General features: G+C 45.8%; 3 protein-coding genes across 3 annotated transcripts in view; 1 reads left to right on the top strand and 2 right to left on the bottom strand.

Annotated features, from left to right (window-relative positions):
• Positions 1-25,339: 25,339 nt before the first annotated feature.
• ccnq (cyclin Q) lies at positions 25,340-43,866 on the bottom strand. Its single transcript, XM_041845074.2, has 5 exons — positions 43,465-43,866; positions 43,044-43,227; positions 39,544-39,676; positions 32,331-32,549; positions 25,340-25,539 (listed from the first exon to the last, which is right to left on the bottom strand). Exons 1-5 carry the CDS (start codon positions 43,592-43,594, stop codon positions 25,450-25,452), a joined length of 756 nt encoding a protein of 251 aa, XP_041701008.2. The 5' UTR covers positions 43,595-43,866; the 3' UTR covers positions 25,340-25,449.
• An 814-nt stretch (positions 43,867-44,680) lies between these two features.
• On the top strand, positions 44,681-52,739 carry cfap126 (cilia and flagella associated protein 126). The gene is given in 6 exon segments (XM_041904261.2): positions 44,681-46,341; positions 46,428-46,490; positions 50,982-51,059; positions 51,172-51,378; positions 52,394-52,485; positions 52,487-52,739. Coding segments are annotated over 6 exon segments (720 nt in total). The 5' UTR covers positions 44,681-46,314.
• Positions 52,740-65,363: 12,624 nt separating this feature from the next.
• ap4b1 (adaptor related protein complex 4 subunit beta 1) overlaps positions 65,364-72,089 on the bottom strand; it is a 53,810-nt gene continuing 47,084 nt past the window's right edge. The window contains exons 13-16 of the mRNA XM_045206809.1: positions 67,319-67,621; positions 67,095-67,195; positions 66,567-66,835; positions 65,364-65,463 (exon numbers count right to left, since the gene is read on the bottom strand). Of these exons, the coding sequence (XP_045062744.1) occupies positions 65,364-65,463; positions 66,567-66,835; positions 67,095-67,195; positions 67,319-67,621 (773 nt within the window). The remainder of the gene's footprint in view (positions 65,464-66,566; positions 66,836-67,094; positions 67,196-67,318; positions 67,622-72,089) is intronic.

Here is a 72,089-nt window from a genome sequence, read left to right as displayed (position 1 = left end):
CCACCTCGCTTCCTCCGCATCAGCCCTATGACTGTGCCATCGACCTTCTCCCGGGTACTACACCGCCTCGGGGGTGGCTTTATTCCCTGTCAGGTCCAGAGACCAAGGCGATGGAGACGTACACTACCGGTCAAAAGTTTTAGAACACCTACTCATTCAAGGGCTTTTCTTTATTTTTACTATTTTCTATATTGTATAATAATAGTGAAGACATCAAAACTATGAAATAACACATATGGAATCATGTAGTAACCACAAAAGTGTTAAACAAATCAACCAGCTTCACCTGGAATGCTTTTCCAACAATCTTGAAGGAGTTCCCACATATGCTGAGCACTTGTTGGCTGCTTTTCCTTCACTCTGCGGTCCGACTCATCCCAAACCATCTCAAGTTGGTTGAGGTCGGGGGATTGTGGAGTTCAGGTCATCTGATGTAGCACTCAATCACTCTCCTTCTTGGTAAAATAGCCCTAACACAGCCTGGAGGTGTGTTGGGTCATTGTCCTGTTGAAAAACAAATGATAGTCCCACTAAGCCCAAACCAGATGGGATGGCATATCGCTGCTGTCTGTGATATATTTAGAATTCAAGGCACACTTAACCAGCATGGCTACCACAGCATTCTGGACTCCAGACCAAATTGAACAGTTGATGTTGAGATGTGTCTGTTACTTGAACTCTGTGAAGTATGTATTTGGGCTGCAATTTCTGAGGCTAGTAACTCTTATGAACTTATCCTCTGCAGCAGAGGTAACTCTGGGTCTTCCATTCCTGTGACGGTCCTCATGAGAGCCAGTTTCAACATAGCGCTTGATAATTTTTACGACTGCACTTGAAGAAACTTTCAAAGTTCTTGACATTTTCCGTACTGACTGACCTTCATGTCTTAAAGTAATGATGGACTGTCGTTTCTCTTTGCTTATTTGAGCTGTTCTTGCCATAATATGGACTTGGTCTTTTACCAAATAGGGTTGTCTTCTGTATACCCCCCTACCTTGTCACAACACAACTGATTGGCTCAAACACATTAAGAAGGAAATAAATTCCACAAATTAACTTTTAAGAAGGCACACCTGTTAATTGAAATGCATTCCAGGTGACTACCTCGTGAAGCTGGTTGAGAGAATGCCAAGAGTGTGCAAAGCTGTCATCAAGGCAAATGGCAGCTATTTGAAGAATCTCAAATAAAAAATACATTTAGATTTGTTTAACACTTTTTGGGTTACAACATGATTCCATATGTGTTATTTCATAGTTTTGATGTCTTCACTATTATTCTACAATGTAGAAAATAGTAAAAAATCAAAAAAAATTATTGAATGGGTAGGTGTTCTAAAACTTTTGACCGGTAGTGTACATTGAGGAATCCCTGGCTGCAGGGGGTATCCGTCCTTCTGCCTCCCCCGACAAAACCTTGCGTCCGTGGCCTGAATGGCATCATGGTTAATAACCGTTACCCATTTCCATTCATTGCCTCTGCTTTCGAGCCTCTCCAGGGGGCACTACGAATACCTGGTGATGCCATTCAGACTGACCAATGCTCCTGCTGTGTTCCAGGCCCTGGTAAACAACCTTCTCTGGGACATGTTGAACCGGTTCGTATTCGTCTTCCTTGATGACGTCCTCGTGTTTTCCCACATCAGTCAGGCAAGTCCTCCAACGTCTTCTGGAGAACCAGCTGTTCGTCAAAGCGGAAACATTTGAATTCCATCCTTCCACCATCTCCTTCCTTGGACACATCATAGCTGCAGGCAACATACAGATGGATCCTGAAAAGGTGAGAGTGGTGGTGGATTGGCAGAAACCCACCTCCTGTGTGCAGCTCCAGCACCAGGGCTTCCAGGGCTTCCCCCCTGTCAGTTTACATACGTTTCCCATGGTCCATAGTATTTATATTAACCCTCTGATTACAATGAAGAGCAAGACGTGCCGCTCTGTTCTGGGTCAGCTGCTGCTTAACTAGGTCTTTCTTAGCAGCACTTGACCATCTGACTGGACAATAATCAAGATAAGATCAAACTAGAGCCTGCAGGACTTGCTTTGTGGAGTGTGGTGTCAAAAAAGCAGAGCATCTCTTTATTACGGACAGACCTTTCCCCATTTTTACAACCATTGAATCTATATGTTTTGACCATGACAGTTTACAATCTAAGGTAACTCCAAGTAATTTAGTCTCCTCAACTTGTTCAACAGCCACACCATTCATTACCAGATTCAGCTGAGGTCTAGAGCTTAGGGAATGATTCGTACCAAATACAATGCTCTTAGCTTTAGAGATGTTCAGGACCAGTTTATTACTGGCCATCTGTTCCGAAACTAACTGCAACTCTTTGTTAAGGGTTTCAGTGATTTCATTAGCTGTGGTTGCTGATGCATACATGGTTGAAACATCAGCATACATGGACACACATGCTTTTGTTAATGCCAGTGCCAGGTCATATGCTAAAAATAGAGAAGCGTAGAGGGCCTAGAGAGCTGCCCTGCGGTACACCACACTTTACATATTTGATATGAGAGAAACTTCCTTTAACGAAAACCCTCAGTTCTATTAGATAGATAGCGCTGAATCCACGATATGGCAGAGGTTGAAAAGCCATATCACAAGTTTTCTCAACAACAGGTTATGGTCAATAATATCAAAGGCTGCACTGAAATGTAACAGTACAGCTCCCGCTATCTTCTTATTATCAATTCCTTTAAACCAATCATCAGTCATTTGTGTCAGTGCAGTACATGTTGAGTGCCCTACTCTATAAGCAAGCTGAAAATTCTGTTGTTAATTTGTTTACAGAGAAATAGCATTGCATTTGGTCAAACACAAATCAGTTTGGCAGTAAGCTGATAGGTCAGCTGTTAGAACCAGTAAAAGCCGTTTTACCATTCTTGGGTAGTGGAATGACTTTGGCTTCCCTCCAGGCCTGAGGACAAAGACTTTCCTCTAGGCTCAGATTAAAGATATGACAGATAAGAGTGGCCATAGAGTCAGCTACCATCCTCAGTAGCTTTCCATCTAAGTTGTAAATGCCAGGAGGTTTGTCATTGTTGATCGATAATTGTTCCACATCTCCCACACTAACGTTACGAAATTCTAACTTACAATGCTTTTCTTTAATTATTATTTATGGCTCACTGTTCGTTGTTGGCATTTCCTGCCTAAGTTTGCCCACTTTGCCAATGAAGTAATCATTGAAATAACTGTAAACATCAAATGGTTTTGTGATGAATAAGCCATCTGATTCGATGAAAGATGGAGTTGAATTTTTCTTTCTGCCCATAATTTCATTTAAAGTATTTTTCCATCATTCTTTATATCATTGATCTTGGCTTCATAATACAGTTAGTTATTTTTGTTGAGTTTAGTCACATAATTTCTCTATTTGCAGTAAGTCAGCCAGTCAGATGTGCAGCCAGACTTATTAGCCACTCCTTTTGCCCCGTCTCTTTCAACCAGACAGTTTTTCAGTTCCTCATCAATCAATGGAGCCTTAACAGCTCTAACAGTCAGTTTCTTAACAGGTGCATGTTGATCAATAATTGGAAAAAGCAATTTCATAAATTCATCCAGTTCAGCGTCTGGATGCTCCTTATTAATCAGATCAAACCAACAAATGCTTTTTCATTATCCACATATGAGTCACAGCAAAATCTTTTGTATGATCTCTTATACACTATTTTAGGCCCAGCTGTTGGAACTTTGGCTTTCCTGGATATAGCCACTATATTGTGATCACTGCATCCAATGGGTACGGATACAGCTTTAGAACAAAGTTCTACAGTATTAGTAAAAATGTGATCAATACATGTGGATGATCTTGTTCCTGTAGTGTTTGTAAACACCCTGCTAGGTTGATTAGTAACCTGAACCAAATTTTCAGGCACTGTTTACAGTGAGGAGCTTCCTCTTGAGCGGACAGCTTGATGAAAACCAGTCAATATTCAGGTCCCCAAGAACGTAGACCTCTCTGTTTACATCACATACACTATCAAGCATTTCACACACATTATTTAGCTACTGACTGTTAGCACTTGGTGGCCTAAAGCAACACCCCAAAAGAAAAGGCTTTAGATGTGCCAAGTGAATCTGCAACCACAACACTTCAATAATACTTGACAAAAGATATTCTCTAAGCATTACAGGGATATGGCTCTGAATAAATACAGCAGCACCTCCCCCATAAGCATTCCTGTCTCTTCTTTAGATGGTATATCCTTGTATTGCTACTGGTCAGTGCCTTTTATGATGAGGGAGGACGATTTTCTTTTTCATGAGCATGGCCTTATATCTATTACAGCATGTTGGATGACTGTCATTCATATTCCATTCACCCAGCTCAATGTAACAGCGATAGGTTTAGGCTACTACATAATACTCAAATTTTCCTTTTACCCATCATGAGGTTGCTACAAACTAGCCTATGAATGAGAGTTTACAATGTAGGTACACACAGGTCCAGATAAATATTTGAGATGACAGTGACACATGGACAGACCGTGACATTCAATACCGCCTCTCACACTCTTGCCTGCATCTATCTGATCTAGGGTGTAATCATTAGTCCAACAGTTGCAAACGAGAGTTTCTATCGGACAAATTCAGGTATTTGTATCCCCGTTTCGTTTGCTTCCGTTTAAGAAACGTTTTTCAACAGAATCAGTGGAATGAATACACCCCTGATCACGCATAAACACAGATCACTTTCATAGCAGCCACGTTGTATTCCCTCTCGCCTCTATGCACTCTCCTCCTCCTCACCTTTTCCCTTCGTTTGTGGACTTCAATGAACACCACATCAGCTGTATGTGACCAGGTGAAAAAAACGTTCTAAGCCAAACCATATCATAACCGCTACACACAGCCTACATCGTAGTCACCATATCAGCTAAAGTAACGTCATAGTCAGCATAGCTAATAGAACTAGCGTGTTAGTAAACTGGCTACAATCATGCAGTAACGTTACAGTGTACAGTCAGTAAGCAGTTACACCGGCGGGCCCCGGTGGCAATAAATTAATAAAACCAAAAGCTTACCTTGACTTGGAAGAGTTCCAGTGTTGTGTTGGATAGTCATAGCCAGCTAGCTAACATAGCATCCCTCTGTTTGAGCCTAGTGTTTGAGGAACTAAACTAGCCAGCTGCATTTGCTAGCTAAGTAAGTGAAACTGAAAGTGAAAAAAAATGACAATCTCTCTCTCTTGCTTCTCCTTGCTTCTCCTTCATTTTTGAATAAATTAATTTGTTCAAAACTGTTCAACTATTGTCTTTCTCTCTCTTTCTGTCAACTACTCACCACATGTTATGCAGTGCAGTGCTAGTTAGCTGTAGCTTATGCTTTCAGTACTAGATTAATTATCTGATCCTTTGATTGGGTGGACAACATGTCAGTTCATGCTGCAAGAGCTCTGATAGGTTGGAGTTCTCACCCCCTTCCTCCGGAAGTTGTCATAATTACTGTGTAAGTCTATGGAAGGGGGTGAGAACCATGAGCCTCCTAGGTTTTGTATTGAAGTCAACATACCAAGAGGAGGATGGAAGCTAGCTGTCCTCCGGCTACACCATGGTGCTACCCTACAGAGTGCTGTTGAGGCTACTGTAGACCTTCATTGCAAAACACTGTGTTTTAATCAATTATTTGGTGATGTGAATATATTTAGTATAGTGTTATCTAAAAAGGATAACTTTTTCAATGTTTTACCATTTTATTTTTATGAAATTCACTTAGGAGGATGGTCCTCCCCTTCCTCCTCTGAGGAGCCTCCACTGCTCTGAATATATACAGCAACACCTCCCCCATAAGCATTCCTGTCTCTTCTATAGATGTTATATCCTTGTATTGTTACTGCTGTATCATCAAATGAATTATCTAAGTGAGTCTCAGAAATGGCTAATATATGAATGTTATTGATTTCATTAACCTTATTTCTAATGCTACATATATTAATATGGGCTATTTTCAGCCCTTTCCTGGGCAGCTTATCAGAGATAGACATAATATGGAAAAGAGCAAACAAAGCAAGAGAAAAAGGATAAGTTCTTTCCTCTTCTGGCGAACAGCTTCCGGATAGTCCTCATTGAGGAAGATATACGTTCCTCTCAAGTTCCTGGCTCTTTCCAGAACAGCTACCTTGTCCTTGAACCTCAGGAACTTGACCACTATCGGCCTGGGCCTGTCACCTGGGCCGGTGGTGGGTTTTCCAGTCCTGTGGGCCCGCTCCACCTCAATCTTCCTGTGGTCCATCTTCAATTTCTCAGAGATCATTTCCCTCACTTTGTCCTCAGACTCCGTCCAGGTCTCATGTGGAGATTCTGCATTTCCGTCCAGAACCATGTTGTTACGCTTTAATTCTCCTTCCGTCATTGTTATCATGGATTCCCAACAAAACTGATGTCCTCTCTCAATGATTTACAGATTGCTGTCATCTTGCCATTCTCCTGTTTAAACTCATCGAGCTGACCCTGGGAGAACTGCAAACTGTTCTTCAGTTCCTGGACCTCTCTGGTCAGGTCGTCCACCAGTATTTGGACAAAGCACTTGAAGCTATTTTCTTGTTGTTGTAACAACTGCTTTTAGAACTATTTTTGTTTGTTTAAAAGATCCTTCACCTGTGTGTGTATATAGTGTGTGTGTATATATAGTGTGTGTGTATGTATAGTGTGTGTGTGTATGTATAGTGTGTGTATGTATAGTGTGTGTGTGTGTGTATAGTGTGTGTGTGTATATAGTGTGTGTGTATATAGTGTGTGTATATAGTGTGTGTGTATATAGTGTGTGTATGTATAGTGTGTGTGTGTATGTATAGTGTGTGTGTGTATAGTGTGTGTGTATATAGTGTGTGTATATAGTGTGTGTGTATATAGTGTGTGTATGTATAGTGTTTGTGTGTATGTATAGTGTGTGTGTGTGTGTATAGTGTGTGTATGTATAGTGTGTGTGTGTGTGTATAGTGTGTGTATGTATAGTGTGTGTGTATGTATATAGTGTGTGTATATATAGTGTGTGTGTATGTATAGTGTGTGTGTGTATATAGTGTGTGTGTATATAGTGTGTGTATATAGTGTGTGTGTATATAGTGTGTGTATGTATAGTGTGTGTGTGTATGTATAGTGTGTGTGTGTATAGTGTGTGTGTGTGTGTGTGTATAGTGTGTGTATGTATAGTGTGTGTGTGTATGTATAGTGTGTGTGTGTGTGTATAGTGTGTGTATGTATAGTGTGTGTGTGTGTGTATAGTGTGTGTGTGTATATAGTGTGTGTGTATATAGTGTGTGTATATAGTGTGTGTGTATATAGTGTGTGTATGTATAGTGTGTGTGTGTATGTATAGTGTGTGTGTGTATAGTGTGTGTGTATATAGTGTGTGTATATAGTGTGTGTGTATATAGTGTGTGTATGTATAGTGTGTGTGTGTATGTATAGTGTGTGTGTGTGTGTGTATAGTGTGTGTATGTATAGTGTGTGTGTGTGTGTATAGTGTATGTATAGTGTGTGTGTGTGTGTGTATAGTGTGTGTGTATATATAGTGTGTGTATATATAGTGTGTGTATATAGTGTGTGTATGTATAGTGTGTGTATATATAGTGTGTGTGTATATAGTGTGTGTATGTATAGTGTGTGTGTATATAGTGTGTGTATGTATAGTGTGTGTGTGTATGTATAGTGTGTGTGTGTGTGTGTATAGTGTGTGTGTATAGTGTGTGTATATAGTGTGTGTGTGTATAGTGTGTGTGTATATAGTGTGTGTATGTAAAGTGTTGCAGGCTGTCAGTAGCTTGTGGACAGTAAAGAAGGTGTGCGAGTCTGTATATACCATGTTGCAGGCGATGACCAGCCTATGGAGAGTGCTGAAGGGTGTTGGAGGGTCTGTGTACTGTGTTGCAGGCGGTGCTGAGTGTGATCTGAGGCTTGGAGGGTCTTTGTACCATGTTGAGGCGGTGCTGAGTGTGATCTGAGGCTGGGAGGGTCTGTGTACCATGTTGAGGCGGTGCTGAGTGTGATCTGAGGTTGGGAGGGTCTGAGTTCCGTGTTGCAGGCGGTGCTGAGTGTGATCTGAGGCTGGGAGGGTCTGTGTACCATGTTGAGGCGGTGCTGAGTGTGATCTGAGGTTGGGAGGGTCTGAGTTCCGTGTTGCAGGTGGTGCTGAGTGTGATCTGAGGCTGGGAGGGTCTGTGTACCATGTTGAGGCGGTGCTGAGTGTGATCTGAGGCTGGGAGGGTCTGTGTACCATGTTGAGGCGGTGCTGAGTGTGATCTGAGGCTGGGAGGGTCTGAGTTCTGTGTTGCAGGCGGTGCTGAAGGTGAATTGAGGCTGGGAGGGTCTGAGTTCCGTGTTGCAGGCGGTGCTGAGTGTGATCTGAGGCTTGGAGGGTCTGTGTACCATGTTGAGGCGGTGCTGAGTGTGATCTGAGGCTGGGAGTGTCTGAGTTCCGTGTTGCAGGCGGTGCTGAGTGTGATCTGAGGCTGGGAGGGTCTGAGTTCCGTGTTGCAGGCGGTGCTGAGTGTGATCTGAGGCTGGGAGGGTCTGTGTACCATGTTGAGGCGGTGCTGAGTGTGATCTGAGGCTGGGAGGGTCTGAGTTCCGTGTTGCAGGCGGTGCTGAGTGTGATCTGAGGCTGGGAGGGTCTGAGTTCCGTGTTGCAGGCGGTGCTGAGTGTGATCTGAGGCTGGGAGGGTCTGTGTACCATGTTGAGGCGGTGCTGAGTGTGATCTGAGGCTGGGAGGGTCTGTGTACCATGTTGAGGCGGTGCTGAGTGTGATCTGAGGCTGGGAGGGTCTGAGTTCCGTGTTGCAGGCGGTGCTGAAGGTGAACTGACGCTGGGAGGGTCTGAAGTCCGTCTCGTACACATGGCTGAACAAATCAAATCAAATTGTATTTGTCACATGCGCCGAATTCAACAGGTGTAGACCTTACCATGAAATGCTTACTTACAAGCTCTTAACTAACAATGCAGTTCAAGAAATAGAGTTAAGAAAATATTTACTAAATAAACTAAAGTAAAAAATAAAATAAAAAGTAACACAATAAAATAACATTAACAAGGCTATATACAGGGGGTACAGGTGCCAAGTCAATGTGAGGGACCCCCGTGTTGAGGATCAGCGTGGCAGATGTGTTGTTGCCTACCCTTACCACCTGGGGGCGGCCCGTCAGGAAGTCCAGGATCCAGTTGCAGAGGGAGGTGTTTAGTCCCAGGGTCCTTAGCTTGGTAATGAGCTTTGTGGGCACTATGGTGTTGAACGCTGAGCTGTAGTCAATGAGCAGCATTCTCACATAGGTGTTCCTTTTGTCCAGGTGTGAAAGGGTAAAGTGGAGTGCGATTGAGATTGTGTCATCTGTGGATCTGTTGGGGTGGTATGCGAATTGGAGTGGGTCTACGGTTTCCGGGATGATGATCTTGATGTGAGCCATGACCAGTCTTTCAAAGCACTTCATGGCTACCGATGTGAGTGCTACAGGGCGGTAGTCATTTAGGCAGGTTACCTTCGCTTTCTTGGGCACAGGGACTATGGTGGTCTGCTTGATACAAGTAGGTATTACAGACTCAGTCAGGGAGAGGTTGAAAATGTCAGTGAAGACACTTGCCAGTTGGTCCGCGCATGCTCTGAGTACACGTCCTGGTAATCCGTCTGGCCCCGCGGCCTTGTGAATGTTGACTTGTTTAAAGGTCTTGCTCACATCGCCTATGGAGAGCGTGATCACACAGTCGTCCGGAACAGCTGGTGCTCTCATGCATGCTTCAGTGTTGCTTGCCTCAACGCAAACATAAAAGGCATTTAGCCTGTCTGGTAGGCTCGAGTCACTGGGCAGCTCGCGGCTGGGTTTCCCTTTGTAGTCCGTAATAGTTTGCAAGCCTTGCCATATCCGACGAGCGTCAGAGCCGGTTTATTAGGATTCAATCTTAATCCTGTATTGACGCTTTGCTTGTTTGATGGTTCATCTGAGGGCATAGCGGGATTTCTTATAAGCATCCGGATTAGTGTCACGCTCCTTGAAAGCGGCAGCTCTAGCCTTTAGCTCGGTGCGGATGTTGCCTGTAATCCAAGGCTTCTGGTTGGGATATGTACGTACGGTCACTGTGGGGACGACGTCGTCGATGCACTTATTGATGAAGCCGGTGACTGAGGTGATGTACTCCTCAATGCCATTGGATGAATCCCGGAACATATTCCAGTCTGTGCTAGCAAAACAGTCCTGTAGCGTAGCATCTGCGTTATCTGACCACTTCCATATTGAGCGAGTCACTGGTACTTCCTGCTTTAGTTTTTGCTTTTAAGCAGGAATCAAGAGGATAGAGTTATGGTCAGATTTTCCAAATGGAGGGCGAGGGAGAGCTTTGTATGCGTCTCAGTGTGTGGAGTAAAGGTGGTCTAGAGTTTTCTTTGCTCTGGTTGCACATGTGACATGCTGGTAGAAATGAGGTAAAACTGATTTAAGTTTGCCTGTATTAAAGTCCCTGGCCACTAGGAGCGCTGCTTCTGGATGAGCATTTTCTTGTTTGCTTATGGCTTTATACAGCTCGTTGAGTGTGGTCTTAGTGCCAGCATCGGTTTGTGGTAGATAGTGTGGTCTACAGCTTATCTTGAGGTGCTCTACCTCAGGCGAGCAATACTTTGAGACTTCCTTAATATTAGACATTGCGCACCAGCTGTTATTGACAAATAGACACACACCCCCACCCCTCGTCTTACCAGACGTAGCTGTTCTGTCCTGCCGATGCACGGAAAACCCAGCCAACTGTATATTATCTGTGTCGTCGTTCAGCCACGACTCGGTGAAACATCAGATATTACAGTTTTTAATGTCCTGTTGGTAGGATACAGTGGCTTGCGAAAGTATTCACCCCCCTTGGCATTTTTCCTATTTTGTTGCCTTACAACCTGGAATTAAAATGGATTTTTGGGGGGTTTGTATCATTTCATTTACACAACATGCCTACCACTTTGAAGATGCAAAATATTTTTTATTGTGAAAAAAAACAAGAAATAAGACAAAAAAAACTGAAAACTTGAGTAGCAATTACAGTTGCAAGTCTCTTGGGGTATGTCTCTATAAGCTTGGCACATCTAGCCACTGGGAGTTTTGCCCATTCTTCAAGGCAAAACTGCTCCAGCTCCTTCAAGTTGGATGGGTTCCGCTGGTGTACAGTAATGTCCGTAATCTTTAAGTCATACCACAGATTCTCAATTGGATTGAGGTCTGGGCTTTGACTAGGCCATTCCAAGACATTTAAATGTTTCCCTTAAACCACTTGAGTGTTGCTTTAGCAGTATGCTTAGGGTCATTGTCCTGCTGGAAGGTGAACCTCCGTCCCAGTCTCAAATCTCTGGAAGACTGAAACAGGTTTCCCTCAAGAATTTCCATGTATTTAGCGCCATCCATCATTCCTTCAATTCTGACGAGTTTCCCAGTCCCTGCCGATGAAAAACATCCCAACAGCATGATGCTGCCCCCACCATGCTTCACTGTGGGGATGGTGTTCTCGGGGTGATGAGAGGTGTTGGGTTTGCGCCAGACATAGCGTTTTCCTTGATGGCCAAAAAGCTCAGTTTTAGTCTCATCTGACCAGAGTACCTTCTTCCATATGTTTGGGGAGTCTCCCACATGGCTTTTGGTGAACACCAAACCTGTTTGCTTATTTCTTTCTTTAAGCAATGGCTTTTTTCTGGCCATTCTTCCGTAAAGCCCAGCTCCGTGGAGTGTATGGCTTAAAGTGGTCCTATGGACAGATCCTCCAATCTCCGCTGTGGAGCTTTGCAGCTCCTTCAGGGTTATCTTTGGTCTCTTTGTTGCCTCTCTGATTAATGCCCTCCTTCCTTGGTCTGTGAGTTTTGGTGGGCGGCCCTCTCTTGGCAGGTTCGTTGTGGTGCCATATTCTTTCCATTTTTTTATAATGGATTTAATGGTGCTCCGTGGGATGTTCAAAGTTTCGGATATTTTTTTATAATCCAACCCTGATCTGTACTTCTCCACAACTTTGTCCCTGACCTGTTTGGAGAGCTCCTTGGTCTTCATGGTGCCATTTGCTTGGTGGTGCCCCTTGCTTAGTGGTGTTGCAGACTCTGGGACCATTCAGAACAGGTGTATATATACTGAGATCTTGTGACAGATCATGTGACACTTAGATTGCACACAGGTGGACTTTATTTAACTAATTATGTGACTTCTGAAGGTAATTGGTTGCACCAGATCTTATTTAGGGGCTTCATAGCAAAGGGGGTGAATACATATGCACACACCACTTTTCCGTTATTTATTTTTTAGAATTTTTTTAAACAATATATTTTTTTCACTTCACCGATTTTGACTATTTTGTGTATGTCCATTACATGAAATCCAAATAAAAATCCATTTAAATTACAGGTTGTAATGCAACAAAATAGGAAAACTGCCAAGGGGGATGAATACTTTTGCAAGGCACTGTATCTACAATACAAAATGTTTAATACCACCATACAACAATATCACAATGTGTGCATGTGTCTCTTCACAGTCCCCGTTGTTCCACAATCTTTTTATTATCACTTTCTCTCAGACAATCATCAGTCATTTGTGTAAGTGCTGTGCTTGTTGAATGTCCTTCTCTATAAGCATGCTGAAAGTTTGATGTCAATTTGTTTACTGTAAAATAGCATTGTATCTGGTCAAACACCATTTTTTCCAATAATTTACTAAGGGTTGGTAACAGGCTGATTGGTCGGCTATTTGAGCCAGTAAAGGGGGCTTTACTATTCTTAGGTAGCGGAATGACTTTTGCTTCCCTCCAGGCCTGAGGGCACACACTTTCTAGTAGGCTCAAATTGAAAATATATTGCAAATAGGAGTGGTAATATCGTCCGCTATTATCCTCAGTAATTTTCCATCCAAGTTGTCAGACCCCGGTGGTTTGTCATTGTTAATAGACAACAATAATTTTTTCACCTCTTCCACACTCATTTTACAGAATTCTAAATTACAATGGTTGTCTTTCATAATTTGGTCAGATATACTTGGATATGTAGTGTCAGCAATTGTTGCTGGCATGTCATGCCTAAATATGCTAATCTTGCCAATAAAAACATTGTTAAAGTAGTTGGCAATATCAGTGGGTTTTGCGATGAATGAGCCATCTGATTCAATGAATGATGGAGCTGAGTTTGCCTTTTTTCCCAACATGTCATTGAAGGTGCTCCAAAGCTTTTTACTATCATTCTTTATGTCATTTATCTTTGTTTCATAGTGTAGTTTCTTCTTCTTTTTATTCAGTTTAGTCACATGATTTCTCAATTTGCAGTACGTTTGCCGATCCGTTGTGCTGCCAGACTTATTTGTCATTCCTTTTGCCTCATCCCTCTCAACCATACCATTTTTCAATTCCTCATCAAAACTTTAACCATTTTTACAGTCATTTTCTTAATGGGTGCATGCTTATTAGTAACTGGAATAAGCAATTTCATAAATGTGTCAAGTGCAGTGTCTGTTTGCTCCTCATTACACACCACGGACCAACAAATATTATTTACATCAACAACCTAGGAATCACTACAAAACTTATTGTATGACCTCTTATACACAATATTAGGCCCAGCTTTTGGAACTTTGGTTTTCCTAGATATGGATACTGCTTTCAAACAAATCTCTGCAGCATTAGTAAAGATATGATCAATACATGTTGATGATTTCATTCCTGTACTGTTTGTAACTACCCTGGTAGGTTGACTGATAACCTGAACCAGGTTGCAGGCACTAGTTACAGTCTGAAGCTTTCTCTTGAGTGGGCAGCCTGATGAAAGCCAGTCAATATTTAAATCACCCAGAAAATATACCTCTCTATTGATATCACATATATTATCAAGCATTTCACACGTTATCCAGATACTGACTGTTAGCACTTGGTGGTCTATAGCAGCTTCCCACCAGAATGGGCTTTAGGTGAGGCAGGTTAACCTGTAGCCGTATTACTTCAACAGTATTTAACATGAGATCCTCTCTAAGCTTTACAGGAATGTGGTTCTGAATATAAACAGCAACACCTCCACCGTTGGCATTTCTATATTTTCTGTAAATGTTATAACCTTGTATTGCTACCACTGTATCATCAAAGGTATTATCTAAGTGAGTTTCAGAGATAGAATATGAATGTAATCTGTTACTAGCAAATTATTGATTTCATGAACATATGTTAACATGGGCTATTTTGAGCACTTTTCTTCAGGGATGCTTACTTGTTTTTATGGCTTTACTGGGAAGCTTAGCAGAAGTAGACATGCTCATGTTCTTTATGTTAGTGCAGGGTGAGCTGCACACAGTGGACTTCCTACTAGGGCACACCGGCTCAGTGCTAACAGTATCACTCTGGTTCATAGGCACATGATTACTGTATACAATAGTTGTGGGATCAGCAGATGCATTCAGGGCAGTAAGAGGGACATAAATTAGGTAACTTACATTGTGTCTACCGACGCCCCTGATGTAATGTACATTTGCTGAAGCATTTTGACAACTCTGCTTCACAATGGTAGGGATTAGCTGAGCTGGGCTTGGGTCATTGCTAAGTCATTGTCTCAACACAGCCTTTTAATGCTGTGAAAGGATCCAGGAACCCAAATGATTTGGGTGGATCCCATCCTCCTTATAAAACGTGTTTTGTTTCCAAAAGTTATCGAAATTGTCACCAAAAGTTACACCCATTGAGCTGCAATAATCACGTAGCCAGTTGTGAACAGCAAGAATCCTGCTAAAGCGTTCAATGCCACGATTCAAGACGGCACAGGGCCATATATGATGGGATTGCTCAGTTGGGCCGGGCGGCCAGCTCTAGGAAGAGTCTTGGTGGTTCCAAACTTCTTCCATTTAAGAATGATGGAGGCCACTGTATACTACGTAGTCGTAGACCTATTAGACTATAGTCTACCAATAGCTACTGTATACTACGTAGTCGTAGGCCCTATTAGACTATAGTCTACCAATATCTACTGTATACTACGTAGTCGTAGACCTATTAGACTATAGTCTACCAATAGCTACTGTATACCACGTAGTCGTAGGCCAATTAGACTATAGTCTTCCTCAAATTATTGTTGTTTGTTCCTGAACTGGCCGAATGGCAGAGCTATCCTTCAGCACCACAAGTTGGTTCAACTTCTTTAACAGCACCATGAAGGTGCCCCAATCACTTAAAATGACATCTCATCAAGATCTGTTTTCTAGCCTAATAGTAATAATACCCATCACTTATTATTAGTATTACAAATAGAAGATGATCACTTCTCACAAAGGTGCTCCTTTAGTAAAGTTAGATCAAAGCTGGATCAATGTCTTGCAAGATCAATGATTAATTAGTATTCTACATAACAGAACTGAATATAATAGCTTAGGCCTATAACGTTCCTGTTACACCAAAAACACCTCAAGATTTTCCGATTGTTAGCTGTAACTGAATAGGTATGCGCCAGGCAGGATATATGCTTTGATTGAAAGAAAATACAATACACCATCTGCTTTAATTCGCTCATGAAACAATAATTCAACAAGATCTAAACGCATATTCCCATGAAACTGATTGAGATCAATCAAATGATTGGCATGGAGATGCAGATTGGACGTAAAAGGTTCTTCTTTGTCTGAAAGCAATGGCTAGCTAGTTTGCTAACTATTCTAGTTGGCGAGTAGCTATTAGCAACGGTATAGTTGTTTCACGCCTGAGAGTGCCTGTAATTACGCCAGCTGGCTGCCTACAATAATTACATACAATAATTGCCTACCATTCAGCTGTTTTCTAACCTCATTGTCTGAACCGTTAACGTTAGGTAGCAAGTGGCTACTGTGCTTGAAAATTAGCAAGCTTGTTGCAACCTGGATAGCTACTTGTAAACAATAGCTGGAACGACCGAGTGAACAGACGCAACTGGCTGAGTCAATTCAGTGGCTAGCTTTGCACTTGGCTAGCTAACAGTAGCTGCTAGGGGTAAGTCATAACCTACACTTGTGTTTTGTTTTTTACATATTGATAGCCCGAGTCGCTCAAGGAATTCGGGACATGGGTGACTAGCTATCGTTAGTTTGGCTCTCTCTGTGTGTTCGTACCGTGTGTTATGACGAGGAGTGCCCGGGACGTTTCACGGAATAATACTGCACCTAGTTAGCTAGCTGAATAAACTAGGTTAGTCTATTCCTAGAAAACATTGAACCGCTGTAGTTTACAACAATTATAGTTTCTGAGGTGGAAGTTGGGAGAGTTATATTTGGGAGTTGTGGCTCTCTCCTTTCCCAGATGTTTAGTTCATTTTATTCCGATCTCATCTGCATTATTGTAGCCATCTGCTGCAGCCTGTCAACTATGCCTCTGCCTATCCCTGTTCTCTCCCTCTCCGCACAGGCTACACAACGCCTCACACCGCGTGGCTGCCTCTCTAACCTGGTGGTCCCTGCACGCACCACACACCTGGAGTTCCAGGTCTCAGGCAGCCTCTGGAACTGCCGTTCTGCTGCCAACAAGGCTGACTTCATCCCAGCCTATGCTACCCTCCAGTCCCTCGACTCCCTGGCGCTGACAGAAACATGGATTACCACTGAAAACACTGCTACTCCTACTGCTCTCTCCTCGTCTGACCATGTGTTCTCGCATACCCCGAGAGCATCTGGTCAGAGGGGTGGTGGCACAGGAATCCTCATCTCTCCCAAGTGGACATTCTCAATTTTTCCCCTAACCCATCTGTCTATCTCCTCATTTGAATTCCATGCTGTCACAGTCACTAGCCCATTTAAAGCTTAATATCCTTGTCATCTATCGCCCTCCAGGTTCCCTTGGAGAGTTCATCAATGAGCTTGACGCCTTTGATAAGTTCCGTTCCTGAGGATGGCTCACCCCTCACAGTTTTGGGGGGATTTCAACCTCCTACATCTACATTTGACTCATTTCTCTCTGCCTCCTTCTTTCACTCCTCTCCTCTTTTGACCTCACCCTCTCACCGTCCCCCCTACTCACAAGGCAGGCAATACGCTTGACCTCATCTTTACTAGATGCTGCTCTTCTACTAATCTCACTGCAACTCCCCTCCATGTCTCCGACCACTACTTTGTATCCTTTTCTCTCTCGCTCTCCTCCAACACTACTCACTCTGCCCCTACACAATCAATCAATCAATCAATTTTATTTTATATAGCCCTTCTTACATCAGCTAATATCTCGAAGTGCTGTACAGAAACCCAGCCTAAAAACCCCAAACAGCTAGTAATGCAGGTGTAGAAGCACGGTGGCTAGGAAAAACTCCCTAGAAAGGCAAAACCTAGGAAGAAACCTAGAGAGGAACCAGGCTATGAGGGGTGGCCAGTCCTCTTCTGGCTGTGCCGGGTGGAGATTATAACAGAACCATGCCAAGATGTTCAAAAATGTTCATAAGTGACAAGCATGGTCAAATAATAATCAGGAATAAATCTCAGTTGGCTTTTCATAGCCGATCATTAGAGTTTAAAACAGCAGGTCTGGGACAGGTAGGGGTTCCATAACCGCAGGCAGAACAGTTTAAACTGGAATAGCAGCAAGGCCAGGCGGACTGGGGACAGCAAGGAGTCACCACGGCCGGTAGTCCCACGTATGGTCCTAGGGCTCAGGTCTCTCAGTTGGCTTTTCATAGCCGATCGTTTAGAGTTGAAAACAGCAGGTCTGGGACAGGTAGGGGTTTCGTAGCCGCCAGGCAGAACAGTTGAAACTGGAATAGCAGCAAGGCCAGGCGGACTGGGGACAGCAAGGTGTCATCATGCCCGGTAGTCCTGACGTATGGTCCTAGGGCTCAGGTTCTCAGAGAGAAAGAGAGAACGAGAGAGATTAGAGAGAGCATACTTAAATTCACACAGGACACTGGATAAGACAGAGAAGTACTCCAGGTATAACCAACTAACCCCAGCCCCCCGACACATAAACTACTGCAGCATAAATACTGGAGGCTGAGACAGGAGCGGTCCGGAGACACTGTGGCCCCATCCGAAGAAACCCCCGGACAGGGCCAAACAGGAAGGATATAACCCCACCCACTCCGCCAAAGCACAGCCCCGCACCACTAGAGGATATCCCCAACCACCAACACAATCCTGAGACAAGGCCGAGTATAGCCCACAGAGGTCTCCACCACAGCACAAACCAAGGGGGGCGCCAACCCAGACAGGAAGATCACGTCAGTAACTCAACCCACTCAAGTGACGCACCCCCTCCCAGGGACGGCATGAAAGAGCACCAGCAAGCCAGTGACTCAGCCCCTGCAACAGGGTTAGAGGCAGAGAACCCCAGTGGAGAGGGGAACCGGCCTGGCAGAGACAGCAAGGGCTGTTCGGCTCCAGCCTTTCCGTTCACCTTCACACTCCTGGGCCAGACTACACTCAATCATATGACCTACTGAAGAGATAAGTCTTCAGTAAAGACTTAAAGGTTGAGACCGAGTCTGCGTCTCTCACATGGGTAGGCAGACTGTTCCATAAAAATGGAGATCTATGGAGAAAGCCCTGCCTCCCGCTGTTTGCTTAGAAATTCTAGGGACAATTAGGAGGCCTCGTGGCCTTGTGACCGTAGCGTACGTATTGGTATGTACGGCAGGACCAACTCGGAAAGATAGGTAGGAGCAAGCCCATGTAACGCTTTATAGGGTTAACAGTAAAACCTTGAAATCAGCCCTTGCCTTAACAGGAAGCCAGTGTAGGGAAGCTAGCACTGGAGTAATATGATCAAATTTCTTGGTTCTAGTCAGGATTCTAGCAGCCGTATTTAGCACTAACTGAAGTTTATTTAGTGCTTTATCCGGTAGCCGGAAAATAGAGCATTGCAGTAGTCCAATCTAGAAGTAACAAATGCATGGATCAATTTTTCTGCATCATTTTTGGACAGAAAATTTCTGATTTTTGCAATGTTACGTAGATGGAAAAAAGCTGTCCTTGAAACAGTCTTGATATGTTCGTCAAAAGAGAGATCAGGGTCAAGAGTAACGCCTAGGTCCTTCACAGTTTTATTTGAGACGACTTTACAACCATCAAGATTAATTGTCAGATTTAACAGAAGATCTCTTTGTTTCTTGGGACCTAGAACAAGCATCTCTGTTTTGTCCGAGTTTAAAAGTAAAAAGTTTTCAGCCATCCACTTCCTTATGTCTGAAACACAGGCTTCTAGCGAGGGCAATTTTGGGGCTTCACCATGCTTCATTGAAATGTACAGCTGTGTGTCATCCGCATAGCAGTGAAAGTTAACATTATGTTTTCGAATAACATCCCCAAGAGGTAAAATATATAGTGAAAACAATAGTGGTCCTAAAACGGAACCTTGAGGAACACCGAAATGTACAGTTGATTTGTCGGAGGACAGACCATTCACAGAGACAAACTGATATCTTTCCGACAGGTAGGATCTAAACCAGGCCAGAACTTGTCCGTTAGACCAATTTGGGTTTCCAGTCTCTCCAAAAGAATGTGGTGATCGATGGTGTCAAAGGCAGCACTAAGGTCTAGTAGCACGAGGACAGATGCAGAGCCTCGGTCTGACGCCATTAAAAGGTCATTTACCACCTTCACAAGTGCAGTCTCAGTGCTATGATGGGGTCTAAAACCAGACTGAAGCATTTCGTATACATTGTTTGTCTTCAGAAAGGGCAGTGAGTTGCTGCGCAACAGCTTTTTTTCTAAAATTTTTGAGAGGAATGGAAGATTCGATATAGGCCGAATAGTTTTTATATTTTCCGGGTCAAGGTTTGGCTTTTTCAAGAGAGGCTTTATCACTGCCACTTTTAGTGAGTTTGGTACACATCCGGTGGATAGAGAGCTGTTTATTATGTTCAACATAGGAGGGCCAAGCACAGGAAGCAGCTCCTTCAGCAGTTTAGTAGGAATAGGATCCAGTATGCAGCTTGAAGGTTTAGAGGCCATGATTATTTTCATCATTGTGTCAAGAGATATAGTACTAAAACACTTAAGTGTCTCTCCCGATCCCAGGCCCTCGCAGAGCTGTGCAGATCCAGGACAGCTAAGCCCTGGAGGAATACGCAGATTCAAAGAGGAGTCCGTAATTTGCTTTCTAATGGTCATGATCTTTTCCTCAAAGAAGTTCATGAATTTATCACTGCTGAAGTGAAAACCATCCTCTCTGGGGAATGCTGCTTTTTAGTTAGCTTTGCAACAGTATCAAAAAGAAATTTTGGATTGTTCTTATTTTCCTCGATTAATTTGGAAAAGTAGGATGATCGAGCAGCAGTGAGGGCTCTTCGGTACTGCACGGGTACTGTCTTTCCAAGCTAGTCGGAAGACTTCCAGTTTGGTGTGGCGCCATTTCCGTTCCAATTTCCTGGAAGCTTGCTTCAAAGCTCGGGTATTTTCTGTATACCAGGGAGCTAGTTTCTTATGACAAATGTTTTTCGTTTTTAGGGGTGCAACTGCATCTAGGGTATTGCGCAAGGTTAAATTGAGTTCCTCAGTTAAGTGGTTAACTGATTTTTGTCCTCTTACACAGATGGTAATGCGCCGCCGCAACCTTCGCTCTCTCTCTCCCACTACTCTCTCCTCTTCCATCCTATCATCTCTTCCCTCTGCTAAATCCTTCTCCCTCCAATCTCCTGATTCTGCCTCCTCAACCCTCCTCTCCTCCCTTTCTGCATCCTTTGACTCTCTGTGTCCCCTATCCTCCCGGCCGGCTCGGTCCTCCCCCTCCAGCTCCGTGGCTTGATGACTCATTGCGAGCTCACAGAACAGAGCTCCGGGCAGCGGAGCGGAAATGGAAGAAAACTAAACTCCCTGCCGACCTGGCATCTTTTCACTCCCTCCTCTCTACATTTTCTTCATCTGTTTCTGCTGCTAAGGCCACTTTCTACCACTCTAAATTCCAAGCATCTGCCTCTAACCCTAGGAAGCTCTTTGCCACATTCTCCTCCCTGCTGAATCCTCCCCCCTCTCTGTGGATGACTTCGTCAACCACTTTGAAAAGAAGGTTGACGACATCCGATCTTCGTTTGTTAAGTCTAATGACACTGCTGGTCCTGCTCACACTGCCCTACCCTATGCTTTGACTTCTTTCTCCCTCTCTCTCCAGATAAAATCTTGCGACTTGTGACTGCAGGCCGCCCAACAACCTGCCCGCTTGACCCCATCCCCTCCTCTCTTCTCCAGACCATCTCCGGTGACCTTCTCCCCTACCTCACCTCGCTGATCAACTCATCCTTGACCGCTGGCTATGTCCCTTCCGTCTTCAAGAGAGCGAGAGTTGCACCCCTTCTCAAAAAACCAACACTTGATCCCACTGATGTCAACAACTACAGACCAGTATCCCTTCTTTCTTTTCTTTCCAAAACTATTGAGCGTGCCGTCTTTAGCCAACTCTCTTGCTATCTCTCTCAGAATGACCTTCTTGATCCAAACCAGTCAGGTTTCAGGACTGGTCATTCAACTGAGACTGCTCTTCTCTGTGTCACGGAGGCTCTCCGCACTGCTAAAGCTAACTCTCTCTCCTCTGCTCTTGTCCTTCTAGACCTGTCTGCTGCCTTTGATACTGTGAACCATCAGATCCTCCTCTCCACCCTCTCCGAGCTGGGCATCTCCGGCCCGGCTCACTCCTGGATTGCGTCCTACCTGACCGGTCGCTCCTACCAAGTGGCGTGGCGAGAAGCTGTCTCCGCACCACGTGCTCTCACCACTGGTGTCCCCCCAGGGCTCAGTTCTAGGCCCTCTCCTATTCTCCCTATACACCAAGTCACTTGGCTCTGTCATATCCTCACATGGCCTCTCCTATCATTGCTACGCTGACGATACACAACTAATCTTCTCCTTTCCCCCTTCTGATAACCAGGTGGCGAATCGCATCTCTGCATGTCTGGCAGACATATCAGTATGGATGACGGATCACCACCTCAAGCTGAACCTTGGCAAGACAGAGCTGCTCTTCCTCCCGCCCGTTCCATGATCTCGCCATCACGGTTGACAACTCCGTTGTGTCCTCCTCCCAGAGTGCGAAGAGCCTTGGCGTGACCCTGGACAACACCCTGTCGTTCTCCGCTAACATCAAGGCGGTGACCCGATCCTGCAGGTTCATGCTCTACAACATTCGGAGAGTACGACCCTGCCTTACACAGGAAGCGGCACAGGTCCTAATCCAGGCACTTGTCATCTCCCGTCTGGATTACTGCAACTCGCTGTTGGCTGGGCTCCCTGCCTGTGCCATTAAACCCCTACAACTCATCCAGAATGCCGCAGCCCGTCTGGTGTTCAACCTTCCCAAGTTCTCTCACGTCACCCCGCTCCTCCGCACACTCCACTGGCTTCCAGATGAAGCTCGCATCTGTTACAAGACCATGGTGCTTGCCTATGGAGCTGTGAGGGGAACGGCACCTCTGTACCTTCAGGCTCTGATCAGTCCCTACACCCAAAGGAGGGCATTGCGTTCATCCACCTCTGGCCTGCTGGCTCCCCTTCCTCTGCGGAAGCATAGTTCCCACTCAGCCCAGTCCAAACTGTTCGCTGCTCTGGCACCCCAATGGTGGAACAAGCTCCCTCATGACGCCTGGACAGCGGAGTCACTCACCACCTTCCGGAGACATTTGAAACCCCACCTCTTTAAGGAATACCTGGGATAGGATAAAGTAATCCTTCTACCCCCCCTAAAAAAAAAAAAAAAAAAAACAATTGTAAAGTGGTTATCCCACTGGCTATAGGGTGAATGCACCAATTTGTAAGTCGCTCTGGATAAGAGCGTCTGCTAAATGACGTAAATGTAAATGTGAAACGTGAAGAATTAGCCTATCACTGACGATTGACAGTGACGATAGCCTATTTTTAAATTAGATACGCCTAACTTGGTGTTTGGGGGTATTAAAAATAGATCATTTTATTGAGACAATATATGTGGACATAAATAGACGTTGCAATTGGAGGATATATTTTATGCATATTCCATAATGATAGGCTATTCAATTGGCTGCATTTGTCGGTACAAACTTTGATTAAGGAAATTATGACGTTGTTTATTTTTTTGCGCTCCCTCACCTAAAAAAATAGCACTACACCACGGATCATCAGACATCACAGATATCACTGTTTCACACATAGTCTAGATGCACACACGCGCAGCCTACACACCACCGACACACCGTGCAGGCCGAGCTCAAGGACAGCGCGAGGAGGGAGGCAGAATCCTGTTAATGCACGTGGAATCCACTAAAAGCAACAGATCACGAGCTAAATCTTTTACCGTCCAGATGTTGATATTGATCATGATGATGAATGTTGTCCCCTTGAAGATCTGCTTTGTCTGTCGGCAGGCAGCGTCCACGAGGATGAAGTGAAGGAGATGGAAGGAGGGATGGATGAGGGAGAGGGAGGGAGGGAGGGATGAGGGAGAGGGAGGGAGGGATGAGGGAGAGGAAGGGGGGAGGGAGGGATGGATGAGGGAGGAAGGGAGGGATGAGGGAGAGGGAGGGATGAGGGAGGGAGAGGGAGGGATGGATGAGGGAGAGGGAGGGAGGGAGGGATGAGGGAGAGGAAGGGAGGGATGAGGGAGAGGGAGGGAGGGAGGGATGAGGGAGAGGAAGGGGTGAGGGAGAGGGAGGGAGGGAGGGATGAGGCAGAGGAAGGGGTGAGGGAGGGAGGGATGAGGGAGAGGGAGGGATGAGGAAGGGATGAGGGAGGGATGAGGGAGAGGGAGGGATGAGGGAGGGAGGGATGGATGAGGGAGAAACACTTCATCCATGCCTTGAAGTTTCGATTAATTAAACTGTTGAGCCTACCATGATCAATTATGAATAGGCCTAGATTTGACAGATAGCTTCTCTACCTGGGGGTTCCTTCCTATTGGTACTGTAACAGGTAATGGCTGTCCAAATGATCATCAATAAATACCCCCCTACTGTTGACCAATCGCTGACGAGGGGGCGTAGATTTCAGCTACCGACTTCGGGGTTGCCTCGAGAGAAAAAATGTAGTGTGCCGAAACATGTCCTCATAATATATGCACTAACTGTTCCAAACTGTTTTGGCTGGGAAGCATGCAGACACCTTACTCTCTCTCTCCCGTACCGCTCTCCCTCTCTTCCAGCCTTAGTTTATTAATGGAGAGAATGCTGCACCCTTCCTTATTCATATTAAAAAGAGATAGACAGAGAGAGAGAGAGAGAGAGAGAGAGAGAGAGAGAGAGAGAGAGAGAGAGAGAGAGAGAGAGAGAGAGAGAGAGAGAGAGAGAGAGAGAGCAGGAGAGAGAGAGAGAGAGAGAGAGAGAGAGAGAGAGAGAGAGAGAGAGAGAGAGAGAGAGAGAGAGAGAGAGAGGAGAGAGAGAGAGAGAGAGAGAGACAGGAGAGAGAGAGAGAGAGAGAGAGAGAGAGCTTCTTATTGTTTCTCTGTTTTATTTGGAAGGCAAACATCATGTAGACCATGGGTGTCAAACTCAATTAGTGGAGGACGTGTGTCTGCTGGTTAATTCCCTTTAATTAGTGGAGGACGTGTGTCTGCTGGTTAATTCCCTTTAATTAGTGGAGGACGTGTGTCTGCTGGTTAATTCCCTTTAATTAGTGGAGGACGTGTGTCTGCTGGTTAATTCCCTTTAATTAGTGGAGGACGTGTGTCTGCTGGTTAATACCCTTTAATTAGTGGAGGACGTGTGTCTGCTGGTTAATTCCCTTTAATTAGTGGAGGACGTGTGTCTGCTGGTTAATTCCCTTTAATTAGTGGAGGACGTGTGTCTGCTGGTTAATTCCCTTTAATTAGTGGAGGACGTGTGTCTGCTGGTTAATACCCTTTAATTAGTGGAGGACGTGTGTCTGCTGGTTAATTCCCTTTAATTAGTGGAGGACGTGTGTCTGCTGGTTAATTCCCTTTAATTCGTGTCCAACTAAGACCTAGACAACCAGGTGAGGGGAGTTCCTTACTAAGAGCTAGACAACCAGGTGAGGGGAGTTCCTTACTAAGACCTAGACAACCAGGTGAGGGGAGTTCCTTACTAAGCCCTAGACAACCAGGTGAGGGGAGTTCCTTACTAAGACCTAGACAACCAGGTGAGGGGAGTTCCTTACTAAGACCTAGACAACCAGGTGAGGGGAGTTCCTTACTAAGAGCTAGACAACCAGGTGAGGGGAGTTCCTTACTAAGACCTAGACAACCAGGTGAGGGGAGTTCCTTACTAAGAGCTAGACAACCAGGTGAGGGGAGTTCCTTACTAAGACCTAGACAACCAGGTGAGGGGAGTTCCTTACTAAGCCCTAGACAACCAGGTGAGGGGAGTTCCTTACTAAGACCTGGACAACCAGGTGAGGGGAGTTCCTTACTAAGCCCTAGACAACCAGGTGAGGGGAGTTCCTCACTAAGACCTAGACAACCAGGTGAGGGGAGTTCCTTACTAATCAGTTACGTATTAACTCTTCATTTAACATTTATTATCAAAAAGGTGAACAGTTGAAAAACAGTTAAGTTCTTCAGAGTACAGAAAATACTACTCAACAGTACATATACACATAAAATGCCCCCCTTCAGGTACATCTGGCCTCCATATCGTAGAGCTGTAGCAGGTCAGAGATGATGGCATCAATGTGTTCCTTAGTGACGTCTTCACACAGCACCTAGAGACACACAGAGAGAAGAGCTCAATACACACAGCACCTAGAGACACACAGAGAGAAGAGCTCAATACACACCCACCATCCTATCAGACCCCACCCACCATCCTATCAGACCCCACCATCCTATCAGACCCCACCCACCATCCTATCAGACCCCACCCACCATCCTATCAGACCCCACCCACCATCCTATCAGACCCCACCATCCTATCAGACCCCACCCACCATCCTATCAGACCCCACCCACCATCCTATCACACCCACCATCCTATCACACCCCACCCACCATCCTATCAGACCCCACCCAAAATCCTTTCAGACACACCCACCATCCTATCAGACACACCCACCATCCTATCAGACACACCCACCATCCTATCAGACCCCACCCACCATCCTATCAGACCCCACCCACCATCCTATCAGACCCCACCCACCATCCTATCAGACCCCACCCACCATCCTATCAGACCCCACCCACCATCCTATCAGACCCCACCCACCATCCTTCAGACCCCACCCACCATCCTATCAGACCCCTCCCACCATCCTATCAGACCCACCCACCATCCTATCAGACCCCACCCCACCATCCTATCAGACCCCACCCCACCATCCTATCAGACCCCACCCCACCATCCTATCACACCCCACCATCCTATCAGACCCCACCCACCATCCTATCAGACCCCACCCCACCATCCTATCACACCCACCATCCTATCAGACCCCACCCACCATCCTATCAGACCCCACCCACCATCCTATCAGACCCCACCCCACCATCCTATCAGACCCCACCCACCATCCTATCAGACCCCACCCACCATCCTATCAGACCCCACCCACCATCCTATCAGACCCCACCCCACCATCCTATCACACCCACCCCCACCATCCTATCAGACCCCACCCACCATCCTATCAGACCCCACCCACCATCCTATCAGACCCCACCCCACCATCCTATCAGACCCCACCCACCATCCTATCAGACCCCACCCCACCATCCTATCAGACCCCCACCCACCATCCTATCAGACCCCACCCCACCATCCTATCAGACCCCACCCACCATCCTATCAGACCCCACCCCACCATCCTATCAGACCCCACCCACCATCCTATCAGACCCCACCCCACCATCCTATCAGACCCCACCCCACCATCCTATCAGACCCCACCCCACCATCCTATCAGACCCCACCCACCATCCTATCAGACACATATGGGCGGTGCCGGTCCATTTTTTTTGTCAGCTGGTGATTGTCATGCAAATAACTGCCGGTCTCACGATAATTGACGGTTAGTTAACATAAACATGTTTAGCATTGTAGTATATGGAGAATTATGACTTTGCTAATGTTTTTAAGTGGAACCTGAGAGGATGTTTATTCAGTTTCAGAGGGAGCCGTTTTAGAGTGACACCCCATAGAACAGAGGGAGTCTGTTTGTTGGAGACAGGTGATTGGACAGTATGGGGAACCACCTATATTTTGGGAAAGATTATAAGTACTGGGTTTGAACAAAGAAGAGCAGAGCAGACATATTCTTTTCGGACACTGCTCTCCGGATGATCTTGACATCTGTAAACTTATGCTGAAATCTTGTGATATGAATAAAACTTATGATCAAAGCTCAGTATAAGCGGACTCCTTTGTTACAGCATAATTAGCCACATTAACTCGACACTACAAATGGCGACGAGGATTGAGGCGGATTGCGTCTCTGCAGTGTTTCATTCATGAGCAACGAAGTGACTCTCGCTCAAGACGCCGGCTTATAAGGTGAGATTTCTCACGGTCTTGTGTGCGATTTCGTTCGTCTGGTTTTGGGTGTGTGCGCTGGGGAGATGTACCGTAAAGGACTTGTGTGTGCTGATGTGGTTGTTATTGCTGTGGACTAGGAGTCTGTCATAACTATTCTAAATTTGTTTGCACTGGTAAACAGCGCAAAAAGGGGGGAGTGTCTATAGAGTGTCTATAGAGATATTTTGCTTGAATAAGAGTTCAAGAACAATCGATTGAGAGAGGAATAAGGCCTAGGCATATGTGTGTAACTTAGAACCGCTACGAATCTACGGAAGCCCTCATGGAGGCGATCTCTAGGATGGGCCAAAAATCCTAATAACGCGTTAGGTGAAGTTAGGTAAGCCCAAGGGGCTTGAGGCCGTGGTATATTGTGATTGTATGTTACCGCTCAGCTGGTGGTTGACGAATCATTTGTTTGATGTAACCGCTCATTACAATTTCGGAGGGACCTCGTGGTAGCATAAATTTAGCAAACAAAATAATTTTACGACGTGGCGGAGGGAGAAATGCTAAACGTGGCCTGCTAATAATGCTTCATGCTAATGCTAATGCTAATTTATTCATGCTACATGCCAAATTTGATGCGGGCATACGTTCGATATTTTTTCCTTGGTGGTCCATTGGAATGGGTCGAGCCTCCAAAATTGTGTTTAGTTAGCATGGGTTTTGTGCCCTATGTTTTGTGAGCTCTGTTAAGTGTTATTGTTTGTCTATAAGGGTAAAAGAGAGGAGGTATAGCAGACTGCTAACGTTCTGTTGTCTGGAGTGAAGAGAGCTGAGAGAGAGCTCCTTCCACTGTGAAATCGTAGTGATGAATGTACTGCGCATGCGTGTGATTTTATGTCTCTAGAGTGACGTAGAGGTAAATATGCCACTCCTCTGCTATACTCTTCTGCGGGGAGGCGCAGACGAACGAAGGAACAAAGACATAGAGATTTAGAGTCTAATGGTGTATTCTGGTTGTTACATCGGCTGTTTGAAGATTAAACTGTTTTCTTGAGACCTATTGAATTGATAAATGAGAGAGAGATGTTGACGGATTAAAAATAAAAATAATTAAATAAATAAAATAAAAATGTTATTGAGCTATTTATATTATTCCTGAGTTAATTCTTAGCGCGAATGCGACTAGAGGAATATTGAATGGTTGAAATAACTCAGTGACTGCATAAACTACTAAATTATTGTCTGTTTCTTTGTTCTTTTGTGATATGAGAGAGGTAAGAGGAAGGAGAGAGAAAAAGAGCGGAAGTGCTGACGTATACATCACGTGACAGGGTGTGACGCGACAGAGTCTGCTGCGACAGGATCAAGTCAAAAGAAATCAAGGCCAGTACTGTTATGTTTACAAAACCTTCCCCTACAGGATATTTGATGTTATGACAATTTGACAGGGACTTGGCAACAGACTGATCAATTGATGTAATTGCATATTGGAGTTTTTGTGCATGAGTGGGTTTGATTACAGTTGTGTTGGGAATCGAGTACTGACATTATTCTGTAAGATTGAGGTCATTTGGTGCTTATTAAATAATTGGTTTATGAGTACTGTAGTGTTGCTGGATTATAGGTATTTTCTTTTTGGATTGCTCTGGAGTTGTCTACTTTCCTGTACTTTTCCTGATTGGAGGTGGTAAGATAGGCACTAATTGGAAGACATTTTTTTTTAAATATTTTTGAATATTCATAATTTATTTTTTAGTTTATATTAATAATTAAAGGGAGGACACTATAAGCTATATAGTCTAAAATAATAAAATATTTCACAATAAAGGAATTTAAAATAGTTGTTACAATGGGGAAAAAGGACTATGAAGGTAATTACACCTGTTGATATAGTACAAAATAGTAATCCTCTAGTTAATGGTATTGCAAAGTTATCTGGAAAATGGAACAAACGTTGGCCTGACATTGAACAACCATGGCCAGTGGAAGGGACTCTTAACCCTGACGTAATCAACATAATGAAAGTGCTTCTGTCAATTCATAAAGCAGATCAAAAGAAAGGGAAAAAAGGGGTGATGGATGTTTGAAGAAGAAGAATACAGGAGATTCAAGTTCTGATAAAAGCAAAGATGAAGACAGCGATAAAGAGTGGGAGAGTAAAGGTGCTTCATATTCAAGAGGATTTTATCCAACAATGACTAGCAAAGAAGAAATAGAAAGAGATATAGACCGATGCGTATCATGACTGGATAAAGCGAATGATTTAGGAGAAGTTAAAGAACTGGAGGAACAACTCAAGAAGCTGAAGATACAGAAGAAAAAATATACATTGAGGCCAAGGAAAGAGGGCACTAGTAAGAAAATGATGCCAGTGATCATTCGAGGACAAAACTTAGAATATAAGCCTTTGCAAAGTACCGATATGTCAGATATACTTGAGAAGCTGCCTACTCTTCAAGATGGAGCCTATCCTTGGATTTCAAAATTGGAAGAAATTACAGTGGGAACACAGTCTGCTATAGGAGACATTAAGAGACTTTTGGCTAATCTCCTGGGGATTCCAGATATGGAATAAATATATCAGAGAGCTGGACTCAATAGATATGTGGGGACTGCAGTGAACGACCCTGAATTGTTGGCTGCAAGTAGGAATCGTCTGTGGAGAGCATTGAAAGATACATTTCCAACAAATGTGCATCCTGATAACATTCTGATTGATCCACTAGGACAACAAGAACATCCGAGAGCCTATGTGTCAAGAGTCCATCAAGTGTGGAGAAATATTACTGGAAATGATCCAGATGTGAGTCAAATTGAGCAGTCAATTTTGAGAGCTAAATTGCAGATGGGACTGCCCTCACCAGTAAGGAGTAAACTGGCAGAGGTGGTTGGACTTGGAAGCATGACAAAAGGCGTCTATACAGATCATATAGCCCATCAAGTGGATTTGTACAGAAAAAAAGGAACACAACCAGAAAGAACAGGACCAAGAAACTCTCAGAAAACTCAATCAAATACAACTGGGGAGAAGAAGAAGGAGAAGAGAAGCTTTGGTTATGAAGAATCAGAGTGAATCAAATCAACAATCACTGCTACAGCTTCAACTGAACGAGGTCAAATGCAATTGTACCAGCCACAACAAGTGGTACAAGTTGTTATCATATCCATAGATAGTTTCTGGAGAGAAAGAATTTCAGAGGAAGATACAGGAGCAAGTGAAGATCATCTGGAGGACAGGTGAACCCTTAAAGGAGCAAGGATTCTAGAGTGCCTAGAATTAACTCGACATTACAGCATCTCCAGGCCTAATAAATCCATGTAATATAGACTAAACCATCACAATAAATACAATATTTATCTTAGACATACAGTGGGGAAAAAGTATTTAGTCAGCCACCAATAGACATACAGTGGGGGAAAAAAGTATTTAGTCAGCCACCAATTGTGCAAGTTCTCCCACTTAAAAAGATGAGAGAGGCCTGTAATTTTCATCATAGGTACACGTCAACTATGACAGACAAATTGAGAAAAGAAAATCCAGAAAATCACATTGTAGGATTTTTTATGAATTTATTTGCAAATTATGGTGGAAAATAAGTATTGTATTGTGTGTAGATCGATGAGGAACATGTTTAATTGGATCCATTTTAGAATAAAGCTGTAACGTAACAAAATGTGGAAAAAGTGAAGGGGTCTAAATACTTTCCGAATGCACTGTAAACATGTCCGGTCTGTGCGGAGCAAGACATGGAGGCTAGTAGTTTACTAATATGGAATTATTTCTTATTTAGAATGGCCCACAAAAAGAAAACGTCATCCATAGCCTGCACTGGAATAGTGAATGGAGGTTATGTAAAAAATAAATATATTCTTTATTTATTTTACCCCCTTTTTCTCCCCAATTTCGTGATATCCAATTGTGATCCAATTACGATCTTGTCTCATCCCTGCAACTCACCAACGGGAGAGGCGAAGGTCGAGTCATGCATCCTCCGAAACATGACCCGCCAAACCGCGCTCCTTAACACCCGCCCGCTTAACCCGGAAGCCAGCTGCATTTTTCTCGGTTGAGATAATTTCCTTTTGAATTTCTGGCCAAATATAAAATGTTCCTGTTTTGATTAATTTAATAGAGTGAGTTAGATCTGCTCTATAACAAATTAGCATTCCCCGTGTCTCTCTCTCGCTCTCTCCGACCCCCCCCACCTGCCACCTCTCTCTCTCTCCGACACCCCCCCCACCTCTCTCTCCTTACCTGCCACCACTCTCTCTCTCCGACCCCCCCCCCCACCTGCCACCTCTCTCTCTCTCCGACCCCCCCCAACCTCTCTCTCCGACACCCCCACCTCTCTCTCCTTACCTGCCACCTCTCTCTCTCCCCCCCCACCCCCCAACCTCTCTCTCCTTACCTGCCACCCCTCTCTCTCCGACACCCCCCACCAACCTCTCTCTCCGACACCCCCCCAACCTCTCTCTCCGACACCCCCCCAACCTCTCTCTCCGACACCCCCCCAACCTCTCTCTCCTTACCTGCCACCTCTCTCTCCCCCCCACCCCCCCAACCTCTCTCTCCTTACCTGCCACCCCTCTCTCTCTCCGACACCCCCCAACCTCTCTCCGACACCCCCAACCTCTCTCTCCGACACCCCCCCACCTCTCTCTCCTTACCTGCCACCACTCTCTCTCTCCGACACCCCCCCCACCTGCCACCTCTCTCTCTCTCCGACCCCCCAACCTCTCTCTCCGACACCCCCCACCTCTCTCTCCTTACCTGCCACCTCTCTCTCCCCCCACCCCCCCCAACCTCTCTCTCCTTACCTGCCACCCCTCTCTCTCCGACACCCCCCACCAACCTCTCTCTCCGACACCCCCCAACCTCTCTCTCCGACACCCCCCCCAACCTCTCTCTCCTTACCTGCCACCCCTCTCTCTCCGACACCCCCCCAACCTCTCTCTCCGACACCCCCCAACCTCTCTCTCCCGACACCCCCCAACCTCTCTCTCCGACACCCCCCCCAACCTCTCTCTCCTTACCTGCCACCACTCTCTCTCTCCGACAGGAACCTCCACCCCGTAGCTGAGCAGTGCCAGGTACAGCGTTGCTATGGCGATGTGTTGGGGGGCGTGGCGCACACACATGGTGCCATGGTAACAGTCTCTAAGCAACGCCCAGGTGGTCTCGGCGACGGGAGTTCTGGACCAGGCGTGACGATTCACTAACGACTTCACTGACAGGAGGTAGTGGAGGAGATACTACACACAACACACACACACACACACACACACACACACACACACACCCACACAACACACACAACACACAGAGATGTTACAAACGCAGACCAGGTATGACCTGACCAGGTATGACCTGACCAGGTATGACCAGACCAGGTATGACCTGACCAGGTATGACCAGACCAGGTATGACCAGACCAGGTATGACCAGACCAGGTATGACCAGACCAGGTATGACCAGACCAGGTATGACCTGACCAGGTATGACCAGACCAGGTATGACCAGACCAGGTATGACCAGACCAGGTATGACCAGACCAGGTATGACCAGACCAGGTATGACCTGACCAGGTATGACCAGACCAGGTATGACCAGACCAGGTATGACCTGACCAGGTATGACCTGACCAGGTATGACCAGACCAGGTATGACCTGACCAGGTATGAACTGACCAGGTATGACCAGACCAGGTATGACCTGACCAGGTATGACCAGACCAGGTATGACCTGACCAGGTATGACCAGACCAGGTATGACCAGACCAGGTATGACCAGACCAGGTATGACCTGACCAGGTATGACCAGACCAGGTATGACCAGACCAGGTATGACCAGACCAGGTATGACCAGACCAGGTATGACCAGACCAGGTATGACCAGACCAGGTATGACCAGACCAGGTATGACCAGACCAGGTATGACCAGACCAGGTATGACCAGACCAGGTATGACCTGACCAGGTATGACCAGACCAGGTATGACCAGACCAGGTATGACCAGACCAGGTATGACCAGACCAGGTATGACCTGACCAGGTATGACCTGACAGTCCACAGGGTTAGGGTAAGGGGTTAGAGGGGTCATCATGAGGTGCAGCAGTGGCTTGTGGGTCTGCGTCCCGACACCCCCACATACAGTCAGAGACGGCCCTAGCCTTTAGACTCAACCCCCACGTACGATCAGAGACGGCCCTAGCCTTTAGACTCAACCCCCACATACGGTCAGAGACGCCCCTAGCCTTTAGACTCAACCCCCACATACGGTCAGAGACGCCCTAGCCTTTAGACTCAACCCCCACATACGGTCAGAGACGGCCCTAGCCTTTAGACTCAACCCCCACATACGGTCAGAGACGGCCCTAGCCTTTAGACTCAACCCCCACATACGGTCAGAGACGCCCCTAGCCTTTAGACTCAACCCCCACATACGGTCAGAGACGGCCCTAGCCTTTAGACTCAACCCCCACATACGGTCAGAGACGGCCCTAGCCTTTAGACTCAACCCCCACATACGGTCAGAGACGGCCCTAGCCTTTAGACTCAACCCCCACATACGGTCAGAGACGCCCTAGCCTTTAGACTCAACCCCACATACGGTCAGAGACGGCCCTAGCCTTTAGACTCAACCCCCACATACGGTCAGAGACGCCCCTAGCCTTTAGACTCAACCCCCACATACAGTCAGAGACGGCCCTAGCCTTTAGACTCAACCCCCACATACGGTCAGAGACGGCCCTAGCCTTTAGACTCAACCCCCACATACGATCAGAGACGGCCCTAGCCTTTAGACTCAACCCCCACATACAGTCAGAGACGGCCCTAGCCTTTAGACTCAACCCCCACATACAGTCAGAGACGGCCCTAGCCTTTAGACTCAACCCCCACATACGGTCAGAGACGCCCCTAGCCTTTAGACTCAACCCCCACATACGGTCAGAGACGCCCCTAGCCTTTAGACTCAACCCCCACATACGGTCAGAGACGGCCCTAGCCTTTAGACTCAACCCCACATACGGTCAGAGACGGCCCTAGCCTTTAGACTCAACCCCCACATACGGTCAGAGACGCCCCTAGCCTTTAGACTCAACCCCCACATACGGTCAGAGACGGCCCTAGCCTTTAGACTCAACCCCCACATACGGTCAGAGACGCCCCTAGCCTTTAGACTCAACCCCCACATACAGTCAGAGACGGCCCTAGCCTTTAGACTCAACCCCCACATACGGTCAGAGACGGCCCTAGCCTTTAGACTCAACCCCCCACATACGGTCAGAGACGGCCCTAGCCTTTAGACTCAACCCCACATACGATCAGAGACGGCCCTAGCCTTTAGACTCAACCCCCACATACGGTCAGAGACGGCCCTAGCCTTTAGACTCAACCCCCACATACGGTCAGAGACGCCCCTAGCCTTTAGACTCAACCCCCACATACGGTCAGAGACGGCCCTAGCCTTTAGACTCAACCCCCACATACGGTCAGAGACGGCCCTAGCCTTTAGACTCAACCCCCACATACGGTCAGAGACGCCCCTAGCCTTTAGACTCAACCCCCACATACGGTCAGAGACGGCCCTAGCCTTTAGACTCAACCCCCACATACGGTCAGAGACGCCCCTAGCCTTTAGACTCAACCCCCACATACGGTCAGAGACGGCCCTAGCCTTTAGACTCAACCCCCACATACGGTCAGAGACGGCCCTAGCCTTTAGACTCAACCCCCACATACGGTCAGAGACGGCCCTAGCCTTTAGACTCAACCCCCACATACGGTCAGAGACGCCCCTAGCCTTTTGGGGGTAATTAGACTATTTTACCAATCTATACATGTTTTGCTGTCAGTGACTGGCATAACAAGTAGTGCTGAGCGATTCTTTCTTTTTGAGGTCGCTTCGGTTTCATTATGAAAAAAATAATCACGGTTTTAAATTTCGATTATAATTTTTTAACAAATGCACTATGCGTTATGTGGGTTGAATGCTGTAACAACACAGAATAAAATCAATTAAAAGTCCCATGATGGTAGTGACTGACCATTACTGCTTATCACTTATTAACCATCATTTATTCACATTACTTTATTAAAGTATTTCAGTTGTGTATATTACATTTGTTTTATTTGATGACTTATTTATTTCATTCCAAGTCGTCATCTCATCTCTGTAGAGCTAAACCATGAGGTCGAAGGAATTGTCTGTAGAGCTCCGAGATAGGATTGTGTCGAGGCAAAGACATATGGAGATGGGAGAACCTTCCAGAAGAACAACCATATCTGCAGCACTCCACCAATCAGGTCTTTATGGTAGAGTGGCCAGAAGGAAGCCACTCCTCAGTAAAAGGCACATGACAGCCCGCTTGGAGTTTGCCAAAAGGCACCTAAAGACTCTGAGGCAATGAGAAACAAGATTCTCTGGTCTGATGAAACCAATATTGAACTCTTTGGCCTGAATGCCAAGCGTCATGTCTGGAGGAAACCTGGCACCATCCCTACGGTGAAGCATGGTGGTGGCAGCATCATGCTGTGGGGATGTTTTTCAGCGGCAGGGACTGGGAGACTAGTCAGGATCGAAGGAAAGATGAACGGAGCCAAGTACAGAGAGATCCTTGATGAAAACCTGCTCCAGAACGCTCAGGACCTCAAACTGGGGCGAAGATTCACCTTCCAACAGGACAACGAACCTAAGCACACAGACAAGAAACTCCCCAAATACAGGTGTGCCAAGCTTGTAGCGTCATACCCAAGAAGACTCGAGGCTGTAATCGCTGCCAAAGGTGCTTCAACAAAGTACTTAGTAAAGGGTCTGAATGCTTATGTAAATGTGATATTTCAGTTTTTTCTTAATATACATTTGCACACATTTCTGAAAACCTGCTATGTCATTATGGGGTATTGTGTGTAGATCCATTTGATGTGGGGAAATAAGGCTGTAACGTAACAAAATGTGGAAAAAGTCAAGGGGTCTGAATACATTCTGAATGCGCTGTAAGCAGGCTCGCAATGGATTATGGTCATCGTAGTTAATCGCCACTTTTTCTGCACTAAACTATGTAGAATATCGGCCTGTTGGAAACTACAACTCCATACTACATCGCACAGTTCAGGCTGGATCTGATTTACCTCTACAGAAACTACACATCGAGCTCACAGAAAAATCCACAACTAAATAGAGTTCAAATAATTGAACAGACATCGGTCAATTAGTTGTTTAAAAACCGAAAAATTGATATTTTGGTTAATCGCTCAGCACTTAATAACGAGAAAAACTGTTGATGCACAACCAAATTTCTAAATTTCACCTTGTGTATTCTACTATTCTAACCCTCAACAGTAAGTTGAGACCCAGACTGAGTTCCTAAAAAAGTATTACTATTTTTGTATTCTTTTTTGGAAGGGAGGAATGTATCTATTTGTATTTGTATTTATTATGGATCCCCATTAGTTCCTGCCAAGGCAGCAGCTACTCTTCCTGGGGTTTATTATGGATCCCCATTAGTTCCTGCCAAGGCAGCAGCTACTCTTCCTGGGGTTTATTATGGATCCCCATTAGTTCCTGCCAAGGCAGCAGCTACTCTTCCTGGGGTTTATTATGGATCCCCATTAGTTCCTGTCAAGGCAGCAGCTACTCTTCCTGGGGTTTATTATGGATCCCCATTAGTTCCTGTCAAGGCAGCAGCTACTCTTCCTGGGGTTTATTATGGATCCCCATTAGTTCCTGCCAAGGCAGCAGCTACTCTTCCTGGGGTTTATTATGGATCCCCATTAGTTCCTGCCAAGGCAGCAGCTACTCTTCCTGGGGTTTATTATGGATCCCCATTGGTTCCCTGCCAAGGCAGCAGCTACTCTTCCTGGGGTTTATTATGGATCCCCATTAGTTCCTGCCAAGGCAGCAGCTACTCTTCCTGGGGGTTTATTATGGATCCCCATTAGTTCCTGTCAAGGCAGCAGCTACTCTTCCTGGGGTTTATTATGGATCCCCATTAGTTCCTGCCAAGGCAGCAGCTACTCTTCCTGGGGTTTATTATGGATCCCCATTAGTTCCTGCCAAGGCAGCAGCTACTCTTCCTGGGGTTTATTATGGATCCCCATTAGTTCCTGCCAAGGCAGCAGCTACTCTTCCTGGGGTTTATTATGGATCCCCATTAGTTCCTGCCAAGGCAGCAGCTACTCTTCCTGGGGTTTATTATGGATCCCCATTAGTTCCTGCCAAGGCAGCAGCTACTCTTCCTGGGGTTTATTATGGATCCCCATTAGTTCCTGCCAAGGCAGCAGCTACTCTTCCTGGGGTTTATTATGGATCCCCATTAGTTCCTGCCAAGGCAGCAGCTACTCTTCCTGGGGTTTATTATGGATCCCCCATTGGTTCCTGCCAAGGCAGCAGCTACTCTTCCTGGGGTTTATTATGGATCCCCATTAGTTCCTGCCAAGGCAGCAGCTACTCTTCCTGGGGTTTATTATGGATCCCCATTAGTTCCTGCCAAGGCAGCAGCTACTCTTCCTGGGGTCCAAACATATTAAAGCACTTTCATTACATATAAAACAAAATATAAAACAGTACATCATATAACATTATTACACCACTACATATCTACAATACAAAATGTTTAATACCACCATACAACAATATCACAATGTACGTGTGTGTAGAGTGCGTGTGCTAGCGTTTGTGTGTGTATGCATGTGTCTGTACCTGTGTGTGTGTCTCTTCACAGTCCCCGTTGTTCCATAAGGTGTATTTTTACCAGTTTTTTAAAATCTGATTCTACTGCTTGCATCAGTTACCTGATGTGGAATAGAGTTCCATGTAGTCATGGCTCTATGTAGTACTGTGCGCCTCCCATAGTCTGTTCTGGACTTGGGGACTGTGAAGAGACCTCTGGTGGCATGTCTTGTGGGGTATGCATGGGTGTCTGAGCTGTGTGCCAGTAGTTTAAACAGACAGCTCGGTGCATTCAACATGTCAATACCTCTCATAAATACAAGTAGTGATGAAGTCAATCTCTCCTCCACTTTGAGCCAGGAGTGATTGACATGCATATTATTAATGTTAGCTCTCTGTGTACATCTAAGGGCCAGCCGTGCTGCCCTGTTCTGAGCCAATAGCAATTTTCCTAAGTCCTTTTTTGTGTCACCTGACCACACGACTGAACAGTAGTCCAGGTGCGACAAAACTAGGGCCTGTAGGACCTGCCTTGTTGATAGTGTTGTTAAGAAGGCAGAGCAGCGATTTATTATGGACAGACTTCTCCCCATCTTAGCTACTGTTGTATCAATATGTTTTGACCATGACAGTTTACAATCCAGGGTTACTCCAAGCAGTTTAGTCACCTCAACTTGCTCAATTTCCACATTATTTATTACAAGATGTAGTTGAGGTTTAGGGTTTAGTGAATGATTTGTCCCAAATACAATGCTTTTAGTTTTGGAAATATTTAGGACTAACATATTCCTTGCCACCCATTCCGAAACTAACTGCAGCTTTGATAAGTGTTGCAGTCATTTCAGTCGCTATAGTAGCTGACGTGTATAGTGTTGAGTCATCCGCATATATAGACACACTGGCTTTACTCAAAGCCAGTGGAATGTCGTTAGTAAAGATTGAAATAAGTAAGGGGCCTAGACAGCTGCCCTGGGGAATTCCTGATTCTACCTCGATTATGTTGGAGAGGCTTCCATTAAAGAACACCCTCTGTGTTCTGTTAGACAGGTAACTCTGTATCCACAATATAGCAGGTGGTGTAAAGCCATAACACATACGTTTTTCCAGCAACAGACTATGATCGATAATGTCAAAAGCTGCACTGAAGTCTAACAAGACAGCTCCCACAATCTTTTTATCATCAATTTCTCCCAGCCAATCATCAGTCATTTGTGTAAGTGCTGTGCTTGTTGAATATCCTTCCCTATAAGCGTGCTGAAAGTCTGTTGTCAGTTTGTTTACTGTAAAATAGCATTGTATCTGGTCAAACACAATTTTTTCCTGAAGTTTACTAAGGGTTGGTAACAGGCTGATTGGTCGGCTATTTGAGCCAGAAAAGTGGGCTTTACTATTCTTGGGTAGGGGAATGACTTTAGCTTCCCTCCAGGTCTGAGGGCACACACTTTCTAGTAGGCTCAAATTGAAGATGTGGCAAATACTGTTGGTCTACATAAAGATGGGCCACCAGTTGCCCATCCCTGGGTTAGAGGTTAGGAGTCAGGGGTTAGAGTTCAGGGGTCAGGGGTCAGTACAGACCTTGTGTGGGTGCTGGAAGGAGACATGGAAGTTGAGTTGTCTGAGGACCAGGAGTTCACACTGCACCACACTGTCCCTGAGGTCCCAGAACGCACCATCACAAGACAGAGGCTCACTACTACTGTGGAAATACCTGGAGAGAGAGAGGGGTGGGGGGAGAGTGGGAGGGAGAGGATGGATAAGGAGGGAGGGAGAGAGGGGAGAGTGGGAGGAGGAGAGAGGAGGAGATTATACATCAGGGTTATGTTGAGTAAGAGTTCCTCGGCATACACATCTCCCTTGAGCTGAAATGGTCTAACCACACGGACCTCAGGAGGCTGAAGAAATGTGGCCTGTCCCCGAGGGCCTCACAGGAGCACCATCGAGAGCATACTGTCGTGCTGCATCACAGCCCGCTAACCGCAAGGTCCTATAGAGGGTGGTATGCTGAGCCATGCCCACTGCCTGCCCTCCAGGAAGGCCAAGAAGATATTCTGCTATTCTACCCACCCCCCACGAACATTTACCCCCAGCCCCAATGGACATTCATCATTGTTACAGCTGTAAATATGTATTCATACTATATATTTCACGGTATACGTTTAGATTTTTTTGTCACTGGCCTACACACAATACCCCATAATGTCAAAGTGGAATTATGTTTTTTTTAATAAATTTGTAAAAGGCCAGTGACCATTTTAAATCCAGGCTGTAACACAACAACATGGGAAAAGGATCAACACCAATATGACAGAGAAGAATTATGGACAAATATTACAATACCTCCCTCGCCTCCCTCCCTCCCTCCCTCCCTCCCTCCCTCCGCCCCTCCCTCCCTCCCTCCCCTCCCTCCCTCCCTTCCTCCCTCCCTCCCTCCCTCCCTCCCTCCCTCCCTCCCTCCCTCTGCCCCTCCCTCCCTCCGCCCCTCCCTCCCTCCGCCCCCCCTTCCTCCCTCCCCTCCGCCTCCCTCCGCCCCTCCCTCCCTCCCTCCCTCCCTCCCTCCCTCCCTCCCTCCCTTCCTCCCTCCCTCCCTCCCCTCCCTCCCTGTGGCACACGATGATGTAACACCCCTACCTACCTACAGTGAGGGAAAAAAGTATTTGATCCCCTGCTGATTTTGTACGTTTGCCCACTGACAAAGAAATGATCAGTCTATAATTTTAATGGTAGGTTTATTTGAACAGTGAGAGTCAGAATAACAACAAAACAATCCAGAAAAACGCATGTCAAAAATGTTTAAATTGATTTGCATTTTAATGAGGGAAATAAGTATTTGACCCCCTCTCAATCAGAAAGATTTCTGGCTCCCAGGTGTCTTTTATACAGGTAACGAGCTGAGATTAGGAGCACACTCTTAAAGGGAGTGCTCCTAATCCCAGTTTGTTACCTGTATAAAAGATACCTGTCCACAGAAGCAATCAATCAATCAGATTCCAAACTCTCCACCATGGCCAAGACCAAAGAGCTCTCCAAGGATGTCAGGGACAAGATTGTAGACCTACACAAGGCGGGAATGGGCTACAAGACCATCGCCAAGCAGCTTGGTGAGAAGGTGACAACAGTTGGTGCGATTATTCGCAAATGGAAGAAACACAAAGGACTGTCAAATCTCCTCGGCCTGGGGCTCCATGCAAGATCTCACCTCGTGGAGTTGCAATGATCATGAGAACGGTGAGGAATCAGCCCAGAACTACACGGGAGGATCTTGTCAATGATCTCAAGGCAGCTGGGACCATAGTCACTAAGAAAACAATTGGTAACACACTGAAATCCTGCAATGCCCGCAAGGTCCCCCTGCTCAAGAAAGCACATATACAGGCCCGTCTGAGGTTTGCCAATGAACATCTGAATGATTCAGCGGCAGGTAGCTTAGCGGTTAAGAGCGTTGTGCCAGTAACCGAAAGGTCGCTGGTTCTAATCCCCGAGCCGACTAGGTGAAAAATCTGTCGATGTGCCCTTGAGCAAGGCACTTAACCCTAATTGCTCCTGTAAGTCGCTCTGGATAAGAGCATCTGCTAAATGACTGAAATGTACAATGTAATTCAGAGGAGAACTGGGTGAAAGTGTTGTGGTCAGATGAGACCAAAATGGAGCTCTTTGCCATCAACTCAACTCGCCGTGTTTGGAGGAGGAGGAATGCTGCCTATGACCCCAAGAACACCATCCCCACCATCAAACATGGAGGTGGAAACATTATGCTTTGGGGGTGTTTTTCTGCTAAGGGGACAGGACAACTTCACCGCATCAAAGGGACGATGGACAGGGCCATGTACCGTCAAATCTTGGGTGAGAACCTCCTTCCCTCAAACAGGGCATTGAAAATGGGTCGTGGATGGGTATTCCAGCATGACAATGACCCAAAACACACGGCCAAGGCAACAAAGGAGTGGCTCAAGAAGAAGCACATTAAGGTCCTGGAGTGGCCTAGCCAGTCTCCAGACCTTAATCCCATAGAAAATCTGTGGAGGGAGCTGAAGGTTCGAGTTGCCAAACGTCAGCCTCGAAACCTTAATGACTTGGAGAAGATCTGCAAAGAGGAGTGGGACAACATCCCTCCTGAGATGTGTGCAAACCTGGTGGCCAACTACAAGAAACGTCTGACCTCTGTGATTGCCAACAAGGGTTTTGCCACCAAGTACTAAGTCATGTTTTGCAGAGGGGTCAAATACTTATTTCCCTAATTAAATTGCAAATCAATTTATAACATTTTTGACATGCGTTTTTCTGGATTTTTTAAAAAATTCTGTCTCTCACTGTTCAAATAAACCTACCATTAAAATTATAGACTGATCATGTCTTTGTCAGTGGGCAAACGTACAAAATCAGCAGGGGATCAAATACTTTTTTCCCTCACTGTACCTACCTATGTCGCGTTCAAAACAACTGGGAACTCTGAAATCTTTGACTTCCGATCGTTCAAAACAACAGGGAACTCTGAAAAAACGAGCTCTGACTGGGAAAAATAGATTTGAACAGAATTTCAAGTCGGGATCTCGGTCCTCTTTCTAGAGCTCTGACTTTCCGACCTGAAGATCACTGACTCATGATTTGACCTTGTATTTTTCAGAGTTTCCAGTTGTTTTGAACGTGGCACTACCAACCTACCTACCTCACACATTGATTTAACAGCCCTACCTACGGCACATGTTGATGATGTAACCTACCTCCCTGATGACGGCAGGTAGCTTAGTGGTTAAGAGCGTTGTGCCAGTAACCGAAAGGTCGCTGGTTCTAATCCCCAAGCCGACTAGGTGAAAAATCTGTCGATGTGCCCTTGAGCAAGGCACTTAACCCTAATTGCTCCTGTAAGTCGCTCTGGATAAGAGCGTCTACTAAATGACCAATTAATTAATTAAATTAATTAAATAATTAATTAATGATGATTTAACAGCCCTACCTCGCATGACTCCTTTCCTGAGCCCCTTTGGGAGTTGCAGCGATGAGACAAGATCATAATTGGATAATCACGAAACTGGGGAGAAAAAGGGTGTAAAAAAACAAACAGAAACAGCCCTACCTACCTGTGGCACACGTTGATGATGTCACGGGTGCGGAGGTGCTGCTCCTCCACCTTGCCTGCGAGGTAGATGCAGCTCATAGCCACCAGGTAGGGCTCATACACCGTCACGCTCACACACTGGAAGAACTGGTGGTACAACACGCACGCTGTCGCCACGGGCACCGAACGCATGCCCAACTTAACACCTGGGGAGGGGGCGAGAAAGACCCGGGGGGGCGTTAAGGGTCAGTGGTGTAGGCTTTTGTGCTAGCCAAGCCACTTTATTCTACTAATAACCGCCTTATTTAAAAGTATTATATACTCAGATGTGTTAACACTGGTCTGGAGCAAAATCCTGCACCCATACCGGCCAAGGCAGGGTATGACTGACCACCCATAGTTGGTTAGGGATAGGGGTTGGGGGTTCTGTTTCGGTACTGTACCCGTTTCCATGATGAACCGACAAACACGAAAGTGGGTTTTAATCTCCCGTGTGGAGTCCGTCTCCGTGTCCCAGGCTGGAGGACCCCTCTTCCCCCCCGGTGTACTGTCCAGCCGCGAGACTGTCTCCATGGAACCGGGTGTAATGAACCTGGCTTTCTCTAGAATTGCTAGCTAGCTATTAGCTAAACAGTGCTTTGCCCTGTACAGAATGGAGAATGTTACACTACCATTGACTATAGTAGTTAACAAGAGCCGTTAACTAGTTTATCTTGTTTCTTTCTAGCTTGTCTGCTACTAATTGGGGCTAATCATAGCCAATTTAAATGATCTGATATTATTTGGGCTAACCAACACGCTTGCTAGTCTCTCACTTCCGCACACACTAGTATCAAAGACAGTACACAAACTCTGCGCTAGTATTACGCCAGCAGCAAAAACGATGACGTCACGTTCGTATGGTAATTATGATACCTTCAAAATAAAAGCCAACATTTCAAAATATTGCAATTTTATTTTACCTTTATTTAACTAGGCAAGTCAGTTAAGAACAAATTCTTATTTACAATGACGGCCTACACCGGCCAAACCCGGCCGCCCTATGGGACTCCCAATCACGGCCTGATGTGATACAGCCTGGAATCACTACAAGCACTGAGATGCAGTGCCTTAGACCACTGCGCCGCTCGGGATAACTCTTTCAAAAGACATTGCATTTTAATCAGTGGCTACTTCTACTTCTATTGTGCCAACAGGAAAAGGCAAGGTGAGTAATTTATGAAAAAAAAATATATATATGGTTTAGAATTATTTTTTACCAAGAATGAAAAAATACAATGTTGACACTGTTATGTTGAGAATATTGGGCTGTAGATACTTTTCTACCGGTCTCAGCTAAAGTGGGGTGTAGAATATTCAGTAGGGTCTTCGGAGGGGGACTGTGTCATACAATTTCCTCTCTACAACCAAATATGTTTCCATGTACAGTCTATTACAGTGTATTGTATTGGGGGCTATAGAGTCCGTGGAGTGAAAAGCCAGCAACAGGCGATGTGACACAGTTCACTCTTATTGTGAAGGGGGAAAAAATCCTCGATAGCGTGCCAGCGTAATATCCTGCTACCAGGAGAACCGTAATAAACAACACGATAGTGTTCCAGCGTAATATCCTGCTACTGGGAGAACCGTAATAAACAACACGATAGTGTTCCAGCGTAATATCCTGCTACTGGGAGAACCGTAATAAACAACACGATAGCGTGCCAGCGTAATATCCTACTACTAGGAGAACCGTAATAAACAACACGATAGTGTTCCAGCGTAATATCCTGCTACTAGGAGAACCGTAATAAACAACACGATAGTGTTCCAGCGTAATATCCTGCTACTGGGAGAACCGTAATAAACAACACGATAGTGTTCCAGCGTAATATCCTACTACCAGGAGAACCGTAATAAACAACACGATAGCGTGCCAGCGTAATATCCTGCTACCAGGAGAACCGTAATAAACAACACGATAGTGTTCCAGCGTAATATCCTGCTACTAGGAGAACCGTAATAAACAACACGATAGCGTGCCAGCGTAATATCCTGCTACCAGGAGAACCGTAATAAACAACACGATAGTGTTCCAGCGTAATATCCTACTACTAGGAGAACCGTAATAAACAACACGATAGTGTTCCAGCGTAATATCCTGCTACTAGGAGAACCGTAATAAACAACACGATAGTGTTCCAGCGTAATATCCTGCTACTAGGAGAACCGTAATAAACAACACGATAGTGTTCCAGCGTAATATCCTGCTACTAGGAGAACCGTAATAAACAACACGATAGCGTGCCAGCGTAATATCCTGCTACCAGGAGAACCGTAATAAACAACACGATAGTGTTCCAGCGTAATATCCTGCTACTGGGAGAACCGTAATAAACAACACGATAGTGTTCCAGCGTAATATCCTGCTACTAGGAGAACCGTAATAAACAACACGATAGTGTTCCAGCGTAATATCCTGCTACTAGGAGAACCGTAATAAACAACACGATAGTGTTCCAGCGTAATATCCTGCTACTAGGAGAACCGTAATAAACAACACGATAGCGTGCCAGCGTAATATCCTGCTACCAGGAGAACCGTAATAAACAACACGATAGTGTTCCAGCGTAATATCCTGCTACTGGGAGAACCGTAATAAACAACACGATAGTGTTCCAGCGTAATATCCTGCTACTAGGAGAACCGTAATAAACAACACGATAGTGTTCCAGCGTAATATCCTGCTACTAGGAGAACCGTAATAAACAACACGATAGTGTTCCAGCGTAATATCCTGCTACTAGGAGAACCGTAATAAACAACACGATAGCGTGCCAGCGTAATATCCTGCTACCAGGAGAACCGTAATAAACAACACGATAGTGTTCCAGCGTAATATCCTGCTACCAGGAGAACCGTAATAAACAACACGATAGTGTTCCAGCGTAATATCCTGCTACCAGGAGAACCGTAATAAACAACACGATGTGTTTGTTCTGTGGTGCCGCTGCAGGTCTGGCCAGCTTGATGTCCCTCTACTGGTAGGGCTGGCTCAGTAGTGGCCCTACACAACAGACACTTGCATTCTGTCACCCAAATAGCACAGTCAATATTTCTGTTTTTGTAACAGATACTGATGTTGATGTTATGGGTATGTAACAGCTCAACTTGTGACTGAGTTCAGCTTCAAACTGGAGAAGTCTAAAACGTACCAGGTCTAGAACTCCCTGCAGTACTCCGCTGTTGCTATGCGACCTGTCAACAACAAACAGACTCGCTAGCTAGGCTAGTTAGCTAGCCGCTAGGTAAGGATGTCGTCGGGTTACTCAGCTAACCAGGTAAAAACGACAAAAATTCATTAATTAAAAACACACCTTTTGTTTTATTGTGTAGAGCAGTTAACATGTGCTGTTGTGTGTTTCAGTATGAAAATGCTTTCAACTCGCAGAAACTGCAGAATTGGACTCTGCCAAAGCATTTCAAGGAGGTAGCGTAGAATCCCGTATTATCGTCATATTCAACAGCGTTTAAGAAATATATTACCTTCAACAGTGTTATCTTGTGATCAAGCCTTCAATGTTTTGTGATTATTGGTGTCGTAAAAATGTTAGCTAACGGTTTAGCAATTAGCAAGTTTGACATTTCATTTGAAAATATTACTGTTATCTGCTTTTGATAAGCGGTTTAGCAAAAAAATACGTCCCGTATTATCTGTATACGGCCCCCAGTTATTGGGCACCTCACTATTTTGTTCAATTACAAGATATATCCGTTTAATTTTGTTGAAAAAAGAGACACCAACCACGTACCCGAAGTGTTTACTAGATAGTTGACTAGTTGGCTAGTCTTCTGGTAAAAAATAATGACTTGCCTGTCAACTTTTCATTGCGTAGCCCGGTGCGCCCTCTTGTGGACTCTTAAAAAATGGTTCTTCACCAACATATTCAGTGTTGTAACCAAATGAAATGAGTATTAATAATTTACATCAAATACACTTTAATTTCAGTTATGTGCATTAACATAAAACAATGAAAACACTGTTGGAGTTTGTGTTGCAGAGGTGCACTTGGAAAGTAAAGGAAGAAATACACAAGATGGGTTCAATAAATATATATATTATATTTTAGACATTTATTTTTTTGAACAAATAAATAATTTCATATGAACACAAACAAAACAAACAATTAAATCTCGACCTCCATCCCTATATTGTCACAAAAATCACAATAAAAATCCAGCTCCACCGCTACCTCTGGATCCCACTGCACACACCTGCAGTGGAACCAGTGCTGGCAAAAGTCACAGCACACCCATGGCACCTCGGATCTACACTCCTGAGAGGAGCTTGCAGGCGGATCACGCTCCCCGCAGCGAGCACAGCAGGTGGTGTCTTCTTTTATAAAAAATTAAATAATAATACAAATTGATTAATATGGTTTTGTAAAATGTAGAAGTTCTTCAACAACAATAGTAATTGATACAACTGAGAGAGCGAGAAAAACAGATTATGAAGTACCTGAGAGTGGTGCCATGGGTGGTGTGACAGATGTGACCGGTGTAGCTTTTCTCTTCCTTTTCTGTGCTGCAGTTTGAGAAAAAGTGGTGTTAGAGAGCATGTTGCATGAAAACCCTTTTCAACTTTTTTTACATCAATACCTCTGGAGGAAGCTGCAGAGGTTTTGGAGGAGGCGGAGATGGCTTGAGGGCTGGTGCTATTTACTGTAGATATATAAAGATATATATATATATTTTTTTACATTGCTGTTTTATAAAACAGATAACAAACAGTCATTTTTTCGTAATTTAACATGTGTTTACCTGTGGAGGTGGTGGTATTCAAATTGCAGGGGGCAGGGACATCAGACGAGGCTGCTATGGTGGTGTGACCAGGGGAGACGGAGGAGGCAGTTGGTCCAGAGGAGGCCGTGTTGGTGGTGACAGACATGGGGGGTGGTGGTGTGCATCGTGGTGGTGGTGGACAAAACCGCCGACGATGGCTTGGAGGAGCTGGTGTTTGTAATGGTGGGGTTGAGGGGCCGACGATGGTGTGGCCGGGGGAGTAGGCATGTGGCCTTCTTCTGCAGCTGGGGACTCCGGCGGCTCCTACAGGTGTTGCACACTGGGAGGCACTGGCAGTGGTGATGCAGCTGTCAGGAGTGGTTCCAGCAGGGGGTCCAGCAGAGGCGATGGCGTCAATGGTCTCATCCATGGCAGCCCTCTCCTGTGCCCTCTGTGTTCTGAGGGCTGCCCGACGCTCTTTCTCCTCTGCCCCGGCCCTCTCCTTCTCACTCCTCTCCTGCCACTGGCGCGTGTATTCCTCCCCGGTGAGGCATGTGGCGACCACAGGGAGTCTTCTGTATCGGTCCAGCCGATACTTCAGGACAGTAAGGATGTGCCCCAGGTCCTTCGCTATCAGCCCCCCCTCTATTAGGGGGTGCTCTTCTAGAGCTAGGGATAGGACTGGAGCAGCGGCTGGGACTGGGGCAGGGGCTGAGGGTCCTCCTGTGGTCGCTGGGGAGGAGGTGCTGATGGATGGCACATTGCTACTGGTTCCAGTAGAGGCGGTGTTGGGACCCGGTAGGGTCCGAGACGGCGTCAAACGGGACCCATCAATGGCTGAAGGGTCAAAAGGGAAGAGGCCACACTTCTTAAACCCTTCCACCACATAGCGCATGTCCTTGCATCGCTGGTACGGGTAGCGGAATACTCTGGCAAATTCTGATTTGTTTACCATGTAGGAGTGGTCAAAATGGCTAAGGTCTCCAGCTACCTTGGAGAACTCAGCCTTTAAAGGGCCAAGTATGCCACGTCCAGCGGCTGCAGGACATGGGTGCAGTGTGGTGGAAGACAAAGAAGTATAACCCCTTCCCTTAGTGCCACCGCGAGCACTTCCCGGGTCCATGTGGCTCTTGTGCCCATCAAAGAGGAGAAGGAGAGGGCGCTCTTTCACTGCATACTTAATGAAGTGCTGAAACCACTTCCTGAACAGGTCCCCGTCAATGTAGCCACTGCTTGACCGTCCATACAAGGCTTGGGGGCCTCCCAGTGTGTAGTGGCCACCGGGGAAACACTTGGGGTAGATGATAAACGGGGGATGTCCTCCCCAGTTGCATTGAAGCAGGCCAGCACTGTGATGTGCTCCTTGGTCCCCGGAGCCTGCTGGTACACGTGTTTTGCGCCCGGGGAGCCAGCACTTTGTGCCTGCTCTGGTCGCTACGAAACCCAGACTCATCGCAGTTATAGATTTGTCTGGGTTTCTCCCTCAACCCACTCTCCTCCAAGTGCTTCTCATAAGAAGTGAAGAAGGTGTCCATCGTCGGACGTGTGGCACACTCAGCTCTCCCCCTGTCCAGGGTGTCCGGCCTCCTCATGCTTAGGTTCTTGTGCCTCCTCCTGAACATTTCCCACCACCTCTTCCCCAGTGGTGGGATTGTTTCCCCTGGGTGCCGAAACCTACAATAGAATAGAATATATAATTGTCCATCCAGGATGAAAATGTTTGTTTTGGCATCACCATACACATCCACATTTACATCACACACATTGATAACAGTCAGTCCAGCATTCTACATACATAAACACATAGAACACCAAATACCTGCAGATTTTGTCTGCGTATTTCATCAGCCTCTGTCTGGTGAAGGGGAACCCACGGCCGGCGCAGTAGATACAGTACTGCACCAGAGACTTTTCATCCTCTGGTGCAAGCAATGTGGGTGGTCCACTGCGACAACCATGGGTCACCCGGCCGCTCAGCCTGTCCGCCAGGGTCTGCCGAGGTACACCATGCACCTTGGTAGATAAGAAAATAAAACTGTTACTAGCAGATAAAATTCACATACACATGGTAATCTCCTAAAAACAAAAGATGCCTAACCTTGGCAGCCTGGTGGATAGCCATCCCTGCCCTGCAGTCCTCCATGGCATGGAACATGTCCACCTCACTCCATTGCTTCCTCTTGACTTTCTCCATGCTGCAGTGGTAAATACATGTAGCTAAATAACTTGGCATACTATACACATTTTAGAAAGATAACTCAATCTGAATATGTATAAACATTTACATTTCAAAGCTAAGGCATTGAAAGGTGATGAAAGTTTTCACAATAACTGAAAGTGTACCCACGTTTTTTGTTTGATGTTATCTGTAATGAAAATTAGTGTCCCAATTAGTGTAATATTGATGCATACATTGTACCATTTAACTAAATACTGCCTCTATGTAGCTGTTGTAAGATGAAACATAGCCAACAGTGATAGGTGTCGAAAAGTTCATGGTTCAAAGTTCCAAATACATTTTTGCAGATTGTGCAAAACGCCTCCGTCAGAGGACTCCAATTTTGATACGGTAAAGCTTGACAACATGCAGCTGTTTTCGTGATATGTATTATCTAACACTTACAATTTCTTTCCTTTTTGCTTACTTAGCAGTTCTATCAACATTTAGCAACTAAGATAGCAACATTAGAAAATCCGTTAGCTATATTTCAGAGGTAAAAAGTTGGATATGAAATTAGGTGTGGTCTGTCGCGCGAGTCGAATTTTACAATATGCAGCGTGTTCCACAAAATGTGTACATATAACTTTTTTGAAAACTCTCAAAACCTAACTTAACTTACATAAATTGCACTGAAAATCGGTGGTCAGCTAGCTAAAAGGGTGTCGTTAGTCACAAAACTTACCGTTATTTTTCAGTCCATTTAAATGTTGAGCTCGAGGTGATTCAGTTCTCCAACCGCTAGAAAATGTCCGAGGTCAGGGGGTGTCCGAGGTCAGGGGGTGTCTGATGTTTGGGGAAAATTAGCTAACTTAAGCAAGGCACTTAACCCTAATTGCTCTTGTAAATCGCTCTGGATAAAAGCGTCTGCTAAATGACAAAAATGTAAATGTCACTTACAGTACCTAGCATGTTGATTGTGAATTGTGCAAGGCATTACTTTCTCCCCATTTGAAATCAACTGTGTGTGTGTATATATAGAGGCCCTCTGCAGCAGAGGGTCACACCATCTTCATTGCCAGTGACCGTGGACATCTCCTACCAGGAGTGAAGGCAAAGGTTAGTGAACACACACACACACTGCGACCTGTATATGCCTGTATGTTTATGTGCTTATGTATGTCTGTCTGTGCTTAATTATGTGTGTGTGTGTGTGTGTGTGTGCGTGTAGCGTGGCAGTGCGTGGCCAGGTTTTAAGGGGACGTGGGAGCTGCCTGCTCGTCTCCCTCCTGCCTCCATCAACCCCACAGCTCGCTCTGAGGAGGGGAGACAGCGTCTCACACACACATACACAAACTCCAGACTGGACGTCCACACACACAGGGCCGCCAAAACCACCAGCAATCCAGCCGCAGACGGCCAGACGGAAGAGGATCAGGTTAGAGACACTCATCTCTTTTCCCCTCCTCTGCTATCCCCTCTTCCGTCTTTCATCCTCTCTCCTCCTCTCTTCTCCCACATGCTCTCTTCTCCTCTCCTCTCCCATCTCCTCCTTTATGCTCTCCTCTCCTCTATGCTCCACTCTCCTCTATGCTCTCCTCTCTTCTTCTCTCTCCTCTCTTCTCCTCCTCTCCTCTCTCCTCTCTTCATGTTCTCCTCTCCTCCTCTCTCCTCCTTCATACTCTCCTCTCTCCTCTCCCCCTCTCCTCCTCTCCTCTTCCCCTCTCCTCCTCTCCTCTTCCCACCTCTCCTCTCCTCTCCTCTCCTCTCCTCTCCTCTCCTCTCCTCTCCTCTCCTCTCCTCTCCTCTCCTCTCCTCATGTCTCTTCTCTTCTCTGCACCTCTCTCTTCTCCTCTCTCCTCTCCTCTCTTCTCCTCTCTCCTCTCCTCCTCTATTCTCTCCTCTCCTCTGCTCTCCTCTTCTTTCCTCTCTTCTCCTTCATGCTCTCCTCTCCTGTTTTTTTCTCCTCTCCTGTTCTCTCTCCTCTCCTCAATGCTCTCTCCTCTTCTCTTCTCTCCTCTTCTTTTCTCTTCTCCTCTCATCTCATCACTCTCTTCTCCTTTATCCTCTCCCACATGCTCTCCTCGCCTCTCTCCTCCTCTCCTTATGCTCCCCTCCTCTCCTCTCTTCTCCTTTATCCTCTCCTTTATCCTCTCCTCCCTCCCCTCACTTCTCCTTCATGCTCTCCTCTCCTCTCCCACATGCTCTCTTCTCCTCGCCTCTCCTCTTCTCCTTTATGCTCTCCTCTCTCTTCTCCTGTCTCTTCTCCTCTCCTCTCCTCTTTTTTTCTCTTCTCCTCACCTCTCTCCTCTCTCTTCTTCTCTTCTCCTCCTCTCTCCTCTTCTCTTCTTTTCTTTTCTTCTCTCCTCTCCTTTCTTCTCCTCTCTCCTTCATCCTCTCCTCTCTTCTTCTCTCTCCTCTCCTGTCCCTCATTCTCTTTGTTCCACATACAGACCTGCAATGCCCCAACCTCAGAGAGACCAGTCACGGGACAATCAGGTCCTGGGGAGAGACCGTTGAATCAAGCCTCAGAGAGAGCATCCTCCCACCCTGACACTCAGCAAGAGGAGAGATCAGCCGCTAGAAGGAACACCTCTTCTGGAGAGAGATCAGCCGCTAGAGGCAACACCTCGGCTGGAGAGAGATCAGCCGCTAGAGGGAACACCTCGGCTGGAGAGAGATCAGCCGCTAGAGGGAACACCTCGGCTGGAGAGAGATCAGCCGCTAGAGGCAACACCTCGGCTGGAGAGAGATCAGCCGCTAGAGGGAACACCTCGGCTGGAGAGAATCAGCCGCTAGAGGGAACACCTCGGCTGGAGAGAATCAGCCGCTAGAGGGAACACCTCGGCTGGAGAGAGATCAGCCGCTAGAGGGAACACCTCGGCTGGAGAGAGATCAGCCGCTAGAGGGAACACCTCGGCTGGAGAGAGATCAGCCGCTAGAGGGAACACCTCGGCTGGAGAGAGATCAGCCGCTAGAGGGAACACCTCGGCTGGAGAGAGATCAGCCGCTAGAGGGAACACCTCGGCTGGAGAGAGATCAGCCGCTAGAGGGAACACCTCGGCTGGAGAGAGATCAGCCGCCTCACAAGTCTAGAGGAGAGAGCGCAGTTAGCCAGAGAGAGAGAGAACCCTCTTCAGCTGCTCAATAGAATCCCAGATTAGTCAACATATCTACCTTCCTCTTCCTCTCTCTCCCCCATCTCTCTTTCTCCCCCCTCCTCTCTCTCTCCATCTTTCTCTCGAGCAGTCTCACAACCATAACTATATTTTGTTTCCTGATGTACTGAGTGCTGAGACTAACATAATCATACAACATTAAAACTCTGTAAAACCATTTCCTGTGTGTGTGTCAGGGACGGTTGTGTTTGAGGAAAACAGTGAAAGTATTCGCATAGATTTGTATTTTTTAAAATATAAATACAAATTTGGGATCAGGCAGACAGACAGAAAGGCAGGTAGACGACCCTTGATTTTCCCTGAAATAGCGTATGTCTGGAGTTCCCTGACCAAGTGATAAGTGTGAGTAGCACATATCAGCAGCATCACAACATAGCAGCAGCATCACAACATAGCAGCAGCATCACAACATAGCAGCAGCATCATTACATTTACATTTCAGTCATTTAGCAGACACTCTTATCCAGTTAGTGAATGCATACTGGCCCCCCCGTGGGAAACGAACCCACATCCCTGCCGGCCAAACCCTCCCCTACCTTGGACGACGCTGGACCAATTGTGCGCCGCCCATGGTTCTCCCGGTTGCGGCCGGCTGCGACAGAGCCTGGACTCGAACCATGATCTCTAGTGGCACAGCTAGCACTGCGATGCAGTGCCTTAGACCACTGCGCCACTCGGGAGTCATCACAACATAGCAGCAGCATCACAACATATCAGCAGCATCACAACATATCAGCATCATCATAACATATCAGCAGCATCATAACATATCAGCAGCATCATAACATATCAGCAGCATCATAACATATCAGCAGCATCACAACATATCAGCATCATCATAACATATCAGCAGCATCACAACATATCAGCATCATCATAACATATCAGCAGCATCATAACATAGCAGCATCATCACAACATGTCACACATTAATAAATCACACTCCACATGTACACAATGTAGAACAATAGCATCAAAGTAGTAGACGTTCCTAATATAACTATCTAAAATAAAGAGTTAAGAAAATAATTATTTCATAAATAAACTAAAGTATCCTCACATGGCCTCTCCTATCATTGCTACGCTGACGATACACAACTAATCTTCTCCTTTCCCCCTTCTGATAACCAGGTGGCGAATCGCATCTCTGCATGTCTGGCAGACATATCAGTATGGATGACGGATCACCACCTCAAGCTGAACCCTGGCAAGACGGAGCTGCTCTTCCTCCCGGGGAAGGACTGCCCGTTCCATGATCTCGCCATCACGGTTGACAACTCCGTTGTGTCCTCCTCCCAGAGTGCGAAGAGCCTTGGCGTGACCCTGGACAACACCCTGTCGTTCTCCGCTAACATCAAGGCGGTGACCCGCTCCTGCAGGTTCATGCTCTACAACATTCGGAGAGTACGACCCTGCCTTACACAGGAAGCGGCACAGGTCCTAATCCAGGCACTTGTCATCTCCCGTCTGGATTACTGCAACTCGCTGTTGGCTGGCCTCCCTGCCTGTGCCATTAAACCCCTACAACTCATCCAGAACGCCGCAGCCCGTCTGGTGTTCAACCTTCCCAAGTTCTCTCACGTCACCCCGCTCCTCCGCACACTCCACTGGCTTCCAGTTGAAGCTCGCATCCGTTACAAGACCATGGTGCTTGCCTATGGAGCAGTGAGGGGAACGGCACCTCTGTACCTTTGGGCTCTGATCAGTCCCTACACCCAAACGAGGGCATTGCGTTCATCCACCTCTGGCCTGCTGGCTCCCCTTCCTCTGCGGAAGCATAGTTCCCGCTCAGCCCAGTCAAAACTGTTCGCTGCTCTGGCACCCCAATGGTGGAACAAGCTCCCTCACGACGCCAGGACAGCGGAGTCACTCACCACCTTCCGGAGACATTTGAAACCCCACCTCTTTAAGGAATACCTGGGATAGGATAAAGTAATCCTTCTACCCCCCCCAAAAAAAAATTTGTAAAGTGGTTATCCCACTGGCTATAGGGTGAATGCACCAATTTGTGAGTCGCTCTGGATAAGAGCGTCTGCTAAATGACTTAAATGTGCCCTTGAGCAAGGCACTTAACCCTAATTGCTCCTGTAAGTCGCTCTGGATAAGAGCGTCTGCTAAATGACTAAAATGTAAATGTAAAATGTAAAAAAATAAAATAACAACAATAAAATAACAATAGCGAGGCTATATACAGGGGTTACTGGTACCAAGTCAATGGGCTGGGGTACAGGTTAGTCCAGGTAATAACGAGGCTATATACAGGGGGTACCGGTACTGAGTCAATGGGCTGGGGTACAGGTTAGTCAAGGTAATTGAGGTAATATGTACATGTACACTACCGTTCAAAAGTTTGGGGTCACTTAGAAATGTCCTTGTTTTCAAAAAAATAAAAAATGTTGTCCATTAAAATAACATCAAATTGATCAGAAATACAGTGTAGACATTGTTAATGTTGTAAATGGCTATTGTAGCTGGAAACGGCTGATTTTTAATGGAATATCTACATAGGCGTACAGAGGCCCATTATCAGCAACCATCAGTCCTGTGTTCCAATGGCACGTTGTGTTTGCTAATCCAAGTTTATCATTTTAAAAGGCTAATTGATCATTAGAAAACCCTTTTGCAATTATGTTAGCACAGCTGAAAACTGTTGCGCTGATTAAAGAAGCAATAAAACTGGCCTTTCTTGAGACTAGTTGTGTATCTGGAGCATCAGCAATTGTGGGTTCGATTACAGGCTCAAAATGGCCAGAAACAAATAACTTTCTTCTGAAACTCGTCAGTCTATTCTTGTTCTGAGAAATGAAGGCTATTCCTTGCGAGAAATTGCCAAGAAACTGAAGATCTCGTACAACGCTGTGTACTACTCCCTTCACAGAACAGCGCAAACTGGATCTAACCAGAATAGAAAGAGGAGTGGGTTTTCAGCTGTGCTAACATAATTGCAAAAGGGTTTTCTAATGATCAATTAGCCTTTTTAAATGATAAACTTGGATTAGCAAACACAACGTGCCATTGGGACACAGGACTGATGGTTGCTGATAATGGGCCTCTGTACGCCTATGTAGATATTCCATAAAAAATCAGCCGTTTCCAGCTAGAATAGCCATTTACAACATTAACAATGTCTACACTGTATTTCTGAACAATTTGATGTTATTTTAATGGACAAAAAATGGACATTTCTAAGTGACCCCAAACTTTTGAACGGTAGTGTACATACCCCAACAAGAAGCCATGGATTACAGGCAACATCCACACTGAGCTAAAGGGTAGAGCTGCCGCTTTCAAGGAGCGGGACTCTAACCCGGACGCTTATAAGAAATCCCGCTATTCCCTCCGACAAACCATCAAACAGGCAAAGAGTCAATACAGGACTAAGATTGAATCGTCCTACACCGGCTCTGACGCTCGTCGGATGTGGCAGGGCTTGCAAACTATTACGGACTACAAAGGGAAGCCCAGCCGCGAGCTGCCCAGTGACACAAGCCTACCAGACGAGCTAAATTACTTCTATGCGCACTTTGAGGCAAGCAACACTGAAGCATGCATGAGAGCACCAGCTGTTCCGGACGACTGTGTGATCACGCTCGCCGATGTGAGTAAGACCTTTAAACAGGTCAACATCAATTATCTAACCAAACTTTACCTTCTGATCACTGGAGTCAGGTAGTAGATGTGTTTAGCACAAAGGCTTTCAAAGGCTCTGAAGCAGATATACTGGTTTTTCTTCGTTGAGGTTTATTGGCAGACTCCAACCTATAAGGTGTATTGCCACCACCTACCGTATGGGGTAGTTCGCGGTACTACAATGAAAAGAAAGGAGAGGATCGTCAGTGACGCTACCTGGACACTTGCTGCATTCAGACCCTTCTCTGACCAGTTATCAATACTCTTCTCCACCTCGATATAAGAGATCAGAGTTGAGTGTTCCTCAGCTAAAGCTTACTACAAGCTCTACACAGACGCAAGATTCGGAGTGTTGCAATGTTGTTTTTCATCACAGAAGGGGTGGCTCCTTGTAAAACGCTCCGGCATTCTACATAGCTAATTTCCCCCAAACATCAGACACCCCCTGACCTCAGACACCCCCTGACCTCGGACACCCCCTGACCTCGGACACCCCCTGACCTCGGACACCCCCTGACCTCGGACACCCCCTGACCTCGGACACCCCCTGACCTCGGACACCCCCTGACCTCGGACACCCCCTGACCTCGGACACCCCCTGACCTCGGACACCCCCTGACCTCGGACACCCCCTGACCTCGGACACCCCTGACCTCGGACACCCCCTGACCTCGGACACCCCCTGACCTCGGACACCCCCTGACCTCGGACACCCCCTGACCTCGGACACTCTCTAGCGGTTGGAGGACTGAATCACCTCGAGCTCAACATTTAAATGGACTGAAAAATAACGGTAAGTTTTGTGACTAACGACACCCTTTTAGCTAGCTGACCACCGATTTTCAGTGCAATTTATGTAAGTTAAGTTAGGTTTTGAGAGTTTTCAAAAAAGTTATATGTACACATTTTGTGGAACACGCTGCATATTGTAAAATTCGACTGCGCGACAGACCACACCTAATTTCATATCCAACTTTTTACCTCTGAAATATAGCTAACGGATTTTCTAATGTTGCTATCTTAGTTGCTAAATGTTGATAGAACTGCTAAGTAAGCAAAAAGGAAAGAAATTGTAAGTGTTAGATAATACATATCACGAAAACAGCTGCATGTTGTCAAGCTTTACCGTATCAAAATTGGAGTCCTCTGACGGAGGCGTTTTGCACAATCTGCAAAAATGTATTTGGAACTTTGAACCATGAACTTTTCGACACCTATCACTGTTGGCTATGTTTCATCTTACAACAGCTACATAGAGGCAGTATTTAGTTAAATGTTACAATGCATGCATCAATATTACACTAATTGGGACACTAATTTTCATTACAGATAACATCAAACAAAAAACGTGGGTACACTTTCAGTTATTGTGAAAACTTTCATCACCTTTCAATGCCTTAGCTCTGAAATGTAAATGTTTATACATATTCAGATTGAGTTATCTTTCTAAAATGTGTATAGTATGCCAAGTTATTTAGCTACATGTATTTACCACTGCAGCATGGAGAAAGTCAAGAGGAAGCAATGGAGTGAGGTGGACATGTTCCATGCCATGGAGGACTGCAGGGCAGGGATGGCTATCCACCAGGCTGCCAAGGTTAGGCATCTTTTGTTTTTAGGAGATTACCATGTGTATGTGAATTTTATCTGCTAGTAACAGTTTTCTTTTCTTATCTACCAAGGTGCATGGTGTACCTCGGCAGACCCTGGTGGACAGGCTGAGCGGCCAGGTGAACCATGGTTGTCGCAGTGGACCACCCACATTGCTTGCACCAGAGGATGAAAAGTCTCTGGTGCAGTACTGTATCTACTGCGCCGGCCGTGGGTTCCCCTTCACCAGACAGAGGCTGATGAAATACGCCGACAAAATACGCAGGTATTTGGTGTTCTATGTGTTTATGTATGTAGATTGGTGGACTGACTGTTATCAATGTGTGTGATGTAAATGTGGATGTGTATGGTGATGCCAAAACAAACATGTTCATCCTGGATGGACAATTATATATTCTATTCTATTGTAGGTTTCGGCACCCAGTGGAAACAATCCCACCCCTGGGGAAGAGGTGGTGGGAAATGTTCAGGAGGAGGCACAAGAACCTGAGCGTGAGGAGGCCGGACACCCTGGACAGGGGGAGAGCTGAGTGTGCCACACGTCCGACAATGGACACCTTCTTCACTTCTTATGAGAAGCACTTGGAGGAGAGTGGGTTGAGGGAGAAACCCAGACAAATCTATAACTGCGATGAGTCTGGGTTTCGTAGCGACAAGAGCAGGCACAAAGTGCTGGCTCCCCGGGGCGCAAAACACGTGTACCAGCAGGCTCCAGGGACCAAGGAGCACATCACAGTGCTGGCCTGCTTCAACGCAACTGGAGAGGACGTCCCCCCGTTTATCATCTACCCCAAGGGTTTCCCCGGTGGCCACTACACACTGGGAGGCCCCCCCCCAAGCCTTGTATGGACGGTCAAGCAGTGGCTACATTGACGGGGACCTGTTCAGGAAGTGGTTTCAGCACTTCATTAAGCATGCAGTGAAAGAGCGCCCTCTCCTTCTCCTCTTCGATGGGCACAAGAGCCACATGGACCCGGAGGAGCTCGCGGCGGCACTAAGAGAAGGGGTTATACTTCTTTGTCTTCCACCACACTGCACCCGTGTCCTGCAGCCGCTGGACGTGGCATATTTTGGCCCTTTAAAGGCTGAGTTCTCCAAGGTAGCTGGAGACCTTAGCCATTTTGACCACTCCTACATGGTAAACAAATCAGAATTTGCCAGAGTATTCCGCTACCCGTACCAGCGATGCAAGGACATGCGCTATGTGGTGGAAGGGTTTAAGAAGTGTGGCCTCTTCCCTTTTGACCCTTCAGCCATTGAAGGGTCCCGTTTAATGCCGTCTCGGACCCTACCGGGTCCCAACACCGCCTCTACTGGAACCAGCAGCACTGTGCCATCCATCAGCACCTCCTCCCCAGCGACCACAGGAGGACCCTCAGCCCCTTCCCCAGTCCCAGCCGCTGCTCCAGTCCTATCCCTAGCTCTAGAAGAGCACCCCCTAATAGAGGGGGGGCTGATAGCGAAGGACCTGGGGCACATCCTTACTGTCCTGAAGTATCGGCTGGACCGATACAGAAGACTCCCTGTGGTCGCCACATGCCTCACCGGGGAGGAATACACGCGCCAGTGGCAGGAGAGGAGTGAGAAGGAGAGGGCCGGGGCAGAGGAGAAAGAGCGTCGGGCAGCCCTCAGAACACAGAGGGCACAGGAGAGGGCTGCCATGGATGAGACCATTGACGCCATCGCCTCTGCTGGACCCCCTGCTGGAACCACTCCTGACAGCTGCATCACCACTGCCAGTGCCTCCCAGTGTGCAACACCTGTAGGAGCCGCCGGAGTCCCCAGCTGCAGAAGAAGGCCACATGCCTACTCCCCCGGCCACACCATCGTCGGCCCCTCAACCCCACCATTACAAACACCAGCTCCTCCAAGCCATCGTCAGCGGTTTTGTCCACCACCACCACGATGCACACCACCACCCCCCCTGTCTGTCACCACCAACACGGCCTCCTCTGGACCAACTGCCTCCTCCGTCTCCCCTGGTCACACCACCATAGCAGCCTCGTCTGGTGTCCCTGGCCCCCTGCAATTTGAATACCACCACCTCCACAGGTAAACACATGTTAAATTACGAAAAAAATGACTGTTTGTTATATGTTTTATAAAACAGCAATGTAAAAAATATATATATATATCTTTATATATCTACAGTACATAGCACCAGCCCTCAAGTCATCTCCACCTCCTCCAAAACCTCTGCAGCTTCCTCCAGAGGTATTGATGTAAAAAAGTTGAAAAGGGTTTTCATGCAACATGCTCTGTCTAACACTACTTTTTCTCAAACTGCAGCACAGAAAAGGAAGAGAAAAGCTACACCGGTCACATCTGTCACACCACCCATGGCACCACTCTCAGGTACTTCATAATCTGTTTTTCTCGCTCTCTCAGTTGTATCAATTACTATTGTTGTTGAAGAACTTCTACATTTTGCAAAACCATATTAATCAATTTGTATTATTATTTTATTTTTTATAAAAGAAGACACCCCCTGATGTGCTCGCTGCGGGGAGATCCGAGGTGCCATGGTTGTGCTGTGACTTCTGTCAGCACTGGTTCCACTGCAGGTGTGTGCAGTGGGATCCAGAGGTAGCGGTGGAGCTGGATTTTTGTGATTTTTGTGACAATATAGGGATGGAGGTCGAGATTTGTTTGTTTTGTTTGTGTTCATATGAAATTATTTATTTGTTCAAAAAAATTAATGTCTAAAATATAATATATATATATATTTATTGAACTCATCTTGTGTATTTCTTCCTTTACTTTCCAAGTGCACCTCTGCAACACAAACTCCAACAGTGTTTTCATTGTTTTATGTTAATGCACATAACTGAAATTAAAGTGTATTTGATGTAAATTATTAATACTCATATTTCATTTGGTTACAACACTGAATATGTTGGTGAAGAACCATTTTTTAAGAGTCCACAAGAGGGCGCACCGGGCTACGCAATGAAAAGTTGACAGGCAAGTCATTATTTTTTACCAGAAGACTAGCCAACTAGTCAACTATCTAGTAAACACTTCGGGTACGTGGTTGGTGTCTCTTTTTTCAACAAAATTAAACGGATATATCTTGTAATTGAACAAAATAGTGAGGTGCCCAATAACTGGGGGCCGTATACAGATAATACGGGACGTATTTTTTTGCTAAACCGCTTATCAAAAGCAGATAACAGTAATATTTCAAATGAAATGTCAAACTTGCTAATTGCTAAACCGTTAGCTAACATTTTTACGACACCAATAATCACAAAACATTGAAGGCTTGATCACAAGATAACACTGTTGAAGGTAATATATTTCTTAAACGCTGTTGAATATGCCGATAATACGGGATTCTACGCAAATTTTTTACTACCTGAAAACTGATCCATCATTCCTTGCGCAGCCGTAGGGGCGGTGTTGTCGCCTGGTTCCTTGATCAGATCTATAGGCTATTTATCAAAGTAGCATATTTTGCATTGATAACCAAATATAATCTCAGTGACCATTCAAACAGTAAACCAAACAACAACAATCCACCCAAAAAGGTATTTAGTTTAGAAGTAATAACTAGTGATTACAGGCTGTTGTGAAATGGTAGAACCTGCTGTAGCCAACTAGCTATCCATGTGCTTTTTTTCTCCATGATCATAACATGATTTTCTATTTTTAGCTGATATGGGAATGAATACACAAGCAACATATCAAACTGGGATGTTTTAGGTTACACCGGCAAGTAGACTAATATTTGTCATGGACTTTTTTTTAAATGATATCTGATCATTTCACATGGAGATGTGGGGCGCTAAAACGGCTAGCTAGCTTGCTATGTTTTTAGCCAGGCTAAAGCCAGCTAGCCAGATTTAAAAGTCTGCCGAACGGCATGTAGCCAGGCTGCCAGGTTGAATTACTGCTTTTCTACACAATTTAAAAACTCTAAAATGATATTTGGAGAACAACAAAAACAAACAAAAATTACCCCAGCCATTATTTGTCACCGCAATATCAGATTTAAAAGTCTGCAGAACGGCATGTACGATGTCAACTCAACCTCATCATAAATGGACTTATTTACAGTGCAACATGAAACAGATGCATAACACACGCTATCAAGTCCGACTTCAAATGCCGACATCCATAGGCGGCTCATGAGTTTCACGTTTGGGGAAGCATGCATCTATCATCGCATTTGCAGACTAATGTAAGATAGGCTAGTATTCCTAATGTGATGAGTCATAATTTAGACTAATAATATACCTCAATCACTGTAAGCAGAAATGACGCAGAAATGATGGTTCTGAACATGCCTGAGCCCGTAATGACAGTAGTATGTTCCCCTTTCATTTCACAGGAAAATATTGGTCTTATATAAACACCTCATGTAATTCTAATACACTTAATATGACTTGGAGACATAAGCAATGGCTTTTTTAATACGACACAAATTAGTAGCCTACTCTGCTGACACTGACAAACAGATCAGTAAAAACGACCTTGTCTTGAAAAAAACCATCTAAAAAGTTTATTGGTCATGTACATGGATTTGTAGATGTTATCACAGGTGCAGTGAAATGTTGTGTTTCTAGCTGCAACAGTGAAATAATATCTCATGCTTGTGTTTCAAGGGATAGGGGAGATACCTAGTCAGTTGATAGGGGAGATACCTAGTCAGTTGATAGGGGAGATACCTAGTCAGTTGATAGGGGAGATACCTCGTCAGTTGATAGGGGAGATACCTAGTCAGTTGATAGGGGAGATACCTCGTCAGTTGATAGGGGAGATACCTAGTCAGTTGATAGGGGAGATACCTCGTCAGTTGATAGGGGAGATACCTAGTCAGTTGATAGGGGAGATACCTAGTCAGTTGATAGGGGAGATACCTAGTCAGTTGATAGGGGAGATACCTCGTCAGTTGATAGGGGAGATACCTAGTCAGTTGATAGGGGAGATACCTCGTCAGTTGATAGGGAGATACCTCGTCAGTTGATAGGGGAGATACCTCGTCAGTTGATAGGGGAGATACCTGCGTCAGTTGATAGGGGAGATACCTCGTCAGTTGATAGGGGAGATACCTCGTCAGTTGATAGGGGAGATACCTCGTCAGTTGATAGGGGAGATACCTCGTCAGTTGATAGGGGAGATACCTCGTCAGTTGATAGGGGAGATACCTCGTCAGTTGATAGGGGAGATACCTCGTCAGTTGATAGGGGAGATACCTCGTCAGTTGATAGGGGAGATACCTCGTCAGTTGATAGGGGAGATACCTCGTCAGTTGCACAACTGAATGCATTCAACTGAAATGTGTCTTCCGCATTTAACCCAACCCCTCTGAATCAGAGTGTCTGTGTGAAGGGTCCGTTTCAGGTTGTCAGTGATGTGAATAGGGGAGACACTAATTCCACAACATGACGTCCATCTAGCCTGGAGGAGGGAATTATTGTCCCCCAAAAAACGTTCCAGTGGACTGATCCAATGATAAAGACAGTGAATATGAGTCACCAGGATATGGCCGATGCGCTCCGCTGGTTACTGTTCACTCAACTGGGAGTTGAGAACTAGAGACAGATTCATCTTTTCTTTGTCTTCTCTTTCCAGCAACAGCCATTTGGATTCTAAACTATGTTTTACCTACGATTGTATTTTGAAATATTGTGATAGGCCTATTTAACTAATTTTCACTGACCCCGGCAACTCAACAATCAGCTATCTGCCCAGAGCGCTGACCAAATTGCACGCTTAAAACAATCCACAGCTAATTTTGAAAAGAAGCTAATGATCCTCTGTGGGCCTGTGGCCAAATCATGGTCTCTGGTGTAGTATTGTGAATGATTTGATTTGTTTCTGTATAAGCACGAGTAATTATGTAGCCCTAGTTAATTTAGGCCGCCTTTGCCGACATCAATGTGAAAGTAACCAGTGCATAAAACAGCTGGCTGCAAGGCTTACAAGGCCGAATTCAAATGCCGACATCAATCGGCGCACTGCCTAAACAACTGGCACTGGGAGAATCTCAATTGCATTCTCCTCGCCTCCTTCTCAAAACCCATTGGAGGAGAAGATTAGAGGGGAAGGACCTTTGGCTTTCTCATCCAATTGGTTTTGAGAAGGAGGCGAGGAGAATGCAATTGAGATTCTCCCATAGTCTCTGCTCTCTGCTAAGAGAAAGGCAGGCAGGCAGCTTCTCTCCAAACGATGCTCCGAATGGTCCTAAAGCCAGCCAATAGATCAATACGCTAAACAGCCATTGCATTTTAAATCGGGAATGGAATGATTTTAGTCTACTTTTTTGTAGCCTACTTTTACATGTTTGGTATTGAGCTAGGGAATGGCAACTGCCCTACCCAACTGACAGCTGTCCAATAGGCTGATCTATAGCCTGGGTACCAGTCTGTTTCTGATCTATAGCCTGGGTACCAGTCTGTTTCTGACCTATAGCCTGGGTACCAGTCTGTTTCTGATCTATAGCCTGGGTACCAGTCTGTTTCTGACCTATAGCCTGGGTACCAGTCTGTTTCTGACCTATAGCCTGGGTACCAGTCTGTTTCTGACCTATAGCCTGGGTACCAGTCTGTTTCTGACCTATAGCCTGGGTACCAGTCTGTTTCTGACCTATAGCCTGGGTACCAGTCTGTTTCTGACCTATAGCCTGGGTACCAGTCTGTTTCTGACCTATAGCCTGGGTACCAGTCTGTTTCTGACCTATAGCCTGGGTACCAGTCTGTTTCTGACCTATAGCCTGGGTACCAGTCTGTTTCTGCTGTCATTGACACTGTCCAATAGGCTGACTTATAGCCTGGGTACCCGTCTGTTTCTGACTTATAGCCACTTTAGCAATTACAGAGAAAAAGGATTGGAATGTTAGGAGAAACAGGTTCTGGATTTCAGGCTAGCTGACCACTTCCTGTCTGACCCCCTGTCTGACCACTTCCTGTCTGACCACTTCCTGTGTAAATAGTTGTCTCTATAGACCTTCTCTAGTCTGACCAACTCCTGTGTAAATAGTTGTCTCTATAGACCTTCTCTAGTCAGAGTTGAGTGAACTGGTCTGTCTGACAGCTTCAGCCTGCTCTATGACAGGGTTTCCCAACTGGTGGCCCACGGCTAAATCTCCTTGATGATCCCTGGCATATGGCATGGTAAACAGTTACTTCACACACAAACAAATAGCCCACACACACACACATACCCAAAGAGTGTATCCAATTCCATAATTTTTATTGTTTTTACAAGAACCACATCAATGTTGTGTGTTCAGGCTGTGTGTGTGTTCAGGCTGTGTGTGTTGAGGCTGTGTGTGTGTTCAGGTTGTGTGTGTTGAGGCTGTGTGTGTGTTGAGGCTGTGTGTGTTCAGGTTGTGTGTGTTCAGGCTGTGTGTGTTCAGGCTGTGTGTGGGGACAGGCTGTGTGTGTGTTCAGGCTGTGTGTGTTGAGGCTGTGTGTGTGTTCAGGCTGTGTGTGTTGAGGCTGTGTGTGTTCAGGTTGTGTGTGTTCAGGCTGTGTGTGGGGACAGGCTGTGTGTGGGGACAGGCTGTGTGTGTGTTGAGGCTGTGTGTGTTGAGGCTGTGTGTGTGTTCAGGCTGTGTGTGTTGAGGCTGTGTGTGTTCAGGTTGTGTGGGGACAGGCTGTGTGTGGGGACAGGCTGTGTGTGGGGACAGGCTGTGTGTGGGGACAGGCTGTGTGTGGGGACAGGCTGTGTGTGGGGACAGGCTGTGTGTGTTCAGGCTGTGTGTGGGGACAGTGTGTGTGTGTTCAGGCTGTGTGTGTGTTCAGGCTGTGTGTGGGGACAGGCTGTGTGTGGGGACAGTGTGTGTGTGGGGACAGGCTGTGTGTGGGGACAGTGTGTGTGTGGGGACAGGCTGTGTGTGGGGACAGGCTCAGGCTGTGTGTGGGGACAGGCTCAGGCTGTGTGTGGGGACAGTGTGTGTGTGGGGACAGTGTGTGTAGAACAGTAGTCAGAACAGACAGGAATCCTCTCAGAGCTGTCTGGTCTCCTGGATGCTGTCTCATCATCACCATCATGCCTCCCTCCCCCTCTCCTTCTCCCTCTCCCTCCCCCTCTTTCTCCCCTTCCCCCTCTCTCTCTCCCTCTCTCTCTCCCTCTCCCTCCCCCTCTCTCTCCCCCTCTCTCTCTCCCTCTCTCTCTCCCTCTCTCTCTCCCTCCCCCTCTTTCTCCCCCTCCCCATCTCCCTCCCCCTCTTTCTCCCTCTCCCCCTCTCCCTCTTTCTCTCCCTCCCCCTCTTTCTCCCTCTCCCCCCTCTCCCTCTCCCTCTCCCTCTCCTTCTCCTCCAGTGTGTAGCAGTTCTGCCAGTATAAGTGTGTGTGGTGGCGTTGTAGAGAGGTGTGAGGCGTGTGTGTGTGAGGTGTGTGTGTAGAGGTAGACCCTCCAGGGGTGTGTGTTTGGGGGGGTGAAGGCCAGCGTCTGGATGTTGACCAGCCGTAGTGCCACCTGCAGGCTCTCCGGGGAACAGCGGGGAACAGGACACGCCACACACACCTAGAAAACAACAACAAATAAACAAATAGTCATTAACACGACACACACTGTGACAAACACCTAGAGAAAACAGACCCAGAAACCACCTGGCACCCCCAGTGTGTAATACTAACACTGACAGGTGATGAAACTTCCTGTTTCTCTGTGTGTATCACTAGCAGGACATGTTGCAGCGATACCAAGTGAGTGTTGGCCGATATTAGCTTTTGTATCATACAATTGTTCTAATATCCTCTTTTACACACACACACACACTCACCTCCAGACACGCCCCCTTCTCCAGCTGCAGCCACAGGCGTTCAAACTCCTCAGGGCTCAGAGCTGGAGACACAGACAGACTCAGAGCTCCACTACTGCAGTCTGGAGAAGGGGGAGGACGAGAGATGTTTAGGAAAACATGACATACGCACATCCGTGGTCTCTGAGCAGGTGGTGGATGTCAAAACATGTTCTTCCCAGCAGCCGAAGCAGACAGATTATCACCTGGGAGGTGGGGGTCTCCTGGCGTAGAGGTCATGGGTTCAGGGTTAGAGGTCATGGGTTCAGGGCTGGGGGTCGCGGGGTCAGAGTTCCCCACAGTAGAGGCTCTGAGGGTTAGAGGCTCCAGGGTATTGAACCTGGATGCCCATTGGCTGATGGGCTCAGGGGGCCGTCCAATCAGAGGCCCCAGAGAGGGGTCTGACCGCCGTCCACCCTGGAGGACCCGACGGACCTCCTCAATCCCACAATGCAACAGCCGGTAGTACAGCAGGGCCTGGTCACGTACACACATGTTCACCTCCTCCTCTGAAACACACAGATAGTTGTTCATGTGAAGCCTGACAAATATATTTCCCATATTAATAAAGTCATACACTAAATGTGTAAAGTGTGTGTACGTATGCAGTAGTGTGTGTACGTATGCAGTAGTGTGTGTACGTATGCAGTAGTGTGTGTGCGTATGCAGTAGTGCGTGTACGTATGCAGTAGTGTGTGTACGTATGCAGTAGTGTGTGTACGTATGCAGTAGTGCGTGTACGTATGCAGTAGTGTGTGTACGTATGCAGGAGTGTGTGTACGTATGCAGTAGTGCGTGTACGTATGCAGTAGTGTGTGTACGTATGCAGTAGTGCGTGTACGTATGCAGTAGTGTGTGTACGTATGCAGTAGTGTGTGTACGTATGCAGTAGTGTGTGTACGTATGCAGTAGTGTGTGTACGTATGCAGTAGTGCGTGTACGTATGCAGTAGTGCGTGTACGTATGCAGTAGTGTGTGTACGTATGCAGTAGTGTGTGTACGTATGCAGTAGTGTGTGTACGTATGCAGTAGTGTGTGTGCGTACGTATGCAGTAGTGCGTGTACGTATGCAGTAGTGCGTGTACGTATGCAGTAGTGTGTGTACGTATGCAGTAGTGCGTGTACGTATGCAGTAGTGTGTGTACGTATGCAGTAGTGCGTGTACGTATGCAGTAGTGTGTGTACGTATGCAGTAGTGTGTGTACGTATGCAGTAGTGCGTATGCGGTAGTGTGTGTACGTATGCAGTAGTGTGTGTACGTATGCAGTAGTGCGTATGCAGTAGTGTGTGTACGTATGCAGTAGTGTGTGTGCGTATGCAGTAGTGTGTGTGCGTATGCAGTAGTGTGTGTGCGTATGCAGTAGTGCGTGTACGTATGCAGTAGTGTGTGTACCTATGCAGTAGTGTGTGTACGTATGCAGTAGTGTGTGTGCGTATGCAGTAGTGTGTGTACGTATGCAGTAGTGCGTGTACGTATGCAGTAGTGTGTGTGTTCTAGGGCTGTGCGATAAAGCCAAAATATATCACGGTATTTAAAAAAATATATATAATGTGAGACGGTATTTTATGTTTTTGAATAAAAAAAGTTATACATTCGCTTTATGAATGGTACGTGACCCTAGGGTGGCAACGCATACATTCTAAGTGATTTCAATGGGTCTTTCTCCATTCTCATTGTTTTATTCAACCCCCCAAAAAAACAAAAAAATCAGCATTTCCTGCACTCATTTGAGATAATTTCCACACTTATAGGCCATTTTGACCAAATGCTGCAATTGCGATTTGACTTGCGATTTAGAGCAAACCACTTGAGTGAACTGATGGCATCATGGAGGTAGAATATAATCGTGGACACTTTGAATACAGCGTAGACATGACAACGAATGAACATGCCAGGGGGGAGTTATTGTGACAGGGTAGGAACCAAAACGGTTAAGTGTTTCCTAGGGGGACACAATCTTTGGCTACATTAAATGTTTTCTCTTAGCTACTTCATGTAGCGAACATATTCACGCTTCGCCTATTCCTCTTCGATTCAGAAGTGTGATATTTACAGTTGAACCGCGGCCAAATCTTTGTGTTTCTTTCTGCCTGCTTGTCCCAAGGTTCCGCTGAGGATATTTGGATTAATGTGATTGGGTAAGACGCGGCCTCTTGTATTTGCATATAACCACGTGATTGGATAAGACCGGGCACTAGTAGAGGTGGGCGTGGCTTCGAGAGAGAGAGTGAGAAAGAGAGGTTGCTGAGTTAAAGAGGCCGCTGATTTTTTAAAGCTGTCAAAAAAAAAAAAAAACTGTCCGTGCATCAATACCGGTATATAGTAACATACGGTCTAAAAATAATGGATTGATTTTTATTGAACAAAATGCGATGTTGTCCAGATTGACCCTTCTCTGGGTCCGGACCCGGACCGCGGTCCACCAGCTGAGTTTGGCTGGCCCATCACTGGTATTATCAGGCTGTAGAGCTAGTTACGTTGCGCTGACTCAGTACATTTATTAGCTAGCTAGCGATTAGCATCAGCGGCTAACAAGATGTCGGCCCAACTTGCTAAGAAAAGACAAACTAGCTTTTTGCCGATTTTTTATTTATTAACCTTTATTTAACTAGGCAAGTCAGTTAAGAACAAATTCTTATTTACAATGACGGCCTACCAAAAGGCAAAAGGCCTCCTGCAGGGACGGGGGATTAAAAATTTAAAATATAGGACAAAACACACATCACGACAAGAGAGACACCACAACACTACATAAAGAGGGACACCACAACACTACATAAAGAGAGACACCACAACACTACATAAAGAGAGACACCACAACACTACATAAAGAGGGACACCACAACACTACATAAAGAGAGACACCACAACACTACATAAAGAGAGACTCCACAACACTACATAAAGAGAGACACCACAACACTACATAAAGAGAGACACCACAACACTACATAAAGAGGGACACCACAACACTACATAAAGAGAGACACCACAACACTACATAAAGAGAGACACCACAACACTACATAAAGAGAGACACCACAACACTACATAAAGAGAGACACCACAACACTACATAAAGAGAGACGCCACAACACTACATAAAGAGAGACGCCACAACACTACATAAAGAGGGACACCACAACACTACATAAAGAGAGACACCACAACACTACATAAAGAGAGAGAGACACCACAACACTACATAAAGAGAGACACCACAACACTACATAAAGAGAGCGAGACACCACAACACTACATAAAGAGAGAGAGACACCACAACACTACATAAAGAGGGACACCACAACACTACATAAAGAGAGACACCACAACACTACATAAAGAGAGACACCACAACACTACATAAAGAGAGAGAGACACCACAACACTACATAAAGAGGGACACCACAACACTACATAAAGAGAGACACCACAACACTACATAAAGAGAGAGAGACACCACAACACTACATAAAGAGAGACACCACAACACTACATAAAGAGAGACACCACAACACTACATAAAGAGAGACACCACAACACTACATAAAGAGAGACACCACAACACTACATAAAGAGAGACACCACAACACTACATAAAGAGAGACACCACAACACTACATAAAGAGAGACACCACAACACTACATAAAGAGGGACAACACAACACTACATAAAGAGAGACACCACAACACTACATAAAGAGAGACACCACAACACTACATAAAGAGGGACACCACAACACTACATAAAGAGAGACACCACAACACTACATAAAGAGAGACACCACAACACTACATAAAGAGAGACACCACAACACTACATAAAGAGAGACACCACAACACTACATAAAGAGAGACACCACAACACTACATAAAGAGAGACACCACAACACTACATAAAGAGAGACACCACAACACTACATAAAGAGAGACACCACAACACTACATAAAGAGAGACACCACAACACTACATAAAGAGAGACACTACAACACTACATAAAGAGAGACGCCACAACACTACATAAAGAGAGAGACACCACAACACTACATAAAGAGGGACACCACAACACTACATAAAGAGAGACACCACAACACTACATAAAGAGAGAGAGACACCACAACACTACATAAAGAGAGAGAGACACCACAACACTACATAAAGAGAGAGAGACACCACAACACTACATAAAGAGGGACACCACAACACTACATAAAGAGAGACACCACAACACTACATAAAGAGAGAGAGACACCACAACACTACATAAAGAGAGAGAGACACCACAACACTACATAAAGAGGGACACCACAACACTACATAAAGAGGGACACCACAACACTACATAAAGAGAGACACCACAACACTACATAAAGAGAGAGAGACACCACAACACTACATAAAGAGAGACACCACAACACTACATAAAGAGAGACACCACAACACTACATAAAGAGAGACACCACAACACTACATAAAGAGAGACACCACAACACTACATAAAGAGAGACGCCACAACACTACATAAAGAGAGAGACACCACAACACTACATAAAGAGGGACACCACAACACTACATAAAGAGAGACACCACAACACTACATAAAGAGAGAGAGACACCACAACACTACATAAAGAGAGACACCACAACACTACATAAAGAGAGAGAGACACCACAACACTACATAAAGAGGGACACCACAACACTACATAAAGAGAGACACCACAACACTACATAAAGAGAGAGAGACACCACAACACTACATAAAGAGAGAGAGACACCACAACACTACATAAAGAGGGACACCACAACACTACATAAAGAGAGACACCACAACACTACATAAAGAGAGAGAGACACCACAACACTACATAAAGAGAGACACCACAACACTACATAAAGAGAGACACCACAACACTACATAAAGAGAGACACCACAACACTACATAAAGAGAGACACCACAACACTACATAAAGA

Source organism: Coregonus clupeaformis, chromosome 24 (assembly GCF_020615455.1).
Source record: "Coregonus clupeaformis isolate EN_2021a chromosome 24, ASM2061545v1, whole genome shotgun sequence".
Lineage (NCBI taxonomy): Eukaryota > Metazoa > Chordata > Actinopteri > Salmoniformes > Salmonidae > Coregonus > Coregonus clupeaformis.
This window is presented reverse-complemented; position numbering and strand designations above follow the sequence as displayed.

Coding starts and splice junctions, on each gene's coding strand:
- ccnq (XM_041845074.2), bottom strand. CDS start 43,594: ATGGAGACAGTCTCGCGGCTGGACAGTACACCGGGGGGGAAGAGGGGT. Junction 32,550..39,543: donor CCTTCCAGCACCCACACAAG/GTCTGTACTGAC, acceptor TGTTGTGTGTAG/TATCTCCTCCACTACCTCCT. Junction 25,540..32,330: donor GAGAGAGAGAGTGGTGGCAG/GTAAGGAGAGAG, acceptor GTGTGTCTCTAG/GTGCTGTGTGAAGACGTCAC.